Source organism: Lathyrus oleraceus, chromosome 1, assembly GCF_024323335.1.
Source record: "Lathyrus oleraceus cultivar Zhongwan6 chromosome 1, CAAS_Psat_ZW6_1.0, whole genome shotgun sequence".
Lineage (NCBI taxonomy): Eukaryota > Viridiplantae > Streptophyta > Magnoliopsida > Fabales > Fabaceae > Lathyrus > Lathyrus oleraceus.
Window position 1 is genome coordinate 119,634,666 of NC_066579.1, and position 60,948 is coordinate 119,695,613.

The 60,948-nt window shown below is 35.8% G+C and overlaps 4 protein-coding genes across 6 annotated transcripts; 3 read left to right on the forward strand and 1 right to left on the reverse strand.

The window, feature by feature from the left end:
- The first annotated feature begins 4,611 nt into the window (after nt 1-4,611).
- On the forward strand, nt 4,612-7,327 carry LOC127120998 (COBRA-like protein 4). The gene is made up of 6 exons (XM_051051621.1): nt 4,612-4,978; nt 5,064-5,143; nt 5,228-5,684; nt 6,196-6,343; nt 6,424-6,701; nt 6,917-7,327. The coding sequence occupies exons 1-6, from the start codon at nt 4,927-4,929 to the stop codon at nt 7,192-7,194; spliced, it is 1,293 nt and encodes a 430-aa protein (XP_050907578.1). The 5' UTR covers nt 4,612-4,926; the 3' UTR covers nt 7,195-7,327.
- On the reverse strand, nt 7,293-10,785 carry LOC127120988 (COBRA-like protein 1). Of its 2 annotated transcripts, none has more exons than XM_051051613.1 (6): nt 10,737-10,785; nt 9,666-9,745; nt 9,005-9,470; nt 8,594-8,753; nt 8,225-8,502; nt 7,293-7,882 (listed from the first exon to the last, which is right to left on the reverse strand). In XM_051051613.1, the coding sequence occupies exons 3-6, from the start codon at nt 9,456-9,458 to the stop codon at nt 7,593-7,595; spliced, it is 1,182 nt and encodes a 393-aa protein (XP_050907570.1). In that variant the 5' UTR covers nt 9,459-9,470; nt 9,666-9,745; nt 10,737-10,785; the 3' UTR covers nt 7,293-7,592. The 2 variants fall into 2 exon arrangements, with proteins under 2 accessions (XP_050907570.1, XP_050907566.1); XM_051051609.1 differs by lacking the exon at nt 10,737-10,785 and adding an exon at nt 10,493-10,672.
- A 10,540-nt stretch (nt 10,786-21,325) lies between these two features.
- LOC127121004 (ATP-dependent zinc metalloprotease FTSH 7, chloroplastic) lies at nt 21,326-28,805 on the forward strand. Of its 2 annotated transcripts, XR_007803282.1 has the most exons (14): nt 21,326-22,240; nt 23,633-23,683; nt 23,781-23,897; nt 24,057-24,122; nt 24,487-24,672; nt 24,765-24,851; nt 24,943-25,056; nt 25,159-25,283; nt 25,379-25,487; nt 25,678-25,803; nt 26,887-27,210; nt 27,291-27,414; nt 27,921-28,099; nt 28,525-28,805. XR_007803282.1 is itself a non-coding variant. In XM_051051625.1 (13 exons), the coding sequence occupies exons 1-13, from the start codon at nt 21,413-21,415 to the stop codon at nt 28,043-28,045; spliced, it is 2,382 nt and encodes a 793-aa protein (XP_050907582.1). In that variant the 5' UTR covers nt 21,326-21,412; the 3' UTR covers nt 28,046-28,446. The 2 variants fall into 2 exon arrangements, 1 of the variants encoding a protein (XP_050907582.1); XM_051051625.1 differs by lacking the exon at nt 28,525-28,805 and having other exon boundaries at nt 27,921-28,446.
- A 25,876-nt stretch (nt 28,806-54,681) lies between these two features.
- Nucleotides 54,682-57,079, forward strand: LOC127115511 (COBRA-like protein 1). The gene is made up of 6 exons (XM_051047040.1): nt 54,682-54,820; nt 55,056-55,135; nt 55,465-55,921; nt 56,072-56,231; nt 56,323-56,600; nt 56,701-57,079. The coding sequence occupies exons 1-6, from the start codon at nt 54,742-54,744 to the stop codon at nt 56,988-56,990; spliced, it is 1,344 nt and encodes a 447-aa protein (XP_050902997.1). The 5' UTR covers nt 54,682-54,741; the 3' UTR covers nt 56,991-57,079.
- Nucleotides 57,080-60,948: the final 3,869 nt, after the last annotated feature.

Consider the following 60,948-nt stretch of genomic DNA (forward strand, 5'->3'; position numbering starts at 1 on the left):
CCTTATAATCAGAACATCACCAACATCTTCAGCTGCTAGAGTGTTGTCATTTGCAAATTTCACCATGTTCTTCATTGAGGGCTTTATGTTGACAAACCAGTCTATTCTTCCAGACATGTGTGATGAGCATCCTGAGTCCAAGTACCACTAGTCCTTGAATCTCTCTTCTTCTCTTGTTGTAACCATCAGCAACGTCTCTTCTTCTTCATGTTTGGCCAGCTTTGCATAAGTTTCTTGATTCTTCTGCTTTTCTGGACAATCACTAGAATAGTGACCATTTCTTTGACAATTGTAACACTGAATGTGACTCTTGTTTGGCTTTTAACCACCACCTCTTCCTCTACCTGCAACACCACCTCTTTGGTTTCCTTGGTTCCAGGGTTTTCTCTGATTCGACCAGTTTCCTTCTTGCTAATTTCGACCAATCAAATTGTTGTGACCTCCTCTACCTTTGTTGCCATTCCAACTACCTTTGCATTTTCTTTCTTTTGTTGATTGAGCCTGCAAAGCCATATTACTCTTCGACTTTCCTGCAGCTCTTTCAGTCATTCTTTGTTCATGAGATTCAAGCGTCCCTTGAAGCTCTTCCTTTTTCAATTTTGACAAACTTTCGACTCTTCTATGACTACTACCACGTGGTCGAACTTTGGAGCCAACGACCTCAAGATCTTTCCAATAACAGATCTTGATGTCAACACTTCTCCACATACCTTGATTTGATTCACCAGTTTTGTAACCTTGGTGAAGAAATCAATTATGCTTTCATTGTCTTCCATCTGAAGCAATTCATATGTTCTTTTGTGAGTTTGTAACCTCACCTCTTTCACCTTCTCCGCGCCTCCAAATGATTTCTCCAGAATTTCCCATGCTTCTTTCGCTGACTCTATATCACTAACGTTTTCAAAGTTATCTGCATCAACATATTGATGGATTATAAAGAGAGCTTTATAATCTTTCTTCTTCAATTCTTTATGTGCAGCCTTTTCTTGATTCGTCGCGGCTTCTGCAAGCGTTGCTACTCTTTCCTTCACAAGATCCCAAAGATCTTGATAACAGAATACAACATTTATTTGCTTGCACCAATTCTCATAATTAATGTTCTTGAGAATCAGAAGATTTGCTGGAAAATGCTCATTTGGATGATTCGTTTCCATGGTGATTTTCTTCCCACGAATTGATTAACCAGAGCTCTGATACCAGATGTTGGAAATCCCCCAAAACCTATGCAGAATTCCAACCAATCTTAATGAACAAGATTGTTATCACTCATACAATAACAATGAAAAGAGAAGAACAATGGAGAAAGAAAGTAAAGAACGATGAAGGAGAAGAGTAATAAAATTCTACAGAGTTTCTCTCTGCCCACAAACTGTGGAAAACTTCTTATTCACTTTACAACTGCAAAATACTGTGAATACAATGTTATGAATACTCTATTCATCTCTATTACAAAATAAGGGTTACTCCCTCTATTTATAGATTTAGGTTAACTTGAACCTCAAGCCAAATCCCAAAACTATAAAAGCCCAAAATTACAAAAGTCCAAAATAGCTAACACTACTCAACACACTAGGTGGTTCGACACTTCCTTGCTCTATCGAGCAACCTGCTTCGACACAAGGAATTACAATTCAATAAAATTTAGATTTATTATTCGGGCGCACTCAAAATGTCATGTTCTCTCATATTTTTGTCAAATCAAATGTAAAAACAAGTTAGGATTTTAAAAATTGGATTCGCCTAAACCAAACTTATTTTCAAACTCAATTTTCGATAATGCTCATGAGTTAATTCAAATATTAAACTCTGGAATGTTCCATGTTATGATAAACTAAAACACAGACGAAATGAGAAATAATGTTTAGGAAATTGTTTAGATATTAAGATTTGGAATCTTCCTTGTTACCGCAAACCAAAACCAATTACAGAAATGAGAAGAACAACATAAATTAACTTAAATTTGACATATATAAAATACGTAAAATTACATAGATTTTCGTTAACCTAAAACTAGCATTATATTTCATTATTAAGAGATTATTGAGGATGTTTCAACATCTTTAGAATATTGTCATTCGATCTTGCAATTGTCGTGTTCACCTCGATCAGACTCTTTGTTTCGTAATAGTGAAATATACTCCACATAATTGCTAAATCTTCATCCGTCTTAAGCTCAAACTTGTTGAATTGTATATTTCCTTCGTTGTCCATTGAGGAGGGGCGATAATAGAGTTTTACAAATCTTCGATTGTCTATGTATTGCAAGAGATTCTCTAGTTTGAATTTTAGATCGACAAGACGGGTGATCCCTATGAACCTAAATTCAAGAGGGGGGCTCTCTCCGTTGAAGTAGACAAATGCGAGATACGAATATTGAGACTTTTTATGGTGATTTTGTTAACAACATTAGGGGAACTCATATCTATACAAGTTTTAGATCAATATGGACCTTAGAAACTCAATAATGTCTAAAGTTCTAAATCAATATTTTCATAATTATTGTTGATCTTATATATTGAATCAATTATTAGGATGAGTCTAAAATATATATTTAATGGTTTCTCCATCCTCACACACTATACACCTAGATACATAATGATCATCCAAAACCTTAAACCGTTGTTGCATTTTAGATCTTGGATTTCTTATCGCCTTGTTGTTTCGGGCACGGACATTGTATACTTGTAAATATTTGAGACATTTTTAGGTGTTTTCTTTTTCAAAGTTGCAAGTATGTTTTGAGGTTGCACCATGTTGAATGTCATGTCAAAACAATATTTTCTCTTCAAAATTAAGGCGATATGTAATAAGATGAGCGACTAACTTGCAACACAAATTATGATTACGTATACACAACCACATTAAATGTCCATGTATTATTCTCCTTAAGGTATCCCACAACTTAAAAAGGACACTCACATTTCCTCGTTCTAGTTTCATCTCGTTTCAACTTCGAGATAGGTTGTCGGTACTTGCGACTTCTTTCGTATATCATCGTCATAAATGTTGCTCTTCTATCAGAACCAAAATCCGACTTCCCAATTGCAATGTCGAACCCCAATTTGATAGCCTCCGTTCAGATCCATTGAAGTGTATGGTCACAAATAGCAAACTCATGTTTAGTTGTAAATTGTTTTTCAACATTTACATGGACCACACCCGATACTTGGACATCACCTAATTTAATATCCATAGACATAATAGTTTTGGAGACCGCGTCAAGGTGCACCTTTACTACACTCAATCATAACATAAGTAAATTAAAATTTAACATATCTAGAAGCAATATTCGTTTTTTCAGAGAAAAAAAACTGTTTTTACCAGTAATTATGAAGTATATATATATATATATATATATATATATATATATATATATATATATATATATATATATATATATATATATATATATATATATATATATATATATATATATATATATATATATATATATATATATATATATATATATATATATATATATATATATATATATATATATATATATATATATTAACTTCTTTTATCCATTTTAATGTAAAAAAAATAGGAGAATGTTATTTTGAAGTTTAAAATTTGATTGAGAATGGATGGAGATTTTAATAGGGTTTTGCAAGTATAGCGAGATGATCATGAAACAAAGATACATGCAAGGTGGTGTTATATTCAATTTTCTGTACGGTGGTTTTCAAATTTTAGTCAGAGTTGTCTCAAACTTTTAAGAGGTCCCGTGTAAGAAGTTGATGTTAACTTTCAGTTGAGTCGTGAATTTTTAAAGAGACCTTATTTAATCATAAATTAATTGTGAAATATGTATTTGGAGATTTTTTTACTATAGCTTAATCGTGAAAAAGTGTGAGGTCATCTGTTATAGGCCACTTTGCACACTCTCAAAGACGACCTTCGATATCTATATTATATTCGAAGATTGAATTCCAAATATATTTTTGAAAAAATGAAAACACAATTGATAATATAATTTAATGTATAATAAATCTGAATTTTAAAACTCAAACTCAGCGAAATACATTTTAAAACTTCATAACAATCCTGGTGAGCAATCCCCATTTATCTTACCATTTGTTTAATTAATTGCCCACTTTAATTTTACCCAATCAGTTCTATGATGTTTGATTGACTTTGAAAGTTTTTTTCACATTAACCAATGAAATTAATAAATTCTATTGTCTTAGCAAAATTGTTAATATTATTATTATCTTCCTATTTCATTGCAAATGATCTCGATGCAATATTTTTTATTATCAAAAAGCTTCTGCAATAGAATTCAAACTTTGGACCATTTATCCAGTGTGACACAGATTGATACCAAATGCCATAGAAAATAGAACAAGGCAAATGACTAGAAGTTATTAGGTACTTGAGAAATTTTCCTATTCAAGCATTCAATTTTGAAGCTGTTAGTGTGTCATTTTTTCATCAGATAAGAACTCACTACCTGTCCCTACGTTGCTTGCTTCTTTTAAACTCTTTTTCAATTCACAAAAAGCAAGCAAAACCATAACATTCACATTGCCAAACTGTTTGGTAAATGTTGTACATAATTGTTGTCACATGACCATAATTATTCGTAAATTCTAGCTTAACCGACAAAAGTCGATATTGTTAGATTCCTGGTTCATTTTTCAAAGAACTTTTCTTCCTCTTCAAACACAACAGTTGAAGTGTTATATTCACTCTTACACATCCCTTTTGTTCTAGTCTCTAGCGGTTGCTTTAAGATGTGGAAACTTGAACTGAAATCTTAACTATTAGAAAGTGATATATAGCAACAAAATTTTCCATATTTCTAACAACCATTAGGTGAGAGTGAAGACATATCTAGAATTCCCTACAAGTCATTTTTTTCTCTCTACAATACCATACATTCATTCTGCATAGCTTTTTCATTAAGCACATTATTCACCAATGAGGTTTCTTATCTCATTTCTCTGTGTTCTTGTGTTAGTCTCTTATGCCGGTGAGATATAATCGATTTTTTCACTTGCGTATAATATAATGTTCATTGTTCAACTAATTTTTTATGTTTTCTTTTTATGTCATAGTTGCTTATGATCCTATGGATCCAAATGGAAATATAACGATCAAATGGGATGTTATGTCGTGGACACCAGATGGCTATGTGGTAAGCGCGCATTTCAACTTGTTTTCATAAGTTCTCTCGAACAGTCTGACGAGTGTTTGTGTTTGTACGTTTTTTTATGATCAGGCGACGGTAACGATCAACAATTTCCAAATGTTTCGACATATAATGAATCCGGGATGGACGTTAGGATGGACATGGGCTAAGAAAGAGGTTATATGGTCGATGGTAGGAGCTCAAACGACAGAACAAGGAGATTGTTCTAAATTCAAAGGAAATATACCTCATTGTTGCAAGAAAATTCCCACAGTTGTAGACCTTCTACCTGGTGTACCTTACAACCAACAGTTTTCAAACTGTTGTAAAGGTGGAGTTGTTGCGGCTTGGGGACAAGATCCTTCGCAATCTGTATCCGCTTTTCAAGTTAGTGTAGGACAAGGTGGAACCTCGAACAAAACGGTTAAACTTCCGAAGAATTTCACTCTTTTGGCTCCTGGACCTGGTTATACTTGTGGTCCTGCAAAGGTTGTTCCTTCCACGGTTTTTCTTACGACTGATAAGCGCCGCAAGACTCAAGCGTTGAGTAAGTTCCCTAACTAGACAATCTCAATTTTCTCAATGTTTTACACACATTGTTGTCAATCGCAGATCACAGAAAATAACAATTTGCTCAAATTTCACTATGCCACAGCTCTATAGCGCTGCTATAGCCGCGATTTGACAACATTTTGTAGCAGTGTTGTCAAATAGCAGCGATGGAGACGCTATAGAACACGACTTTTAGAATGAACTTGTTGGCCTGTAGTCAAGATATCAGGTCTGAATTCCACTATATGCGAACAATTCATGTATTGGGTCCGTCTATACAGAGATTTGTTATGTCTTCATTTGAGACCCCCGCACGTAGTGGGATTGGTCATCTGGATTAGTCGGTCCTAGGGCTAGATATCAAGTTTTCAAAAAAAAAAAACATATTTTAGATGAATCCGCTGGGAAAACTACGACGCTATCCTAGCTTTACCATTAGTGGCCACTATTCTAGTTTCATCATAGACAATTATAAGAGTTACCTTTTGTTATTTATTATTATGCAGTGACATGGAATGTTACATGCACATATTCACAATTTCTAGCAAGAAAGAATCCAAGTTGTTGTGTATCTTTATCATCCTTCTACAATGAAACAATTACACCTTGTCCCTCTTGTGCATGTGGCTGCCAAAACAAGAAGAACTGTGTAAAGTAAGTCTTACATATTCAAAGAAAAGAATTTCAAATTTCAAATTATTGTATCGCCGCTAACAATCCGTTACGCAACGCAGGAGTGACTCAAAAATTCTGAGCATGGTTGGAGTTCACACTCCAAAGAAAGACAATGAAGCATTGACGCAATGCACTCATCATATGTGTCCAATTAGAGTTCATTGGCATGTGAAGACTAACTATAAGGACTATTGGCGCGTCAAAATCGCAGTAACGAATTTCAATTACAGGATGAACTATACTCTCTGGACTCTTGCTATTCAACATCCAAATCTTAACAATGTCACACAAGTTTTCAGCTTCAACTACAAGCCACTTCTTCCCTATGAATCCATAAGTGAGTATATCAACGTATAGATATCAAGTTTTTATTACAACTCAATAACAATCTATGAAGCACGAACACCAGAAACATGACACCGACACATAATCACCAATAATAACTTTAAAAAATGAATAAAGTAAATGTATTTACTAAACACATTTTTTCAGAGATGTCAGTACTGCAGAGATAATTATTTAAGCATGTTGTTGTGATTATTTTTCATGCAGATGACACAGGAATGTTCTATGGAATGAAATACTTCAATGATCTACTAATGGAAGCTGGACCAAAGGGAAACATTCAATCAGAAGTATTACTTCAGAAAGACAAAAAATTCACATTCAAACAAGGATGGGCATTTCCTCATAAGGTTTACTTCAATGGTGATGAATGCATGCTTCCTCATCCTGATACATACCCTTTTCTCCCTAATTCCTCACCCGCAACCATAGCTACTTTCAAAGCACTCATCTTCTCATTACTTTTATTGCTAGCAGTTTCGTAGACCGATTGTTATTATTGTCTCAGAACTATTTTCTGAACATTTTGAAGCAATGTATATCGATACAGATAACACAATGATAGATATGAAAACGCGAGTCGTTCTTTGAAAATCCAAATCCATATTGAGCATCGAAGATGATATTCTGTTTGTGTTCTTGTGTATATATTTCTCATAATTACAGCACAAAATACTCTAAGGATATAAAACCGAAAAATACATCATTACTTTAGAAGTTAGAACACACATAAATAACTAAAAATAGCAAATTCTTGAACTGTCAATGGATGTCATACTCCGGCTTGGTTTGGATTCCGAATTGTCATCCCAAAAATGAGTCAAAATTGATCAGACCGCAAATTTTAGACGGCGGAGTTGAGCGTTCCAAAGGGATACAAACTTTAAGAATATGCATGAAGTACTATTGCCACCAAGGATGCTATCATCAAAGCAAGGAAGGAAACCTCTTGTTTGGAACCGGCATTAGGTAACCATGGATAAGCGTCAGGCGGTGGCATCACACAGTTGTCGCCGTTGAAATAGATTCTCCGAGGAAACCCCCAACCTTTTTCGAAAGAAAACATTGATATATTCTTTTGGAAAAGTAGTTCTGATTGTACATTGCCAATTGGACCAGCTTGCATAAGGAAATCGTTGTAGAATTTAACTCCGTAAAGCAAGGCTGTATCATCTGTTCAAAGAGACATGATAAGTTGTGAAATGAGTTTTTTTCGGTTCTATGGCGAAAATGAGAACATGTTAATGTTCACATAGTGATTAGGATGATAAAATTGGAATATTGCAGAAACTTACTACTCAAGAAATTTGAAAACCATTCATAATTTTAAGAGTTTGTTTGGATTGACTTATTTTAGCTTATCAGCTTGCATAAGCACTTGCGAGACTGTTTGAGAGAGCTTATGAAAACAACTTATAACTTGCCTATAAGCTCTTCAGAACAACTTATGAAAACTGCTTATAGCATATATAAAAACGATTTGACTATTTTATCTTTACGAGTATATAAACTTACTTATTAAGCCGTAGGGATTTATTGACTTGTAGTTGAAACTGAAAATTTGAGTAAGATTGTCAAAGTTTGGATGTTGAACAACCAAGTTCCAATTTGAGTGATTCATCCTGTAATTGAAATTAGTAATAGTGACCTTTACTCGCCAATACAACTTGTAGTTGAGCTTAATGTGCCAGTGAACTCGAATTGGACACATATGGCTAGTACATCGAACCAAAGGTGTAATACTATTCTTTCCTTGGCTGGAAACAACCGAGGCCAAATGTGGCGAACTTGGACTGTAACCATACAGAAAAAGGAAACGTGTGAGTGTATAGTATTATTTTCGGTTAGAATGAAATCATAGTGTCGGGAGTAATGAAATCTTACTCTACACAGCTTCCCGTTTGGGCCGAGTTCTCTTGGCAGCCGCACGAACATGTCGGGCACGGTACAATAGTATCGTTATAGAAAGATGAAAGAGCCACACAGCAAGTGGGAGTTTTCTGAGCAAGAAACTGTGAATATGTGCATGTTACGTTCCATGTCACTGCAAAAATACCGGAGTAATGTTAAGATCTAAGTAAATCATAATATCTTGTTGATAGGAAGCTCTGAAGCACCGACGCCTCTGAATAGAGGTGTGTCCGGCACTTGTGATTACCTTTAATTTATTCATTTTTTTCAAATTATTACCGGTTTCAACGTGTCAGTGTCGGGTTTTGGGTGTCCATGCTTCATAGATAGAAAGTAAACAAACTTACAACTTAAGGAAATGAACATTAACGATGATTAACTTACTGAGTGCTTGAGTCACTCTCCTTTTGTCTGGTGTTATGAATCTAGTAGGTTTCACAATTTTCGCCGGCCCGCATGTGTATCCTGGTCCGGGTGTATTTAAGGTGAAATTCTGCGGCAGTCTGACGGTGGTTTTGTTAGTTGTGTCAGCTGTACTCCCACCAACGCTGAGTTGAAATGCCGAAACAGCATTTGCTGGATCCTGAGCCCATGAGGTGAGTACACCGCCTTTGCAGCAATTGGCAAGTTGTTGATTATAAGGCGCTCCGGGAAGTAAATCTACGACCGTTGGTTTTCTTTTACAGCAATGCGGGATGTCACCCTTATATTTTGAACAATCTCCTTGTTCAGTTGTCTGTCCTCCCACCATGTTCCATATTACCTCTTTCTCTGCCCATGTCCATCCTAATGACCATCCAGGCGCCGATATATGACGATACTGTTGGAAGTTGTTCATTGTAACGACAGCCTGTAAATTCATATCGTATCTTAGACATCAACATAAGTAACAAACAAACTCAACCCATTTTGATAGTTGTTCAAGGACATCAGATTGCAGGATCGCGGGTTCTAACCCGCGACACGCCACTTATTCAACTTTAAGGGGTGAAAGTCTCGCCATTAGACTACTAGAACAAAGAAAAAGGTAAAAGAATGTACTCACAACATAACCATCAGGTGTCCAGTTTATAATATCCCATTTCACCGTGATGTTTCCGTTTGGGTCAAGTGGATCATAAGCTTCTGCAAAAAACAACCACAAATTAAAGTAATTCTGTGAAAACTATCAAATTTTTTCCTAAGAATCACCACCAAGATTTTAAATCCCGGTCGCGGTTGAGTCACTTTCGTGTTCCTTGATACTAAATTACTTCATAGAATCATCTCTAAATTATGCTAATACAACCCTAATCATGGTAGCATTAGGCCGGTTTTAAATAAAGGTCTGCAACCTCAATTGGTGCTGCAATAACAATTTTCTTGTCTAAACTGCAATTTGGCCACAATTGAAGCCACATTCAGCGCAATTCTCCACAATATCAAAGATTGCGACACATTCGAGCGCGATTCTCCACAATATCAAAGATTGCGACGCGATTTCCATGTAAAATCCTGACCTTAGTATCATGGAGACAAAAAAAAACATATGGGTCATCCCTAACTATGGTCACATCACAGAGACATCAAAAACCATTACATTTCAATCACAATTAACCCTTTTCTAAAAACCCTTTTCCACCACCTTTTTGAACAACTCGAAAGAACAAAACTTTCCATCAATCTCAAACAAACAGTAACGTTTCACATTCACAACATCAAGTAAAACAATATCAGAATAAAACACAGAAATGTAATAAGGATAACAAAAAGATGAAACAATTTCAGTACCGAAACAAAATATAACAGGACAACCCCATGAAACAAAAACACCGAAACCATAAAAAGTTCAAAACTTTAATGAAACAAAAAAAATCAGAAGAAAAAAACAACCTGTTGAAATGTAAAAGAGAGTAAAGAGAAGGAAGAGAAGAATGCATGGACAATGTTTAAGGAAAGAGAAGAACATCATTTTTTTTTTTTGTCGGAGTTGTGTGACAGTCTCTCTCGTTTCAAACAGAATCAAAGTTGTTGTCTGATCAAAAGACTTGAAGAGAAAAACAAAACAAAAATAAATAAATAAAATAAAAAAAAGTAAACAAATAGGAGAGAGAAAATGTTAGAGAGAGAAAGATACGCGGGGATGCTGAGTCAGAAAGAGTGCTTTGTTGTGTACAGTTGCCAATGTGAGTGAAAATGGTATTTGAATTTGATGTGTAAGAAAAGAAAACCCAAAAAACTAAGTCACTTCCTTATCTTGAAATTTCAACAAATTTTCATACTTGAATATACTTTTCTAGATTAGATTATAAATTTATTAAAAACATGTCATTATTTTATTTATTTATTTTTAAAACTATTTTATGTATAAATATTTTTTGTTTAAATAGAAAAATAATGTATTAAATGTATTTAATATTTGTGATTGATATTTATATATGTATTAATATTTTATAGTGATAATATCTTTTTGTCTTATAAAATGAATCCGTATTTATTCTTGGTAATTTTGGTTTTTCAATTTTCTTTGAATGACTTTTGTCTTTTATCATTTTTCTGTTTTGCAATGAAGGTATATAAGGTATTATATAGTGCAATTTATTTTCTTCTCATTTCTTTTTTTTTTTGAGCTTTTTAAATATTAAATATTGTGATTCCGTTAAACCAGCTCATGTTATTATATATTATTATTATTATTATTATCAAAGTCTCTTTATTCTATATTAAATAGTATTATATTTACAAAAATTTATTTATTCAAAAAATGTTATTTTAAGTTTTAAATGCAATTATAGTTTTTATTTTTCAGTTATATCATCTAACTAATATTTTTTATTTTTATAATTTTTTTTCATTTTTTATTAGTGAAAATTATAATATATCAAAAATGAAGGAAAATAATTTGATAAAAAAATTATTTATTATATTTTTTAATTTATGTGAAAGTGTTATAATAATACTTATTTTAAGACGTAGAGAGTAATAATATATTCTAGTTAATGGAACTTGTTTTTTTAATTTTTTTCTCCTTAACAAACACCAAATACTTAATAAAATATGAACGATGAATTGTTTTCTCCTATTAAAGTGAAGAGTAACTCCAACATACAAAGAAGATTTTTTTTTTAAAAATAACTAATATTTTCAAATTAAATTCTAAAATAATTAATATTCAAATAATTTATCAAACTAATGGTGTTTTAACTTTAAAAAAGTTGTTGTCAAAAAGGAGTAGCCACTCAAAGTGACGCATGCATTGAAATTTTGTACATATGCGACATCCGCTGTGACGATTGCATGTCCATGATGCTACTGCAAGTGGCGCATGCATGCATCTTATAGGAGCATGCGCCACAGGCAGTGGCTATTGCTTTGTTTATGGAATTCTATAAATATGACATCCCCTCCCCATCATTTTTCACACATTTTCTTAGTATCTACTTCAATTTTTCTTCAAAATATCTTCATATATGTGTTCTTATATTCACAAAAGAAATGTCGATTTAATTTATTCGGCATTAAAGCCTCCGATGAAGATCTAACTCTAGAACACAGAGACGTTCGAGCATCTTAATAAGAGCTTGGTTTGTTGGTTAGATAGAGACATTGCAGATGGTGAAAAGATCAAAAGAATTCAAATGCTAATTATGGTGTACAACGACAATGGAGAAAGTCGTTTATGGGACTCAGTTAAAACTTACATGGATGTTCGCTTTATGATGCACAGTTTTGAGGAAATTGTGTTGATGGTTGTAATCGCACAGTTATGTTGTTTAGTCCTTGCATTTGTTTGTCTTGTTGTTTAATTGTTGTTTAAATTATTGTTTAGTTGTTGTTTAAATTGTTGTAACCGAATGTTATGATATTTATGAAATGAACGTTGTTTTCAATATAAAGTACAATGGTTACATATAAAATTATGTTGTTGTACTTAGTCCAACATTAGGACAGTTTGTACGATTGTGTCCGGGATGACGACATGAACTACATAATCTCACCAATTTGTTCGTCGTATCCATTTCGATTTGAATACGCGTGTTGTTATGGTGATCCTTTTTCTTTCTTCACATTTTTTCATTGTGTCAGACTATCTCCCCTTGATATGCAGGTCAATAATCCCCTTTTGATACTGAAGCTAGCAGAAATATAATTGAACGCATTGCACGCTCGAACATACAACAGAGTCGCCGTCGAACTTTATTTATTCCCGAAGGAAAGGGAAAACATCGATAAAATCCGGGGAAAGAGATAACCGGGTAAGGAAGTCAATTATGCAAGAGGGGGGGTATTAGCACCCCTAATATTTGTTGTACTCAACGGGAACCGTTTTGATTGTTCTAAGCTCAAATAGGTGTTATATTTAAAGATTATTCGCAAAATAATAAGGGGAAAGGAAGGAAATAGATAAAGTGTTCGGTGAGGATTATGACCCTCATGCCTACGTATCCTTATAGTGCAATAAGGAATTTAGAGCTTCGTAGTTCATGAAACTAGTGATGGGAGGTGAAAAGAATTTATGATAAATGTATGGTCTGAACAAAAGGATTATGATGTTTGAACTCCAATAAGGGGTGAAAATATGAAACCAATAGTAAAACTGGTATGAACCAACAAGTGAGAGGCATACGACATAATATCACTGTATTGGAATAACCGAAAAGAAATTGAATTAAGTGTTTGATTTTACAACATAAACATCTCTTGATTCACAAGCAGACACTGAATGAAGCTCAAAAGGATAACGTATTTGGCTCAAAGATAATAGTATATCACATGAAGTGACTGAAGGTAGAGTTATGAATGCATCATGGAGATGGACGAAGAGAAATAAATAAGTATGCTTGCGGAGAATTTGAACCCTCGTGTCTACGTATTCTCATCGTGCAATGAGAAAATCAGAGCAATTGTAGTTCAACCTATTACGGTTGAAACAAAGGAAGATATAAGATTGCCAGGGTACACAACCCTTCGAGGCAGAAAAATGAGCGCCAAGGTTCACAACCTGCTAGGCAATGAATCACTACCAGAATTTATAATTCTGAAGGCAAAGAACTGGACTGCCAAGGTTTATCACCTCGAAAGGCAAAGAGAAAGAGTGTCAAGGTCCATAACCTGATAGGCAAGGAGATTCCCAAGAGTCCACCATTCTACAAGGTTACTCAAAGGGATTATCAAGTTCTATAACCAAGTGATAAGGTCTATAACTCCATATGCACAGAAAGAGTTGCTAAGGTTCATCACCTCATGGGGTGTAATACCCCAAAATTTACCCTTCATTTTTTATGGAAGCATACGCTTTACACCTCATGCATGCATTCGTTTTTAGGTCATTCGACATTTTCATTTCATCATGGCAATCGGAATCGGATCCAAGAAGCTTGAACATCATCCAGGACACTTTGTGGGCTCTATTTAGATGATCAGTCAACACAAGGGAAAGACTTGAGATACTTCCAACAGGGGTCTATTCGTCAGTCAAAACGTTAATCTTGAAGGAGCAAAGGTTTGTTCATGAGCTGTCATGCTCGCTAGGCGAAGCCCACGTGTTTTGAAAAAAAAAATAATAAATAAATAAAAGAAAAAATCTTAGACTTGGACCTCTCTCATTTGAGCCCACAGGTCCACAAAAATCAGGTTATAAATACTAGAGTTTCAGTGAAACAAATATTCACATTCTATTCCTATTACCCTGTCTGGGAAAAAGATAGTGAGAGAAGAACCCTAGACAAAACCTGAAGAGACTACCTGACAGAGAACTCAGAGCAGCCTCCAAACCCTGAAGGGAACTCAACTGCACAGAATCACCTCTGCCTCACATAAACCCTAAAGATTGTTTTGTAAACCTCATGGGTGCAACTCAATTTCAATCAAGCTCTCCAATCAGGTTTGCCCTATTCCCATTATTTTACGCCTTCAATTTGAATGTTCTAAATGTGTGATGTATTATGTATGAATGTATAAATAATGCCTTGAATGCTTAATCGTTTAATTTCTGAAGTGTATGCCACAGGGTTTGAGGTTTCTGAAACCATACTGTTATCCATGAAAAACCATATTGTTTTGCTCTAATCTGACTTACGTTTGTCATAGCATGTTTTCTCCTAATCCTTATCTTGTCTCACTAACCCTTTTGTTGAGTTTTTGTGAAGGCTCACATGACTTTTGCAGGGATAGCTCGCTGGATATTCCACTTTGCTTGTGGGATACCATTGGGGAGATTTATTCTGATTGCCCTGTTGGCACATTTACTTTATACATGTTTGTTTTGTATGTGTTCGTATCCCCGCAGGTAGCGCGGTTCCTTCGTCAAAGACTGCCTTTTTGCATGAGCATCACAAACCCTAACCCTTCATTGATTTTTCTTCTCCTAAACACACGTTTACTCCTTCTACTACAGGTGAGTAAGTCTCCAAAGGTCGAGCATCCGGTAGATTGCGTAGTAACGTCATTCGTCTAAAACCCAATTCATAACCCCGTAGTTAGCCGAACTACGGCTTGCTCTGATTCTCATTCCAGATGAGATACATAGGCATAAGACGCGATGTCTTAGCGAGCACAATTACCCTTAACCCCTAGGTCAGCCGAGCTACGAAGACTCTGATTCTCATATTCATATGAGATACGTATGCAGTGGATGCGACATCCACGCGAGTCATTTTCATTTAACCCCTTTTTTGGTAAATAGCACAAGATAAACTCACACCCTTTAGACAAGAACTACAAAAGTGGATCCCGTAGAGTACTACGGATGTGTATGGGTGCTAATACTTTCCCTTCGCATAATCGACTCCCGAACCCAAGATTTGGTTGCAAGACCCCGTCTTGTCTTGTCCTTTTTCCAGGTTTACTTCGAGCGTTTCCTTTCCCTCCTTTGGGATAAATAACGCACGGTGGCGACTCTTCTGTCATTTTCTTTCGCCGATTGTTTTTTCGCACACTGACTTACATCCGACTCCCAACAATAGCAAACGCTAACCAGCGAACACCAAAGTGACTACCAATCGTCACAAATGAACCCCAAGTGAGTGACAACCGTCACAAATGAACCCCAAAGATGATAACCATCATCACAAATGAACCCCAAGTGAGTGACAACCGTCACAAATGAACCCCAAAGATGATAACCATCATCACAAATGAACCCCATAGGCACAGAAAGAGTTGCTAAGGTCCATCACCTCATGGGGCAAAAGAAAGATTGCCAAGGTCCTTTACCTCATAGGCAAGAAAGGTTGCCAATGTCCACCACCTTATAGGTAAGAATGAATTGAATTTCCTGGGTCCATAACCCTACCAGGAAAAAGGGATGCCAAGGTCTATCACCTTATAGGCAGGAAAAGATTGCCAAGGTCCAAAACCTAACAGGAAAAGGAATGAATTGATTGGAAGAAGGTGTACAACCATAAGGTGTTGATAGCAACGATACTTCATCATTGAAGTGTTGAATGGTTGATCCTTGATTGAAGAAGAAGACTTGTCAATTGTATGATTCAAATTGCACTAAAGTCTATGAACAAAGACAAATATCTTGAGCAACCGGGTCATTCATCCCGTACTCAAGGATATTCTAGGCAAGGATAGGAATTCTCCGCTTACTGGGTAGAATACCTAAGAAAAGAGAAAATTCGTTACCGGTTAAAGTGAACATATCAAGGATAAACTCAAAGGAAGAATATGGTTTATATCTACCATTTACTGGGAAGAATACCGCAAATAGGAATTACAACTACTGGCTACTGGGTAGAATACCAACAAAAAAGAGAAAATCCATCATCGATTAAGATGAACATATCAAGAATAAACTCTCTAGGGAAAGAAGGAATTATAACTACCTTTTTACTGGGTAGAATACCAAACATGAAGAATATTCGTCGTCCATTAAGATGAACATATCAAGGATAGACTTGTTGGGGAGACGAAAAACGAATCCGCTGGAGAAAAATCAAAGAAGTAAGTTACCTTTTACCGGTTACTGGGTAAATTAACACATGTAAAGTACTCAACATCAAGAAGGATATTACCAGTTACTGGGTAATAAACTCTTGGGGGACTAAAAGATCTATTTAGGTAAGAACTCGAAGGAAATAGTCAAATAAGACTCAACCCAATGAGGATATAGCTCAAGGGGAGTGGTTCCATCCAGATAATGAACTTGGGAGGAGACTGAAATGACAATCATCCACGAGGAAATAACTCAGTGGGGAAGGATAAAGGATAAACTCTTTCTGCTTAAGGGGCTGACACTCTACAATTGAAGGAGGACAAACACACCAAAATCTGCATGGGGAAATAATATTGCCGAAGCAGGGGATCAAAAGAAATATCAATGCGACAAAAAATGCATAATGAAATATCTGATGTTATGCTTTATGCATGTATACATATGTATATGATTATGCTGACAAACGAGCACAAAGGATACAAATAACGAAGATTTGAATCATCACAACTAGATACTCGACTAATCTCGACGAGATGGAAACACCAACTGGAGAACCTACTAGGGGTGAAAATAAATCACCGAGGAAAATAATATTCAATTCCTGGGGATGACGCACAACCACGACTCAAGGGAGAATGATAATATATTAATCCAAATCAATTCTGGATGAGGAAAGGCATGAAGAACATGCATCCAACCTAAAATGATGTGGATAAAGAGAGATCTGATGAGGATCCTTATCAGAGCAACAAGTCACCATCGTGGGGAATTTTAAGTTAACACCATATCAAATGGGAGACAACCCTACACTGGACGTCATCAAAACTGCTCAGAACCAAATATTGCCTGAAGGAAGAAATCTTTTAATAGAAGATGGAGTTTCGATGGGGTCTCAAGTCACAATAAGAGGTAAAACTCCGAGTGGGGAGAGTCAGGCGATCTATTAGGGATTCCAAAAACATCTTTATGGGGCTTCACTAGAGATACAACAATCTGCCAAGACAAATCAGAGGCCACACGAGGATACAACGATCATAAAAAACATCCTCGAAAGGGAAATAAATTATCAGACTCTCCTTGGAGATTGAGAAATAAACCAATTCCAAGGTACCAAGATATCAATTGTATCTGCAGACTCACGCAGGGGAGAAGTTGTCACGACTATGCAACACATAAATAAATGCGTTGGGGATCTGGAGACCAAATAAAGGTTTCACGATAATCCATGGTTCATTCACCAATATACAAACTGAGAAATGCAAAAACATGAACGCCTCAGCTGGGGAATAATGAATTACAAATGGAACAACACATCAGCTCTACCAAGGATGATAAATTGCTTGAGGAGCGACTCATCGACCAATGCTAAGGAGGAACAACAAACTGTTGTGGAGGATAAACTCACCAGACAACTGCTGGGGGAAGACCACAATACTTCACACATCAAGACTTACCGTTCTTTAGATTGTTGTTGACATTCCTTTTTGAAATCGATTATTCTTAAAATAAATGCCTTATTATTTAAGAAAAATGATTGTTCATTGATTTATTTATTTCAAAATTATCATCATAAAAATTCAATTTTAAAACAAAAACAAATAAGAATACAAAACAATTGGATAAAAGCTCAACTTTATTTAATAGAATGGTAGTCCGCAAATGACGGGACTCCATGGATCTTTACAAAGTTTGAAAAATGGTAATTTACATGGAAAAGGGCTACATTGAATACAATGACCACTACTCTCGCTACTAACTTCGAAATCCAATGTGTGCTTGTCTTTAGTTGAGAATGATAAACCCGAACCAAATGACTGCTCAAACTGCTTCTAAGATCAGAACCGGTCGGATGCAGTTACTTGCAATAATCCCTAACTTTGGCCTAGATTGCCCCAAGGTGGGATACTCAATCTACCTGTATGAGTAGATTGAATCCAAACTCAAAATTCTAAAAATCCTAATCTAATAGTCCTAAGATCAATGAATAAACCCAAGGAAAGAGGTGCAAAATCTGAACATAGAGTGCATAATTAAGTAATATGGGCTTTGTTCCCAACAGAATAAGTCTAAATACAAAGAAGTGTTGTTGGATCCAATATGGCTAGCACCTAATGAAACAAGGGCGTGGAAAGTAAAATATTGCGCTTAATGGCTAAGCCCAACAAAATTTGCAAAGGGAAATGCAAAAATTCGGCAAACTCATTTTGTCTTCTCTACACATCATCTTCCAATTATCAAGTCAAAAAGGAACCACCACCAGAGCTCCGACACCACCGCATCGAAGGCGTTGGAGTTAGCCGAAATCAAGAAAAGGCACCATTTTCCTACTCCTCTTAACCTCTTTTATCCTAATATCTTATCTATTCTAACTAGAAGTTAATCAATTATGGAAATTGAGCAATTAAAGTCAAGAACCCTAAGCACAAAATCTGAAATAAAATGGGGATGAAGGAGAATTAAACCACCAAACCTTGGGCTTTTGATTCTCCACTACACAAGCGACATTGTGGTATCAAAAATTCAGCAAACAAACAAAGATGAAAATTTATTGACCTGTAAGACGGAGGATTGTCTTGGAACTGTTGAAATTTGAAGGTGATGAAGATGAAGTGAAAACCAGAGGTATGCTACTTGGAATCTTTAATCTTCTACTTCTACTATGAACTCCTCCTCTTCAAGAATCAACTCTGAAAAATTCTGGATTGAATTGTTGTTGTTGATGTTGATTATATGAATGTAGAGATGATTGTTAAATGCAAGAGGTTTAACTTAATTGATAATAAACTTCAATGTGAAGCTTGCTCCAATGGTGATTTGAGCTTTAATGTAGGGAGAGGAATTGGAGAAGATGAAGTGAGAGGAGAAAAGTTGAATTTGCAATGAGTAATTTGAGAGAATGATCAAGTTCTGAGCTTTTTTGGTGTAATGAGAGTGATGTGTTTATATAGGTTATAGGTTGGATCAAATGGAGGTTCGGAGTTAGTTTTGATATGGCTTGGAATTTGTTAAATGAGGCCTGGAGTTAGTTGAAGTGGTTGGGACTGTTATGAATAACTCACAAATGTTGAGAAGTTTGATGAATTGAAGTGTCAGGAGCTTGGTTTAATGCATGAATGATATGGTTGATTGCTGCATAATTATGTAAAGATTTCAATGTGTATTGATGCAAACATTGGAACTGGTTTCGAGTGCAAAGGATACTGCATTACTACTGAAAAATGCAGCATTTTGGCCACTAGCAGCAGGTGTAATCGATTACCTAAAACATGGTAATCGATTACCATCATGAAAAATGGGTTTTTTTGGCTACTAGAAGCAGCGTAATCGATTACCCAAACATGGTAATCAATTACCATCATGAAAAAAATGGTTTTTTGGCTACTGGAAGCAGTGTAATCGATAACCCAAATATGGTAATCTATTACCATCAAGTAAAAATGGTTTTTTCCTTTGTTTTGATGCATGAGCTCATGTGTGAGGCATAATGGCTTGGCTTTCTTTGAATGAATGAATAAAATGGAACTAATGGGTCATGGAATGACTTGATCAAATGGACAATGAGTTTGTATCAATGAGACTATAAATCAAAGCATGAATGAATCTTGACATTTTAATAAAATCATGAAAGTAATGGATGAAATGGGAATGAAATAAGACTCGGATCAAATGGATCATGAGGTCAATGAAACATGAATGCAAACATGCCTTGAATCAATCACATAACACCATGAATTAGGGTTTATTAGGTTAAAGTTCAAAGTTGTGTATCAACTCGAGAACTTCAAGCCAAGTGAGAAATCAACTCAAGTGGTGCATCAATGCCATGAACCACAACCAAGGTTCACAAACCTTAAAGCCAAGGACCAGGGTTTTGATGAACCGTAGATCAGAAAGTCAAACCAGCAACGCACCTGAATACCGACTATCCCTGATTAGGGTCTCAAACAAAGCTCAAAGCTCCACATGCAACACCTTAAACAATGGACCCACAATTAGGGTTTAGAAGTCAGGTTAATTACATAGAAGGTCAAACATAAGATCGCATAGGAGCAAAGTCAATAATTAGGGTTTCAGCCCATAAGGTGTGCAATACCACAATCTTCAAGCAAAACCCTTTTTTTTACCAATCATAAATCTTAAATCTATGATGCTTGTTAGCAAGTGTTAATAATGAATGAATGATCCACATGAATGAAATATGAATAAGTCTCAAACCATAAGTTAGATGAGAAGCGAAAAGGGATGACAAATTTTAGGATACAACAAAGATGAAGATGAAAGTTTTTTTCATTTCATGTTTTGTTTGGAAAACTTAAAACACGTGGCATCGTATAAAACGTGAGATTGAACGAATGATTCAGAACAACTGAAAAATAAGACGCAATATGCATCATAAAATTAGACAATCCAAATCCCATATCAACCACAACTTATGAGATGATTTGATTATTATTTTTGTTAAAAAATCTCAATATTACATGCTCTAAGACCTCTTGTACTTTACTATAATAATCAAGTGCTGGACATATCATTTATCCCCATTTTTTTTAGGAGAAAATGTAACATCTAGAGATAAATTGCATTTAGTTAGCGAGAGGCTAAAAAGAATACTAGGAGTAGCATTTTTAAATTAAAAATAAATCAACAAGTACAAAAATTTAAATTAAATTAAAAATTCAACTATCAAAATCAATCCAACGGCCTAGATTTGATGTTGGACCACCCCATAGCTTTCTCTCTCTTCCCACCATTGGTACTTGAGAGAAAACAAGAGGATTATCTCTGAAAAAACCTCACCTATATAAATCCCTAAACCACTCGCACATGCACGCAAACAACAAAAATCCCAATTTTCTATCTTTCCATTTTCAATGTCAGCGTTGGATTATTATCTATCTCCTTCAACAATTTATCTTCATTCTCACACCATCAAATCCAATTTCCACCACTGGCGAAACGCACGTCGTTTTGTCCCCAATTCATCACCCGTTAGGGTTCTTAGAGACGACAATTTGTTGAAAGATTTCGGAAGATTCCATTTATGGAGAGGCTTAAAGCACAATAACACTGATGGATTCAGAAGAGCTGCAACCGGTGGTCAGGAGACCGATTCCGGCGAGAGTAGTGGAGAGAGTAAAGAGGTTGAAGTTGAACCGGGTTCAGGTGGATCCGGTTCGAATCGGAGGAAGGAGAAGCAAGGGAAAGGTGGTTGGTGGTTGTGGTTAGGTTCTTCTAAAACTGGGAAATGGAAATGGCAACCTATGTTGAAAGCTCGACAAGTTGGGGTTTTGCTGCTTCAATTAGGGACTGTGGTTTTTGTTATGATGTTGATTAGGCCGCGAATTCCCTTACCTGGGTCCGAACCGAGATCTTCCACGGTGGTTTTGAGTGTTCCTTATAGTGAGTTTTTGAGTAAGATTAATAGTGATCAGGTTTTGAAAGTGGAGGTTGATGGGATTCGTATAATGTTTAAGTTGAAGTCTGATTTGGAAGGTGGTGAAGTTTCTAGTAGTAATAGTAGTAGTAGGTTGAATCTTGAATCAGAGTCTTTGGTTATGAGTGTTGCCCCGACGAAGAGGATTGTTTATACTACAACTAGGCCTAGTGATATTAGAACTCCTTATGAAAAGATGCTGGAGAATGAAGTCGAGTTTGGATCGCCTGATAGACGTTCCGGTGGATTCTTCAACTCTGATTGGGTAAGAAACCTTTCGTTATTCATGGTTTGTTGTTACTCTTATAATATATTAGAATTTAGCTCCACAAAACTGGTCACTAAGATGAGAAATGAGAGATGTCCATCATTTGTCATTTATAATCAATCATTATGATGAGTGGCCTCATGATTTAGGATAAACTTTGACACTATATTAGAAGTTGGGTTGTACATTTCTCGCACAAAATAAGATTGCAAGGCGAGGGATCTCCATTCTTCACTACATATAGTCACGGTTGATGTTAAGCCCATATCACTATCACTATCTAATGTGACCATATCACCTGTACTGTTATTGTTCTGGAAAGTGGAAACTCAAATGATAAGTTATACTTACCTCAACAATTGAATCTACTTAGGGAGTGTTTGGGACGGGAATTTGGAGGGGAGGGCTTGTTTTTCTTTTTCTAAATTAAACAAGCTATAAAATGTTTCTAAAAATGAATGTAGTGTGATTGAATTGTTATATGATCATATATCTTTCAAGTTTTTAAAATCTCAAATATATATTAAAATATAGACCTAGGTCTAGCTCTCCAAAACCCTCCCAAACAGACCCAAGGTTGATGTTGGAAGGAGGCTGGTGATTTGAGGATTAATGTATATTTGATGTGCAAACCTTTGGAGATCCAAATATATTTAATTGTTTAGACTTTAGAGGCAGCAAGCCTTTGGAGACCCAAAAAGAGAAATAAGAGTAATGGTTCTTTGATTCTTTCTCCAATTACAGTCTTTCTATTAAACCACTTAAAATTGTGTGACTGCTCAATGTCTATGAACTAAAGACTTTCACCTCAAGTCTTTCTTAATTTTTGTAGGATGTACTACTTCACTGTGGACCAAATCTTATGATACTATTTAAAAAGGATAGTTTTTGAAAAAACATAATAAACCCCCTTCCAGTGTTTGAAATCCTACTTTTATCCATCTGTTGACTTTGATAATGATGGTAAATTCTTGGTTTCTTTGCTTACTTTATTATGACATCAGTTGTGGAAATTATCAAGCTGGAGAAATTATAGTTTACATGATTTTTTAGTTATATACAGTAGATTCTGCTCTATGAGAATTTGAAAAACAGTTTCATAAAAGAATTGAATGCTTTGATGTGGTTAATAGAAGTTAATGTTTGGGTTGGCTTCAGGAATTAAACTTGCTTACAGTTCAAAAAATCCTTCAAATCATTTGCTAAATATTCCATATGTTGTAATTTGTTATATTACCAGATAAGTTTCTCTTTTAGTAATGTATTTTGCTAAAACATACAGTTGTGTAAGATGTTTGACTTCTTATGCCAGTTCATTATTAATTTCCGTTGTTTGTTGCGTTAACAGTATATCATGTGACAAGCTGACTTTATTTCTCAATTTCACAGATAGCCATGGTTTTTGTTGCTTTACTGGCGGGGCTTCTCCTTCGTTCTCAGGTGAGTTTGATTTCTTCCCCGTTTATCTTCTCTGCCCTACCCAAATCATTTTTCCTAAACTATTGCAATGATGTCTAGTAATTACATGCTATGGCAGAATACTCGCAAATCAGGAACTTCCACTGGTACAAAATCATCTGGAAAAGGTGAAACAATAACTTTTGCTGATGTTGCTGGTGTTGACGAGGCCAAGGAGGAGCTAGAAGAGATTGTGGTAAGCTGGACTCTCTTCAGCTCATTTTCAGCACTTAAAGTTAGTGGTGCAAATGAGGCTTTCTAGTTTCTATCCTACAATAACCTTCTATTTTTTCATTCAGATTTTTTCTGGTGATATAGGGAAATAATTTTGGTTGTGATGATGCTCACTTGCCAGGAATTTCTTCGAAATCCGGATAGATATGTACGACTTGGAGCTCGTCCTCCTCGAGGTGTTCTCTTGGTGAGATATAGTCAGAGATATATGTTTGTTTGGGGAAGGGATTGTATATGGGAAATGTCTCTTGTCTTGGGGAATATTGTGTTAAAATCCAACAAAACTTTATACTGTATTATACTATTATGTTAACTGTACTTTCTCTTACTTAAATGAGTTTCACCTTGCGAAATACCAGAACACAATTATGTTTCATTGAACTCATCGTTCCAGTAATAAATCTTTGATTAGCTTCCACTTACACCTTTCCTGCATGATTGTGCTTGTACTTCATATGTGGACTATTTATGCCTAAGCTATATGCAATCATATATTGTTATTTTGTGAGTTTGACATGTATGGAGTAAATATTTTTTGGTTTATCTTACAGGTAGGTCTTCCAGGAACAGGTAAGACTTTACTAGCAAAGGCTGTTGCTGGAGAAGCTGATGTGCCATTTATAAGTTGTTCCGCTAGTGAGTTTGTTGAGTTGTATGTTGGTATGGGTGCTTCCCGGGTGAGAGATCTCTTTGCAAGGGCAAAGAAAGAAGCACCGTCCATTATATTTATTGACGAGGTAAGAATATGGACTCTTTTGTTGTGTAAGAAGTTTAGTATAACATTTACTATTTAATATTCAACAAAATCAAAATTTATTTTGGTATGCAGATAGATGCTGTGGCTAAAACCCGGGATGGTAAATTTCACATTGTAAGCAATGATGAACGAGAACAGACCTTGAACCAGTTGCTCACTGTTAGTATTCCTTGTGTTATTTATTTCTTGTGATTATTTGGGAGGCGGGATTATGGAACAATCAGGCTAATATGTTGAAACTATATTGCAGGAGATGGATGGGTTTGACAGCAATTCAGCAGTGATTGTTCTTGGAGCAACTAATCGTGCTGATGTCTTAGATCCCGCACTTCGCCGACCAGGAAGATTTGATCGAGTAGTTACGGTCTGAATTCAAGTTGTAATGCATAAATTCATTTGGTTTTTATAGTGATATAAAAAAAATCTTTTTATATATCTTTTAAAAAATGTCATGTTTTCTCCTTAGGTGGAAACACCTGATAGGATTGGAAGAGAATCCATCCTGAAAGTTCATGTTTCTAAGAAAGAACTTCCTTTGGCCAAGGATGTTTACATTGGCGACATTGCTTCTATGACTACTGGGTTCACAGGGTAATTGTGATATTTCTTTCACATGATATACCTTTCCCCCCTTTAAATACATTGAGAAGATTGGAAGTTTGATCTGACACATGGTATCATTGAAGGGCTGATCTTGCAAACCTAGTAAATGAGGCTGCTTTATTGGCGGGGAGAAAGAACAAAGTTGTTGTGGAGAAAATTGATTTTATTGAAGCTGTGGAAAGGTCAATAGCTGTAAGTAAATGTGTTTTGGATAATATTGATTTCATCCACAATCTCTCTTGGTGGATGTACAGTTGTAATTTATGCTAACAGTTTGTTCAGATTTTTCTGTCAAATCACAATGTTAAAATGGAAAATTCGTTCGGTAAATTGGCTCCTACTTTACCAATTGTGGATAAAAAGACCAAACTACTTGTTCCAGGGCATAGAAAAGAAGACTGCCAAGTTGCAAGGATGTGAGAAGGGTGTAGTTGCACGACATGAAGCTGGTCATGCCGTAGTAGGCACTTCAGTTGCAAATCTTCTTCCTGGACAGCCGCGTGTTCAGGTAGATCATGGAAGATGCTCTGTTCTTGATTTCTTGGCTATTTGAATATGCTGTTGCCATTAAAGACACACTGGTTTTCTTTGACCACTTAAACCTACTTGATTTTTGTGGAATTATCGCACTAATGAACTACTTTTGCGTCCCAATTATAAGACGTTTTGACTCTTTCATGCAAATTAAGAACCATAATTATTGTTGTATGGGAAAGAGAAATTATGCATTACTTTACAATATTGCTCTTTATGAAAGAGAAATTTAAAGAATTGGAAGAAGAAATAATAATAAATAATATAGGGTATGCTGGAAAAAAAAGTCATTAATGTTGCATTGAAATTGTAAATTGACTTATAATTTGGGACAAATTATTTTTTTGACAAAGTGACTTATAATTTGGGACAGAGGGAATATATTTTTATGCTTGAAATTACTCTGATGTTTGATGATTTCTAGTCCACATAGGCTCTGGTTATGAGATTCTTAGTTTAATGACTTGTGACATATTATTTTATTTCCTTTTTCTTTGAGGGAGATGAGTGTACTTTTAATTTATTTCGTTTATTTTATGGTGGGAAATTAGAGCAAATAATATATTTGTTGTGCATGCTTCAATAAGTATAAAACAAATTACAAATCAAAGCATCTTGCTACTAATAGATAAACATTTTATGGACGTATCTATTGCCACTCACTCCTATTTTTCCCACTACTGTCCTACTAATTTATTTATTCTGTGTTTAGAAAATTCCTTTCGATGATTAGTAGTAGTTCCTCCTTATCAAACTAGTAAGTAATAATTTTTATATAATAGTTATATTATAGTAATTTTTGTTTATTTGATAAATATTAATTGTTTTTAATTTCCTAATTACCTAATTACCTAATTATTTTCAGTTATGTGATACTTCTTCTTTTCATTTTTCTTTACAACAAGACACACTATACTCATCTTAATGATAAAAACTGAATAAATAAAATATGGATAGGGATGAAATTCAATTTTGAGGATAAACTGTGAATTCACCACTTAACTGATCTCTTTTAGGGATATTCCAATGCCTTACTGTCTTGTGTATGTTTTTTCAGAAACTAAGCATATTGCCTAGGTCGGGAGGGGCGTTGGGCTTTACTTATATTCCTCCAACAAATGAGGACAGATACTTACTTTTCATTGATGAATTGCGTGGTCGTCTGGTGACCCTTCTTGGAGGACGTGCAGCAGAAGAAATCGTTTATTCTGGTCGAGTTTCAACTGGTGCACTTGATGACATACGGCGAGCAACTGACATGGCATACAAAGCTATTGCTGAATATGGTCTTAGTCCGACAATAGGCCCCGTGTCAATTTCCACTCTTTCTAATGGTGGAATGGATGAGTCTGGGGGATCAGTTCCTTGGGGAAGGGATCAGGTTAAATATTTCATTAACTTGTTTATTTTCTTCAATTAAAAATTCTCCGTATGCTTATTTTAATAATATGGAAACAACAGGGACAACTTGTTGATCTTGTTCAAAAAGAGGTGAAAGCATTGCTTCAATCTGCGCTGGAAGTAGCACTTTCTATTGTACGAATTAATCGTACTGTTGTAGAGGGTCTTGGTGCTCAATTAGAAGGTAACTGTACTTTCTTTATTATATATAGCAGCAGTGTTAGCATTTTCACTGTCTTGTTTTCATCATTTTATATATTTGAATTGCATTTCTTTTGATGCTTTCTTCTTTTGTTATCGTTACTATCATCAGAGATGTTGCTCTTGTAAGCAAGGCTAAATCCAACTTTCTGGTCAAGATTCACATTAAATTGCTGGGTGAAATATGTAATCATGTTAATTTGAAAATACAATAATATCTAGGGGCATTCATGTGTGCTGTTTTTTTCTATGGGATCAATTGAATTTGCATAAAAATTTAGATTGCAGATTTTTAATTTTCAACTTTACCCCAGCAAAATTCTGTAGTCTGATATAATAAAATGATGATGTGAAAATGTCAGGTGCTGTATGCTTCTATCTACTCTATAATAGGCATTATCCATTTATTAATGATGTCAAATCAATATGTTTTTATCTAAGCCATGATGTTGTAAGTTGTAACACTGCTTTATTGCTTGTGTTGTTCAGAAAAAGAGAAAGTAGAGGGTGAAGAGTTACAGAAGTGGTTAAGATTGGTGGTTGCGCCAACAGAACTTGCAATTTTTATGGAAGGAAAGCAACAGACCCTTCTCCCATTGCAGACTGATTCCTGAAACTGTTAAAAGAGTTGTCTATTTATGTGTTTCCGGTGTGAAGTGGAACTTGAGGTATGATTTTTGACACGGTTCAACTAAAGTTAGTGAAATTATATCTCAAATAGCATGCCTTGCAACAACATTGTATATTCCTGTAAGGTGAACTTTGGCATCGTTTTTAGTTTGTGCCAACCTGTTAGTTGTATTTACTCACCATTCACTCAACCGACCACAAGGAAAACAGAGAATATGATTATGAGTAATGGTAATTTAATTTGTATATTGACTATTATTTCAGTCATGTCACAAAATGTAATTAATATATAGTTGTATACATTAATGATTAGGTTAAATATGTGGTCCTGCATCATGTTACACCAAAGTATTTGATTGAAATTGCAAGTAACATTGTTAGTTAAGGAGTCTGTTGTCAATTTCTCACCCATAAATCAAGCTTATCTATCAATCTACAGTTACGTTTGTGCAATTTCTTTCAGATTTTTGCTTATGAATTGATAATCATACCAAATGGGAGAGACAATGCTAGTATGTGCGTAATTGACAGTTCTAGAGTTGAAACTCATGGCAGTGTTAAAAAAGCTTGGAAACTTGTATTTGATTTTGTGTGGTTATTAAACCTGAACTGAAAATCAAAAGAGATACAAAGAGCTCAGCTGTATTACCTTCCGAATTAAATTGTAAGGATTGAAAGCTAAATGGTGCTCGACCATTTTATAATTATTACAATCACATTAATTTATAAATACTATGTTACAAATATTTTTACACTGGTCCATCATAATAATTATATTATTAAAAACGTATTGAAACCAATATCTTTAAAATTACATAATATAAAAATTTAACTCATAAAAATTATCTTTTTATAATAGTTGTATTAATAATATTTTTTTTCAAAACTTAATCCAAATAAACAACTATATAATAATAGAGCAGCAAAATAAAAACAAATAACTAGTGTCGTGTAAAAATTATACGAAACCTTGACATAAAATATACTTATGGTTCATTCTTTTTTTCATCTTAGTTTTTCATTTTAAAATTTAGTATTTTGGTTATCATTTAATAATTTGAGATTTTTGTGATCAGTATATTTTTACAAAGGTGACAATAATTTGACATTATGATTAGAATAAAATATAGAATAATAATATTAACCATTAACATTGACTATTAAGATAAAAAATATAATAATAGTATCAATTAATATCTATAAGTTTATTTAATAATAATATAAATTATTATATATTTTAAAAATAAATAAGTTTAAATTAAATTATAATGAATTTAATTTTTTTATGGAATAAATAAAAAGTTTCAATTTTTTTTTCAATTATGATTTTGTTATATAAATTGTGAGAAATTAATTTCTTAAAATATACCAAAGATATATTTTTTTGATAAAAGAGAGCTAATAAGTTTACCTGCTACTACACCCCTTTAAGTAGTGGTGGCAAACGGGTATGCCCGTCCCGCAAAAGTCGCAGAAAAAATTGGGTGGGGCGGGACGGTCTCATTTAAGGATATGGGCCTAAAACATATGTCCGTCCCGCAAAAAAGTGAGGATGGAACGGGGAAAGCCCGTGGACACTACATTCTTTAAGTCTAAAAATACAAAAGTTTATGTAAATGTTCATGTCCGCAAAAGCCCGCAAAGAAAACGAGACGAGACGGAACAGACACGTTAGAGAGTAAGGCCTAAATCCTTGACCTGTCCCGCACTAAAGTACGGGTCAAACGACATGCCAAACGGGACGAGTCCGTTATGCCACCTCTACCTTTGAGGTCTCTATGTGCCGCGAAATCAATCATGTTATTGTTTTGTTCTTTTAAGTGGTTTTTTGCACCACCTCATTGTCATACTTTTTTCTAGAGCATCCCCATGTCTTTGAAAGTCTCTAAGAATTAGAATTAATCATTTAACCATTTGTCATATCACTCAAAATATCATTATGGTATAATAATCGATGTCAAAAATAAAGTAAAATTATGAAAAAAAAGTTTCATAATCAAATAAAAAATCTTTCGATTCAAGAAGAGAGAAGAGAGAAGGAGAAAACAAAATTAATTTAATGGTTATTTAGTTTAATTTCTTAAATAATTATAATAAAAAAATAACAATCAACCAACTTCTCTAATAAATGAGAGAACAATTTATTTGTAGACTACCAACTAATGTATGTTATGTGTGAAGGTAACATTTATACACCACGTCCACTTTTATTAAGAGAGTAAAAAAAGTGATTTTTTTTATTTAATATTATAAAACATATTATATTTATTTGTATATAATAAACTTTATTTAAAATATGTTGTAATTGCTACGCAATTAATATAGTAATGTAAAATAAACTTCTATTACCATAGTAAAAACTAATACACAACTTAAAATATAAAATTTATAAAAATAAAAACGTATATTTGAAAGGAATAATTTGAAAAAAAATCAATAAATAGACAAAAACATCTTGCTGATATTGACATTCCATTAAACTAGTGTCAAATAATTGGGAAGATAATTACCTATATATCATTGCTTTCTTTTGTTAAAAATCTAAACAAATGATTTAATTGTTAAACAAACTACATGACATTAAAATAATAAAGATTGAGATATACAGCAAAATAGCACACTTGCTCTTTATAATCCCCTTCCTTTCTTTTTATGGATAGTCACAATGAGAGTTAGAGGAAAACATATGAAATTGCATTATATTGCTGCTATAAAGGTTCAAAATTAACATGAAGAAAAAAAGAAAAAAAAAATCAATACCAACTAAACACATTTAAACATATCAAAACATATTATATATTTAAATTTGTATATCTTGAGTTTCAACGACAGAAGAAAAAATATGAAAAATCTAAGTAAAAACTCTATAATTAAAAATCACATCAACATTATGAAAGAAAAAAAACCACTAAATCTCCCTTTCCTCGTATAAACTCTACAATCTTTCCAAGCAAAACAATAACATAAACTCTACCATCTTTATAAACAAAATAATAAGTAGAATCAAATCATAGAAATGTGAAAGAAACATATGGTATATAATAGAAAAAATGAAAAATATAATAGAGATTAATATTCACTACTTTAAGTCCGTTTCTCTTGCTGAATCAATGATAAATTTGTAAAATATAAAGTTGAATGATAAGAAGAAAAAAATATGAAAAAAAAAGAATTGCATGGAAGCCTTCTTAAAAATCTTTGTGTTATTCATTATTCCCCAATAAACACTTCTACTTGTTGTGATGTAATTCAGATTAAAGTGGTTTAATTGTATTTAGTTTATATTTGAGTTTGTATTTGATTTGAATCTCATTTAGTTAATTTATAAAATCAAACGATAGTTGCATTTTGTAAGAGATTTGAACTTTTGCATTTTTGAGATTAAAAAGTTAGTTATGTTGAGAATAACAAGTGTGAGTACTGTGGAGAAGTCTCACATTGGTTAGAAATGTGAAGACTTGGACATTTATAAGTGGGAGAACTCACACACCTATCATCTTAAGGTTTTGAGTGAGTATCTGGTGTGTCTCTCACAAAAGTGTGTTGCTCTTAAAGAAAAATCTTAAAGTGTAAAATACTCCCTTGTGTTGAACCCCCAAATTGACCCCAACAAGTTACACAACTCTCTTTATATCTCTTTCTCCCTCTTTTCTCAAACTGTTCATCATCTTCTTCATTCTTGTGCATTATTAGTGAAAGTTCATTGTTGTGAGATTGATTTCATTTCTGAAATTTGCGTTGAATTGAAGTTTAAATCGAAGAGAGTCACATATCTTTATTCTCAAGGTTTGAGAAACACAAGTGTTAGTGAGAACTAAGTGATTTGTACAAGAATGAAGATGAACGGAGAAAACGGTAGCTTGAACAATAAGCTTCCAGTATTCGACAGAAAAGATATTCTTGATCTCGTCAATGACGGTTACACGCCAGTTGCAGAAAATGCAACAGAAGCGCAAATAACCGCGCAAGGAGAAACGAGGAAGAAAGATCAAATTGCAAAAAATGCAACAGAAGCGCAAATAACCGCGCAAGGAGAAACAAGGAAGAAAGATCAAATTATGTTGTTCTATATCCATCAGTATGTGGATACGAAGGTGTTTGAGAAAATTATTGATTCGACGACGACGAAGGCGACACATGATACACTAGTACGATGCTATGGTAGTGATGCATCAGTGAAGAAGGTCAAACTTCAGTCCCTATGTAAGCAATATGAGAATATCAACATGAAGAACAATGAGAAGGTACCTGATTACATCTCCAGAGTGATTGTGGTTACTAATGAGACGAAGTCTTGTGGAGAAACGCTATATGAACAAGTAATAATTGAAAATGTTTTAAGATCACTTACTTTTTAGTTTGATTACATAGTTGTAGTTATAGAACATTCTAAAGATACCAACACAATAAGAAATAAAGAGATTTAGAGTAGTTTAGAGGCATAACAGTTACGTTTGACTAAAAGAAACTTTGAACAAGAGTTAGAATAGCCTCTGAAAGTCCAGACTCTAAAAGCTTCTTCTGGCAAGAAGAACTAAAAGAAAACATGGTTTGAGAACAAGAAGAAGTATGATGGTGGTGTTCAGAATTAAAAAACCTTAAATTCTAATAAGAAACATTAGAATGTTCAGAAGGGAAAAGAGAAGTTTGACAAGAGAAAGGTTCAATGCTACAGTTGAAATAAGTTTGACCATTTTGCTGCTGATTGTTGGCCAAACAAGGTTAGTAAGGGTGAAGAAGACAACAACCATAACAAATTTTGATGATCAACACCTTGCTCCTCCATCATAGTCGTGCACGAATCCGACAACATCCTCCGTCAAAATCATCTCCATCATCGATAATATCTTCTAAAGTTGAGAAAAAGGCACAAGTAGGGGGGATTTGAATTGTGTATAGATTCTTTTTCACTTTTAATGAACAACTTTAGATTCTAAACAAGTTCAGAGCCTGATATCAGAGTGCTAATAGCAGTGGAGTAATAATAAAGTTCAGAAGCAATAAACAAATCAACACACAAAGTTTATTCTGGTTCCTCTCCTAAACTGAGAGTAGTCCAATCCCCTTGTCACACAAGAGATTTTTACTATAATCAATCCTGATTATAACTTTGCTCAATCAATCCAAAAAGAGACTTCACTGCTCAATTAATCCTAAAAGAGACTTCCGCTCAAGCAATCCTTCAAGAGACTTCTGCTCAATCATACATGAAAGATACTTTACTGCTCAAGCAGACATGCAAGAGACTTCACTGCTCAAGAAACCTTGAAAAATACTTCGTCTATTTTAAACAAATAGTTTAGTAGAAATAATTACAACTATACTTTGATAGATGATCAGAAATATAAAAGTATTGCAACAACTACAATATTTCTAAACACTTAAGATTTCTAAGATATATAAAGATAATTGTAAGAACAAAAATTGTTCTACAACAGATTCCTTGATTTTGATGATAACAAAGGATGAAACCAAAAATGGCACCCTAACGAAAAGTTTCTAAGTGTTCAGGGTTCTAAAGAAAGAAGGAAGAAATCTGATGATGTCATCAGATACAAAACCAGATCAGATACAAATCATCAAATGATCAGAAGCATCTGAAGTGAAAACAAGTTCAAGAAAGTCTAACTCTGAGCAAAACAACAAGTATAAGAAGCATCTGAACAAGAAGTAGCTCTAGAAGTTCTGACTCTGAACAACGCTATCTCTAAGCTCCAGAAGTTATCAGCGCTATCTGAAGAAACTATCTGAACTCACAAGAGATTAAACATCAGAAGCAAGATTCCAAGACTCTCCAGAAACACAAATACTCTGAGCATGGAACTGCTAATCATGAAAGAGTAACGTTAAAGTCAAGTAAAGATTTGCAAATGGTTTTCCTAATTAAGAAAGAGACGTTAATCTCCAATTTCAATAAAGAAGATACTACTTGTGGTAAGTAGTCATTTCAAGGAGAAAAAGTTATCCTGCAGAAGCTGTTTATGTTATGGCGTAAAATCATCTTATTACTCATCAGTTTCAACTACTACCTCATTGATCTATATAAAGGATTGCAAATCAACATTCAGCAACTACTACACATACAAGGAAAAATCATACTGAAACATCAACACAAGAAAACCCTCTTGCTCTCTAAGATCTTCACGAAGCTTTTGCTTATTACGTGAAAAACTCTTGTTCTTACTATTGTAATATCTGCTTTCTTAGAAGCATTCTAGATTACATAAATCTTTTATCTATTGTTTGTTGATTTCCTCAAGTGACTCTGTGTAGTCTGTATACTTGAGAGGGCTAAGAGATTTTTATCTTAGACGTTGTTTGTAATCTTTCAAGATTAGTGGATTAAGTCCTTGTTGAAGGAGAAATCACCTTGGCCGGGTGGACTGGAGTAACTTTGTGTTATAAGCGAACCAGTATAAAATCATTGTGTGGTTTTCATTTTGAAAAGCGCTTATTTTTCCAAACAATTCAAACCCCCCCTTTCTTGTTTTTCTCACCTTCAATTGGTATCAGAGCTCCGGCTCTGTTATTGATTTTCTAATCAAACACTTAACAGTGTAGAGAGATCCAGTACGAGAAAAACCATGGCCCACTCAAATGAAAGAGATAGTTACAATGCTAAGCCTCCTGTTTTTGATGGAGAGAAATTTGATTACTGGAAAGATAGAATCGAAAGTTTCTTTCTTGGTTATGACGCTGACCTCTGGGACATTGTCACAGATGGATACACACCTCCAGTCTCAGAAAATGGAGCTGAAGTTCCCAGAAATAAGATGTCAGAAGATCAGAAACGTATCTTCAAAAATCACCACAAGGCCAGAACAATACTTCTAAATGCTATATCATACAACGAATATGAAAAGATCACCAACAGAGAGACAGCCAAAGATATACTTGACTCTCTGAAGATGACTCATGAAGGAAACTCCCAAGTCAAAGAGACGAAGGCTCTGGCGCTTATCCAGAAATATGAAGCCTTCAAGATGGAAGATGACGAAGCTATAGAGGCTATCTTTTCTAGATTCCAAACTCTTATTGCAGGTCTCAAGGTGCTAGACAAAGGATACACAACTGCAGATCATGTTAAGAAGATAGTCAAAAGTCTGCCAAAGAAATGGAGACCTATGGTTACTGCTCTGAAGCTGTCAAAGGATCTGAACAATATCAGCCTTGAAGAACTTGTCAGTTCTCTCAGAAGCCATGAGATAGAACTAGAGGAAGATGAGCCTCAGAAAAGGAACAAGTCCGTAGCGCTAAAGTCCAGATCTGAAAGACGGAAACCTGACAGAACCAAAGCTCTCCAGGCAGAAACTGAAGATGCTGACGACTCTGAACCAGAAGACTCTGATGATGAAGAAGAGTTGTCCCTACTAACCAGAAGAGTTAAGCAACTCTGGAAAAAGAGGAACAACAACTTCAGAAGGCCAAGACCCAGAGGGGATCGATCTGAATCAACTTCAAAAGGTAAATCTAACAAAGATATTACCTGTTATGAATGTAAAGAAACAGGTCATTACAGAAATGAATGCCCCAAGCTAAAGAAAGACAACCCTAGAAAAGAAAGCTTCAAGAAGAATACCTTCAGGACAAAGAAAGGACTGATGGCTACCTGGGATGATAGTGAATCTGGATCATCAGAATCTGACTCTGATGAACAGGCCAATGTGGCACTTATGGCTACCACATCCAGGAGTAGCTCAGATGAAGAATCTGAAGAGGTATTTTCTGAACTTTCCCGATCTGATCTAGAATCTTGTTTGTCAGAAACTCTTAGCTCATATCAGAAATTAAAACAAAAGTTTAAAAACATTAAAGGCTGTCTTAAAGCAAAATTTGAAGATTGTGGCGAGCTTGAGATGACAATTCTAACACAAGAAGATACAATTAAATTGTTAACATTAGAAAGAGATGGAGCAAAAAGAAAAAGCTTAGAATTAGAAGAAGCGTTATCTCAAACTCCACAAACTTCAAATGCAATAATTTATAAATACGAAGAAGCCTTTCAAGAATTTCTGAAAAATGGGATAGATAGGAGTATTATGGCATCCATGATTTATGGAGTTAGTCAGAACAATAAAAAGGGAATTGGGTATGATTCTAAGGAAGATAAAACTTCTACCAGTAACCAACTTAAGTCTCCCTTTTCATATCATTACACACACACACAAGAACAAAAATTTAAAAATGCTAGAAAACCCAAAGTTATAAGAAACTCTGGGAAAACTAATCTGAAAGGACCCAAGAGATTCTGGGTACCAAAAGATAAGATTGTGTATGTTGCAGATATCCTATGCAGCAAAGTTCAGACACCAGTCATGGTACCTGGACTCTGGATGCTCGCGACACATGACGGGAAGAAAGTCTATGTTCCAAAGTCTGGAACTTAAAGATGCTGGATTTGTAGGCTTCGGAGGAGATCAGAAAGGAAAGATCAGAGGCTCCGGAACTATTGGTAATGGTACTCTTCCCTCTATATCTGATGTTCTTTATGTAGAAGGATTAATGCATAACTTGTTATCCATAAGTCAATTAAGTGATAACGGTTATGATGTAATCTTCAATCAAAAAACATGTAAAGCCATTAATCAGAACGATGGCTCTGTCCTTTTCACAGGCAAGAGGAAAAACAACATTTACAAAATAAATCTTTCTGATTTAAAAGATCAAAATGTTAAATGTCTAATGTCAGTTCACGAAGAGCAATGGGTATGGCATAGACGCTTGGGCCACATTAGCATGAGGAAACTTTCTCAGCTAACTAAACTCGAGTTAGTCAGAGGCCTACCTAAACTGAAGTTTTCTTCAGATGCTCTGTGTGAAGCTTGTCAGAAAGGAAAATTTTCAAAAACATCTTTTAAAAAGAAAAATGTTGTTTCTACCTCTAAGCCTCTGGAACTTCTTTACATTGACTTATTTGGTCCTGTGAAAACAGCATCAGTTAATGGAAAGAAGTATGGACTAGTCATTGTTGATGATTACAGTCGTTGGACATGGGTAAAATTCCTAAAGCACAAGAGTGAGTCTCACTCTGTATTCACCAGTTTCTGTTCCAAAGTGCAAAAAGAATTTGACTCTAAAATTATTAGAGTCAGAAGTGATCATGGTGGAGAATTTGAAAACAAAGATTTTGAAGAATTATTTGATTCTAATGGAATATCCCATGATTTCTCCTGCCCTAGAACTCCACAACAAAATGGAGTTGTAGAGAGGAAGAATAGGACACTCAAAGAGATGGCCAGAACCATGATCAATGAAACTAATGTAGCAAAGCACTTTTGGGCAGAAGCTGTAAATACAGCGTGTTACATTCAGAATAGAATCTCTATAAGACCTATTCTAGAAAAGACTCCCTATGAACTGTGTAAAGGAAGAAAACCAAACATTTCATATTTTCATCCTTTTGGATGTTCTTGCTTTATATTAAATACTAAAGAACATCTGAACAAGTTTGATTCCAAAGCACAGAAAGGTATTATGTTAGGATACTCAGAACGCTCTAAAGGCTACAGAGTATACAACACAGAAACCAAAATTTTGGAAGAATCAATTCATGTCAGATTTGATGATAAGCTTGACCCTGAAAAGTCAAAGCTAGTTGAAAAGTTTGCAGATTTGGAAATCACTCTTGTAGAATCTGATAAAACTCCAGAAGCAACTGTCACTCAGAACTCTGAAGAAATTAAATCTCCAGAAATCCCAAAGAAAGTCAAAAGTCGTATCAATGTATCTGAAGATTTGATTCTGGGAAACAAGGACGAACCTGTCAGAACCAGATCTACCTTCAGGACTTCTGAAGATACTACTCTGGGACTAGTGTCTCTGATTGAGCCTACGTCTTGTGATGAAGCACTTCAGGATAACGACTGGGTGGCAGCTATGCAAGAAGAATTGGATCAATTCTCAAAGAATGATGTCTGGGATCTCGTTCCTAAACCCAGAGGCACTCATGTCATTGGAACCAGATGGGTTTTCAGAAACAAGCTGAACGAGAAAGGAGAAGTTGTCAGAAACAAAGCTCGACTGGTAGCTCAAGGTTACAGTCAACAAGAAGGTATTGACTATAATGAAACCTTTGCTCCAGTCGCGAGGTTAGAATCTATTCGTCTTCTTGTATCTTTTGCTATTAATCACTCTATCAAATTATATCAAATGGATGTCAAGAGTGCATTTCTTAATGGTTATATTTCAGAAGAAGTGTATGTCAATCAACCTCCAGGCTTTGAAAATTCAAATTTTCCAGAACATGTTTTTAAACTTAAGAAATCCTTATATGGACTCAAACAAGATCCCAGAGCTTGGTATGAACGATTAAGCAATTTTCTTCTGGAACAAAATTTTATCAGAGGGAAAGTTGATTCTACACTCTTCTGTAAAAACCTTAATAATGATCTCATGATATGTCAGATTTATGTTGATGATATTATTTTTGGTTCTGCTAATATCTCTGTTTGCCAAGAATTTTCTAAGTTAATGCAGGCAGAATTTGAGATGAGTTTAATGCAAGAACTAAAGTTCTTTCTGGGAATTCAAATTAATCAAACTTCAGAAGTCACGTACGTCCATCAAAGTAAATATATTAAAGACGTTCTGAAGAAGTTTGACATGACTGAATGCAACTCTGCAAAAACTCCCATGCACCCAACTTGCATTCTGGAAAAGGAAGAGGTAAGCAACAAGGTTTGTCAGAAGCTCTATCGAGGTATGATAGGCTCTCTTCTCTATCTGACTGCTACTCGTCCTGATATTCTCTTTAGTGTCTGTCTTTGTGCCAGATTCCAATCAGATCCTAGAGAATCTCATTTAACAGCAGTTAAGAGAATTCTTAAGTATCTGAAAGGAACTCCTAACCTGGGCCTGATGTATGAGAAAACATCAGAGTATAGACTCTCGGGTTATTGTGATGCAGATTATGCAGGAGATAGAATAGAACGAAAAAGCACTTCTGGAAATTGCCAGCTTCTGGGAAACAATCTGATATCCTGGGCTAGCAAAAGACAATCAACAATTGCTCTATCAACTGCAGAAGCAGAATATATCTCAGCGTCACTGTGCACAACTCAGATGCTCTGGATGAAGCATCAGTTAGAAGATCTGCAAATCTTTGAGAGTAACATTCCTATCTTTTGTGATAATACTGCTGCTATTTGTTTAAGTAAGAATCCCATTCTACATTCCAGAGCCAAACACATTGAAATAAAACATCATTTTATCAGAGACTATGTTCAGAAAGGGATAGTAACATTGAAGTTCATTGATACTGAACATCAATGGGCAAATATCTTTACTAAGCCTCTAGCTGAAGATAGATTTCTTTTTATCTTAGAACATCTGAACATTAAAAATTGCCCTGAGTGAAGCATGGCTCTGAAAATGTAAAATGAGACTCTGATAAAAACAAATACACTTCTGCCTCTGACTCTGATACTTCTACCAGTTAAGAAGATATCTGAGTTAGAAATCTCCAGGAACAAACCCCTTGGTATTCCTGAAGATCAGATACATCAACACGTGGAGCTCTGAGCGTCTAACCTTAGAACTTCTAGACAGCTGTCAAAAGAAATTCAAAAGGCAGACGTTTGAGTTCTCCTCGAGCAGTGTGCGTACTGTGGGATTAGACATTCATTAATTAGCTGTAATCATTTTTCCCCCAAGCGTGCTTACTTGAGCGTTGTGCTAACGCAATTTTATGTGTCGTTTTGCATGTGTTTCACCTAGAGTATATAAACACGTTTCTCACATTTCACACACTTATCACTCTCACTCACTCTAAAACCCTAAACCCTCTCTGAAGCATTCTCTGCAAGTTCTTCATCTTCATCAATCTTCATCTTCTCCTTCACCATGGACGCTCAACAACAACAAGTCTTTAACTTCTCTCAAGAAATGGAATCAAGTTCTACTGCTCAAACCTCAAGCATTCCAACACCAACGGTTACAGGCGTCACCATAACCCCTGTTTACAAAGAACCCCATGTTCTTGACCGTGAACGCCATATTAACCTTTCAACCCCTTTTGAAGGATTGGACGTGTTGTGTGAATCACTAGTTGATTTCGACAACTTGAAGAGAAATGACGTTGATCTTACTGAAGAGCTTCGTAAACAAGGATGGGAAAACTATTTCCAAAGGCTTTATGGTCCTGTTTACCCTCTTCTCATCAAGGAGTTCTGGAGGTTTGCAGATGCAGATGACCACTTCATCGTCTCATATGTTCTGGGGGTGAAGATTGTTATCACTGAAAGGTCAATTGCCTCCCTGTTGAACATGGAAAGAAGTGGAGGAAAAAGGATTTACAACATCCCTCCTAGGTCAAAGCGCATTACTGAAGTAATCAACCCAACAATCTTCAAACCCAACATTGAAGGAAATCCTTCAAAGAACAAGGAGCTGCATCAGAACCTCAGAGTGTGGCTGAAGATTATTCTGGGAACTATTCACCGCCGTCCAGCCTCTAACTCCTCTGACTACATCAATGCAGACCAGAAATGCATTCTGTACTGCATTCAGAAGGGTGTGAAGATCTGCCTCCCTGCTCTCCTTTTCAGATATCTGAGAGATTCTGTCAGAGAAACCAGAAATAATATGAAGCCCAGATCCTACATCCCTCTGGGAAGATTGTTATCTGATGTCTTCATTGAGAATGGGCTGGTGGATCATCTGGAGAAGGCCAAGCTGATGCTAGATCTGGCAATAGATGTTGGGAAGCCTCTGAATGCCAGAAATCTCAAGAGTATGGGGATAATTAAGAAGATTCAAGTCAGACCCACTCTGGACACATCCTGGGATTGTTTGAAAGATCAGAGGAAGATGCCTCATGGCCTTGCCAGGTTCTTCAAAAATGAACCCAGAGATGCTGTTGCTATCTATCTTCAGCGTCTGCTGGATGATGGTGTTGACATCTCTGATTTCAGCCTCGACGACTGTCTGGATTCAGAAGAAGACTTCGTCAGATACAAGAGAGGTCTCTCTGAGAAGAAGATAGCACCTCCGGCAAAGAAGGCAAGAATTGAAGAAGCTTCTGGAAGCAGATCTTCAGCTCCTCTGAATATATCTACTGGTACGTCTGTTCCTTCTGTTACCACTAATCCTCTGATGGCTTCTTCTAACCTTCTCTCTTCACAACCTATTTTTACTACCTCTGAAATCCCACCTTCAACCACCAGAACCTCCCAACCTTCACCAGTTCTAAATGTAGCCCGTACTTTCATACCTCCCTCTAAACCTGCACAAACTCACCAAAGCACTTCCTCTTCATCATCCTCAGAACCAGAATCACCCCCATATGTTTCCATCTCTTCTGACCCAGAATATCCTGACCCTGATTCCCCAACCATAGCCACAATTTATGCTCATAAACTTGCTTCACAACAACAAACACAAACACAATCTGAAGCAACTTCACCTCCACCACAATAAACAACCACCATACCTTCTGAAACTCAACCCTCTGAACCCCACACCTCTGATATCACCCCACCAAACATCTCCGCTGCACCTGAAGCTGAAACTGAACCCTTAGATTTAAACCCTCTTTACGCTTCACCCCAAACATCTGAACCTCAACTAGAAGCAGAATCTGAACCCCAACCTGAATCAGAATCTGAACCTCACACATTAAATCTCAGCCCTCCAAACTCTCCACCTCATACCTCTGAACCTGAACCTGAACCTGAACTTTCTACACCTACCCTTGAGGAAGCCATCATACAGGTAGCAGAAGCTTCAGTACAAAAGGTCAAGTCTCTGACCACTAACTCTGAAATCAGTGATGATCCTAAATCTGTAAGGACACACTGGAACAGAGTCATTGGCTGGATGACCTCTGAGTCTTTTAGACTGAAGAGCATATCTGAACAAGTCAGAAATGGCTACATCAGAGATGCTGAGGTAAGACTCCAGGAGAGACTTGCCAGAGAAGCTGAAGCCAGAAGGCTGGAGGAAGAGAGATTGGCCAAGGAAGCTGAAGAAGAAGCACGAAGACTGGAAGAAGAAGAAAAAGCTCGTCAAGCTGAAATCCTAAGGGAAAAGGAAGCTGAAGCTAAGGCTCTGGCGGATGCAGAAGCACAAGCTGCTACTGAAGCTGAAGCTCAGCAGGCTCTGACTCTGGGGGAGTCCTCTTCTGTGATCCCTATGGTTCTTCAGACTCTGAAAGAACTTAAGCAAGATCAGAATGAACTCCGGGCCAGAATGGACAAGCAAGATACTGTCAACGACAACATCCAGAATATGCTTGCAATGTTGCTTCAGAGAATGCCTCCGCCTCCGAACCCTTAGGCACTTAGGATTTTATTTATTTTGCTTGCCTGTTGTTTCTGTTTCTTGCCTTCTCTGGATCTGATGTTTTCTTATTTTTTTGTTGCCTTTGTGCTTCTATTTTAATACAATGTTTTTCTCTTCCATTATTTATTTTTTACTATGTCTTTTTGATTCTGACAAAAAGGGGGAGAAGTCATTAATAGCTCTGATGAAAATATTGTCTAATACCTTAAGCATTCTGCAACATATTTCTCTTAAAATAAAATTATCTAACTTGGACTTAAGAAATTGCAGAAAGTTTCGGAAACCTCTTTACTTAGAAGCTCTGGTAAGAACTTCTGAACTCCCTAGCACTAACTCAGGGGGAGCTTGTAACACCCCGATAATAATAAAGTAATTATTTGAATTGAGTTAATAATTTAATTATTAATTTAATTAAATAATTGGAAATTTTATTATTATTATTTTTTTGAATTATTATTATTTTGGGAATAATAATTATTGTTTGGAAAATATATATATGTTGGAATTAAGGAAAAAGTCCCATTGGGGGAGTAAAAACATTTCACGTGAAAACAGAGAAAATCGTGAAAAGGGAAAAGGGCAGAGAAGAGGTGAAAGGAGCTGAAGAGCAAAGGTTGAAGAACGGAAAGGCTTGAAGCTCAAAGATTCGCCGGATTGTTAAGGTAAGGGGGGTTTATCGTCGATTAATGGGTATTTTGGGATAATATGTCATGGGTAGTGATAAGCCGTTAATTTGACCCTAATTGGGATTTGTAAATGTTGAAATGTTGTTGGATGAACTGTGCTGAAAGTTGAAATTAAATCGGTATTTGTGTGAGTAATGTTTTCCCGATCGTATAGCTTTTTACGGAATCGGAATCGGAGGTCCGGAAGTCCTCCAACGGCGAAATTCTGCATTCTGCCGTGTGTTAGCGCAGGAATGGTTGTTGGTCTGCGTTAACCGGTTAACCCAGGGTGTTAACCGGTTAACACTGTATTGAAATGTGAAAATATTGAGTTTTTGCCTGCGTTAACCGGTTAACCCAGGGCGTTAACCGGTTAACGCTGTTGCGTTTTGCCAGAAAGTGAGTTTTGCCTGCGTTAACCGGTTAACCCAGGGCGTTAACCGGTTAACACTGTTGCAGAGTGAAAAATTATTGTTTTTAAATGTGGTGTACCTAATTGAGGGTTGGCCTATGTTGCCTATGGTGTAATAGGGATAAATTCCCGCTGTTTTGAGCAGTATATGAAATATTGAAATGTACTAATATTGTGGTTGTTGTTTGGCATAATCTGACATGCTTATGTGATGAAAGATTGATGATGTATAATGATGTACATGATGCTGTGAATGTATATATTATGCATGTATGTGTGAATGGACTGTTGTATGGCTCAGAGTGTGAGCATATGTTTATTCTTGAATTACTGTTGATGTTGCATTGCTAGATGATTAGCATGCATGGCATAGCCTTCGGGGCTGTAGCTAATTCCCATAGTGAGGAATTAGTGAGTGAACCATTGTGGGTTTGTTGTTGATGTTTGCATACTAGATGATTAGTGTGCATAGTCTAGCCTTCGGGGCTGTAGCTGATTCCCATGGTGAGGAATTAGTGAGTGAGTCACTAGGTCTCAAATGAGTGGGACTAGTGAGCTTAGTAGCCGTATCTGGAGGGATCGGTGAGCTTGAACTATATGTTCAAGAATAGTCGGTACCGCATGTGTAGAGTCTCATTGCATAAAAATATGTATGGCGTATAATATGAATGGATGTGTTCCAATATTATACGTGTGTTGTGTTGTTGTAAGTATGATTTGAGATTATACTGGTATTGTACATTGATGTTGAGTATGATGTTTAAGCCAATGAGCTATTACTGAATGTGTATTGCAATTAGGGTGATTGATGTGTTAATTACTTGGCATTACATGTTGTTTTATAATGCTTATTATATTGATTGAGGAACTCACCCTTACAACTATTTTTTTCAGGTAACAAGAAATGAGTTGAGTAGAAGCAAATGCTTGGAGTCTAGTGTAGTCTCCCTAGTGGGTCATGCTCTGATAGATGTAACATCGGGCGGGAACACTTTGATTTTTATTGTTGTTGTTGTTGAACTAAATTACATGTGATGTTACATGTTTTGCTTGATTGAGTTGATCTATATCCGCTGCGTAATTGTGCAAATACTTTATATTTAAATTAACTAAAAGAGCATGATTGTTATATTGTTTAAATGGTGTGGAATGTTTGTGTGACACCCTTGGTGCACTATTACTCTGATTATATGTTTATTATTTTAATTAATTTTTTGGGGTATTTTAGTAGGGTGTTACATTAGTGGTATCAGAGCATAGTCGGTCGTGTCGAGTCGTAATTATTCTGTTTTCCCTGTACGGGATAGGTGTTGTGTAACCCTATCAGTACTTATTGTTTTAGTTTGTTGGGTTTTCAGAATAGAGATGGCTGGAAGAGGTAGAGATGATGCTGCGATTGCTGAGGCTCTGGGTATGCTGGCTGGAGTACTTGGAGGGAATCCAAATGTTGTAGGAATGGGAGCTGCTCGTCAACTGAGTGAGTTCCAGAAGAACAATCCTCCAATGTTCAAGGGAGCATACGATCCAGATGGTGCTCAGAAGTGGTTGAAGGAGATCGAGAGGATCTTCAGAGTAACTGAGTGTGCTGATAACCAGAAGGTCAGGTTCGGTACACATATGCTGTCAGAGGAAGCTGATGATTGGTGGGTTGCTACCCGCATTGAGTTGGAATCTGCTGGGAATGCTGAGATTACTTGGGCTGTGTTCAGAGAAAGATTCCTGAGAAAGTATTTTCCAGAAGATGTCAGAGGAAAGAAAGAGATAGAGTTCTTGGAATTGAAGCAGGGTAACAGGTCGGTTACTGAGTATGCTGCGAAGTTCACCGAGCTGTCAAAGTACTATACTCCCTATAATGAAGCTGCTGGAGAATTTTCGAAATGTGTGAAGTTTGAGAACGGGTTGCGTCCTGAGATCAAACAAGCTATTGGATATCAGAGGATCAGGGTGTTTTCTGACTTGGTTGACTGTTGCAGAATTTTTGAACAGGATTCCAAGGCTAGAGCAGAGAGCTATCAGCAGAGGTTTGATAGGAAGGGTAAGAATCAGATGGATCGTGGAAAACCGTATGCAGCTGGCAAAGGTTTTCAGAAGCAGAGTGGGATGAAGAGGCCTAGTGGGGGAGACTCTAGTGCTCCTGCTAAGTGTTATAGATGTGGTCGGGCTGGACATCGTGTTCATGAGTGTACCAGTGCTGAGATGAAGTGTTTCAAGTGTGGGAAAGATGGTCACTTGGCTGCAGAGTGCCGATTGAAGACTGTAACTTGTTTCAACTGTGGAGAGTTGGGTCATATCAGTCCCCAGTGTCCTAAGCCGAAGAAGGAGAATCAGTCAGGAGGCAAGGTTTTTGCTCTATCAGGTTCTGAGACTTCTGCAGATGACCGTTTGATCAGAGGTACGTGTTATATTAATGGCTTTCCCCTTATAGCTATTATTGACACAGGTGCTACTCATTCTTTTATATCTGTGGATTGTGCTGTGAAGCTTAAGTTAGAGATATCTGAGATGCGTGGAAGTATGGTGATTGATACTCCTGCAAAGGGTTCAGTGACTACTACTTCGGTTTGTTTGAGTTGTCCTTTGAATATTTTTGGTAGAGATTTTGGGATAGACCTTGTGTGTCTTCCATTAGTGCAGATTGACGTTATCTTGGGTATGAACTGGTTGGTGTTTAACCGAGTTTATATCAACTGTTTTGATAAGACGGTGATATTTCCTGAGATTGAGGAAGGGCAGAGTCTGTTTCTATCAGCCAGGCAGGTGAATGAGGAAGTGGCAGATGGGGCAGAGTTGTTTATGCTGTTGGCAACTTTAGAGGCTAAAGATAAACTGGTGATTCGTGATCTAGCAGTGGTGTGTGACTTTCCTGATGTGTTTCCGGAAGAAGTGAATGAGTTACCGCCAGAGCGTGAAGTTGAGTTCTCGATTGAATTGGTACCTGGTACTAGACCGATATCGATGGCTCCGTACCGTATGTCTGCTGTTGAGTTAGCTGAATTGAAAAGTCAGTTGGAAGATTTGTTGGATAAGAAGTTTATTCGTCCAAGTGTGTCACCGTGGGGTGCACCAGTGTTGTTGGTTAAGAAGAAGGAAGGTACTATGAGGTTGTGTGTGGACTACAGGCAACTGAATAAAGTGACGATCAAGAATCGGTATCCTTTGCCGAGGATTGATGATTTGATGGATCAGTTGGTTGGTGCGAGTGTGTTCAGCAAGATAGATTTGAGATCTGGGTATCATCAGATACGTGTGAAAACTGAGGATATTCAGAAGACTGCTTTCAGAACGAGGTATGGACATTATGAGTATTCTGTAATGCCTTTTGGTGTGACTAATGCGCCTGGAGTATTTATGGAGTACATGAATAGGATTTTCCATCCGTACTTGGATCAGTTTGTTGTGGTGTTTATTGATGACATTTTGGTGTATTCGAAATCTGAAGAAGAACATGCTGAGCAATTGAGAGTGGTTTTAGGAGTGCTGCGAGAAAAGCAGTTATTTGCTAAACTGTCTAAGTGTGAATTTTGGTTAGAAGAAGTTAGTTTTCTTGGTCATGTGATTTCAAGAGGTGGTGTTGCTGTTGACCCTTCTAAGATAGAAGCGGTATCTAAGTGGGAAGCTCCGAAGTCTGTTGCTGAGATTCGAAGTTTCCTTGGTTTGGCTGGTTATTATAGGAAGTTCATTGAGGGATTTTCTAAGTTGGCGTTACCGTTGACGATGTTGACTAGAAAGGGGCAAGCGTTTGTTTGGGACTCAAAATGTGAAGAAGGTTTCCAAGAGTTAAAGAGAAGGTTGACTACTGCTCCTATTTTGACGTTACCGAGATCGTCGGAACCGTTTGAAGTTTACTGTGATGCTTCATTGTTGGGTTTGGGTGGTGTGTTGATGCAGAATAAGCAGGTTATAGCTTATGCTTCGAGACAGCTGAGGGTTCATGAAAGGAACTATCCGACGCACGATTTAGAGTTGGCAGCTGTAGTGTTTGTTTTGAAGTTGTGGAGGCATTACTTGTATGGATCAAGATTTGAGGTTTTCAGTGACCATAAGAGTTTAAAGTATTTGTTTGATCAGAAAGAGCTGAATATGAGACAGAGGAGATGGTTAGAGTTTCTGAAGGATTATGATTTTGGTTTGAATTACCATCCGGGTAAAGCAAATGTAGTGGCTGATGCATTGAGTCGGAAATCATTACATATGTCTATGTTAATGGTTAAGGAATTGGATTTAATTGAGCAGTTTAGAGACTTGAGTTTGGTGTGTGAGAGTACTCACAACAGTGTTAAATTGGGAATGTTGAAGTTAACGAGTGGTATTATGGAGGAGATCAGAGAGGGTCAGAAATCCGATATGCTTTTGGTTGATAAGTTGACTTTAGTGAATCAAGGTCGAGGTGGTGAATTCAGAGTTGATGAGAATGGTGTTTTGAAATTTGGTAGTCGGGTGTGTATTCCGAATGTTATTGAGCTTAAGAAGAGTATTCTTGAGGAGGGACATCGTAGTGGCTTAAGTATTCATCCTGGAGCTACGAAGATGTATCATGATTTGAAGAAGTTATTTTGGTGGCCGGGAATGAAAAGAGAAATTGCGAGTTTTGTTTATTCTTGTTTGACTTGTCAGAAGTCAAAAATTGAGCATCAGAAGCCGTCTGGACTAATGCAACCGTTGGCTATTCCAGAGTGGAAGTGGGACAGTATCAGTATGGATTTTGTTTCTGGTTTACCGAGGACAAGTAAGAATTTTGAAGCCATTTGGGTGATCGTGGACAGATTGACGAAGTCGGCTCATTTCATTTCGATCAGAATGGATTATCCGTTAGAGAGATTAGCCGAGTTGTATATTGAGAAGATTGTAAGCTTGCATGGCATTCCGTCGAGTATTGTTTCGGACAGAGATCCTAGATTTACATCGAAGTTCTGGGAGGGTTTGCAGAAGGCTTTGGGAACTAAACTGAGATTGAGTTCTGCATATCACCCGCAGACTGATGGTCAGACTGAGAGGACGATTCAGTCACTGGAGGATCTTTTGAGAGCTTGTGTTTTAGAAAAAGGAGGTGCTTGGGATTGTTATTTGCCTTTGATTGAGTTCACCTACAACAATAGTTTTCATTCGAGCATTGGTATGGCACCGTTTGAAGCTTTGTATGGTAGGAGATGTCGGACACCTTTATGTTGGTATGAGTCCGGTGAGAGTGCTGTGGTTGGACCGGAGATTGTTCAACAAACTACGGAAAAGATTAAGATGATTCAGGAGAAGATGAGAATTGCTCAGAGTCGTCAGAAGAGTTATCACGATAAGAGGAGGAAGTCACTTGAGTTCCAAGAGGGAGATCATGTGTTTCTTCGCGTCACTCCGATAACTGGTGTTGGTCGAGCTTTGAAGTCAAAGAAGTTGACACCTCGATTTATTGGTCCTTATCAGATTTTGGAGAGGATAGGAGAAGTAGCCTATCGTATCGCCTTACCGCCGTCGCTTGCGAATTTGCATGAAGTTTTTCATGTGTCTCAGTTGAGGAGGTACATTCATGATCCGTCGCATGTAGTCCAAATAGATGATGTACAGGTGAGAGATAACCTGACTGTTGAAACATCACCTATGAGGATCGAGGATCGAGAGTTGAAGCAGTTGCGGGGTAAAGAGATTGCCTTGGTGAAGGTAGCTTGGGGAGGACCAGCAGGTGGCAACGTGACTTGGGAACTGGAGAGTAAGATGAAGGAGTCTTATCCAGAGTTGTTCGCTTGAGGTATGTTTTCGAGGACGAAAACTCTTTTAGTGGGGGAGAGTTGTAACACCCCGATAATAATAAAGTAATTATTTGAATTGAGTTAATAATTTAATTATTAATTTAATTAAATAATTGGAAATTTTATTATTATTATTTTTTTGAATTATTATTATTTTGGGAATAATAATTATTGTTTGGAAAATATATATATGTTGGAATTAAGGAAAAAGTCCCATTGGGGGAGTAAAAACATTTCACGTGAAAACAGAGAAAATCGTGAAAAGGGAAAAGGGCAGAGAAGAGGTGAAAGGAGCTGAAGAGCAAAGGTTGAAGAACGGAAAGGCTTGAAGCTCAAAGATTCGCCGGATTGTTAAGGTAAGGGGGGTTTATCGTCGATTAATGGGTATTTTGGGATAATATGTCATGGGTAGTGATAAGCCGTTAATTTGACCCTAATTGGGATTTGTAAATGTTGAAATGTTGTTGGATGAACTGTGCTGAAAGTTGAAATTAAATCGGTATTTGTGTGAGTAATGTTTTCCCGATCGTATAGCTTTTTACGGAATCGGAATCGGAGGTCCGGAAGTCCTCCAACGGCGGAATTCTGCATTCTGCCGTGTGTTAGCGCAGGAATGGTTGTTGGTCTGCGTTAACCGGTTAACCCAGGGTGTTAACCGGTTAACACTGTATTGAAATGTGAAAATATTGAGTTTTTGCCTGCGTTAACCGGTTAACCCAGGGCGTTAACCGGTTAACGCTGTTGCGTTTTGCCAGAAAGTGAGTTTTGCCTGCGTTAACCGGTTAACCCAAGGCGTTAACCGGTTAACACTGTTGCAGAGTGAAAAATTATTGTTTTTAAATGTGGTGTACCTAATTGAGGGTTGGCCTATGTTGCCTATGGTGTAATAGGGATAAATTCCCGCTGTTTTGAGCAGTATATGAAATATTGAAATGTACTAATATTGTGGTTGTTGTTTGGCATAATCTGACATGCTTATGTGATGAAAGATTGATGATGTATAATGATGTACATGATGCTGTGAATGTATATATTATGCATGTATGTGTGAATGGACTGTTGTATGGCTCAGAGTGTGAGCATATGTTTATTCTTGAATTACTGTTGATGTTGCATTGCTAGATGATTAGCATGCATGGCATAGCCTTCGGGGCTGTAGCTAATTCCCATAGTGAGGAATTAGTGAGTGAACCATTGTGGGTTTGTTGTTGATGTTTGCATACTAGATGATTAGTGTGCATAGTCTAGCCTTCGGGGCTGTAGCTGATTCCCATGGTGAGGAATTAGTGAGTGAGTCACTAGGTCTCAAATGAGTGGGACTAGTGAGCTTAGTAGCCGTATCTGGAGGGATCGGTGAGCTTGAACTATATGTTCAAGAATAGTCGGTACCGCATGTGTAGAGTCTCATTGCATAAAAATATGTATGGCGTATAATATGAATGGATGTGTTCCAATATTATACGTGTGTTGTGTTGTTGTAAGTATGATTTGAGATTATACTGGTATTGTACATTGATGTTGAGTATGATGTTTAAGCCAATGAGCTATTACTGAATGTGTATTGCAATTAGGGTGATTGATGTGTTAATTACTTGGCATTACATGTTGTTTTATAATGCTTATTATATTGATTGAGGAACTCACCCTTACAACTATTTTTTTCAGGTAACGAGAAATGAGTTGAGTAGAAGCAAATGCTTGGAGTCTAGTGTAGTCTCCCTAGTGGGTCATGCTCTGATAGATGTAACATCGGGCGGGAACACTTTGATTTTTATTGTTGTTGTTGTTGAACTAAATTACATGTGATGTTACATGTTTTGCTTGATTGAGTTGATCTATATCCGCTGCGTAATTGTGCAAATACTTTATATTTAAATTAACTAAAAGAGCATGATTGTTATATTGTTTAAATGGTGTGGAATGTTTGTGTGACACCCTTGGTGCACTATTACTCTGATTATATGTTTATTATTTTAATTAATTTTTTGGGGTATTTTAGTAGGGTGTTACAGAGCTTCTGTCTATCTGATCTAATATTATTCATGTTTCATCTGCTAATTAAGGTTATTTTGTCATCATCAAAAAGGGGGAGATTGTAAGAACAAAAATTGTTCTACAACAGATTCCTTGATTTTGATGATAACAAAGGATGAAACCAAAAATGGCACCCTAACGAAAAGTTTCTAAGTGTGCAGGGTTCTAAAGAAAGAAGGAAGAAATCTGATGATGTCATCAGATACAAAACCAGATCAGATACAAATCATCAAATGATCAGAAGCATCTGAAGTGAAAACAAGTTCAAGAAAGTCTAACTCTGAGCAAAACAACAAGTATCAGAAGCATCTGAACAAGAAGTAGCTCTAGAAGTTCTGACTCTGAACAACGCTATCTCTAAGCTCCAGAAGTTATCAGCGCTATCTGAAGAAACTATCTGAACTCACAAGAGATTAAACATCAGAAGCAAGATTCCAAGACTCTCCAGAAACACAAATACTCTGAGCATGGAACTGCTAATCATGAAAGAGTAACGTTAAAGTCAAGTAAAGATTTGCAAATGGTTTTCCTAATTAAGAAAGAGACGTTAATCTCCAATTTCAATAAAGAAGATACTACTTGTGGTAAGTAGTCATTTCAAGGAGAAAAAGTTATCCTGCAGAAGCTGTTTATGTTATGGCGTAAAATCATCTTATTACTCATCAGTTTCAACTACTACCTCATTGATCTATATAAAGGATTGCAAATCAACATTCAGCAACTACTACACATACAAGGAAAAATCATACTGAAACATCAACACAAGAAAACCCTCTTGCTCTCTAAGATCTTCACGAAGCTTTTGCTTATTACGTGAAAAACTCTTGTTCTTACTATTGTAATATCTGCTTTCTTAGAAGCATTCTAGATTACATAAATCTTTTATCTATTGTTTGTTGATTTCCTTAAGTGACTCTGTGTAGTCTGTATACTTGAGAGGGCTAAGAGATTTTTATCTTAGACGTTGTTTGTAATCTTTCAAGATTAGTGGATTAAGTCCTTGTTGAAGGAGAAATCACCTTGGCCGGGTGGACTGGAGTAACTTTGTGTTATAAGCGAACCAGTATAAAATCATTGTGTGGTTTTCATTTTGAAAAGCGCTTATTTTTCCAAACAATTCAAACCCCCCCTTTCTTGTTTTTCTCACCTTCAATAATAATTATTAAGAGCTTGTGAAAATAAATAGATAAAACTTTAGCTCAAAGTTTATACTTAGCGTGTTCTATTAGATTGTGTAGTAGTTGTTGTTAACCTTCCTTCAAATCTTTAGCTCCCTTTTATAGAGGCAGATAAAAGAGTAGTTGGAAAGTTGTTTTACACAAGAGAACCTTTTGAAATGCAACAACTCCAAGAGAGATTCGTTGGAAGATAAATCATGTTAAGATCTTCAACAAAAGTGTAATAGCATAGTCAACTGCATACTAGGTATAAAACATACGAGGATGGCGAACTAGACAATTCACATAAGCTTTTCTTGAGCCTTGCACTATGGGACTCTAGTTGTCTTTTATCCTAAGTCTCGTGTTGACAAGATAGGTCTGCTATGGGGACAAAGTACGAGCCAAAGGCTGGGCATTTCAAGCCGAGGACTCTAGAGTCTGAGCTGTCACTAGAGGCAAACATATCATGACCAAAGTCAGATCCTTCCGAAGCTGGTACTTCAGAGTCATCAAATTTTTATCCATCAGAATCTGAGACATTCGACTTGTCAACAAATGCTCATAGTAGGTTCAATTATGAATAGACTTTAAGCTTTATGATCCTGCACACTTGAACATATGTTAGTATACCCAATTGTTCTGTAAGTACATTGTTATCATCAAAACCCAAGGGATATGAACAAAACTTATTCCAACAATCTCCCCCTTTTTGATGATGACAAACAAATGTATTTAAGAATAATGGTTGGTCAATTTAACTAACTTGACAACACCAGAGTCTAAGATTTGTAAGCTTTCTCTGAGTCTAATAATTCTAAGTTTGTGTTTTGTAAGCTCCCCCTAAGTCTTATCCAAGTTATATAAACTTATCTTGATAGCATAACACATATATGTTCAAATTTAAGCATTAAATAAGTTCTGATGAAGGTCCAGGTAAATAAAAGCATTTCAAAAGATACTTTTAATCCTCTCAAATACTCCCATAATTTTCTCCCCTTTTGTTATCAACAAAAAGTTAACAAAATAAGCACGTATGACACAGAGAAAAAGTACTAAAAAAGAGAAAATTAGAAGAAGAAAAACGGTGACAAATAAGCATTGATTCCACAAGTTCCTAGATGGTCAAAGTTAGGTTTTGACGACCTAGTATAGGGAGCAAGACTCAAGAAAAAATTTGACTCAAAAACACCTATATAAAAGAAGATGGTGAATTAACATCATGATCATATTACTCTCGAGGTTTTTTGTTCAGCAAAAGAATGGGCAAGACAAGAACATTCAGGGTGACAAGAGAGATTCTGCAAAGGAAATAAGAAATTATGGTTCAGAGATATAGGGATATAGAGGATGAATGCTCATCAACTAATGTCTCCAAAAAAGGCAAAACCTCGTAAGCATATTTTAAGAAGAATTGTGACGAAGACTGGAAGACTACTTTAGAGACACAAGGAAGTACAAATGATTAAGTATGAGATTTCCAATCGTAAAGAAATGTAATAGTCTTTATGTCCAAAGTATGTAACGTCCTTCTTTAATTAGTATTGAATTTTGGCCACTATTTTAGCTAAGAATTGCTTATCACAAGGTTTATGGAATTGCTTATCACTCAATCAATAATTAAAATAGAAAAGTATAAGAAGAAAATAGAGAAAACATTTCATTATGAGATAAAGAAGAGTACATAAACATCCAAAGAACTTAGAAGAAAACAACCACATATTATATAACACTATAATCTATCTATCTATATATTATATTTTGTATATTATTATTAATTAATAGGTCAAATTATCCATAATAATATATATTACTTTTTATACTTGTTTTTTATGACATGTAATAACATGATATTTGTTTGACTAAAGAAAATAGGAAAGCACGATATAAAAATTACAAATTTTAGAAAATGAAAAATAATAATAATAAAGTGATTAAACTACATTTTATCTTTCCTATCTAATTTTAATACAAAATCATGTGAATATTTTCCTTTATGAATCAAGTATCTTTACCGACATGTGTAGAGACGGATTGTTATTCATTAAATTAACATACATTTTCTTAACTGAATTTAAATTCAAAACCTCTTAGAAGGGTTTAAATATTATTTATTTTTACAGCATTTTGATAAATATAATTGATAATAAAAAATCTAATCTCATCTCAACATTATTTGACTGTTTAATTGCATAACCCAAGAATCCGGATCCATTTTCATTTGTCACCCAAATAAATCTCTCTAACTTCATTTATTACTATCTTTTATTTATCAAACTTATTTCTTTATTTGTTTGTTCGTTATTCTTTCTCTTCATGTGTTTTCATATCAGACAACAACTCTGATTCTGTTTGTGTAAGAGACACTGACACACAATTCAGACAAAAACAATAATGATGTTCTTTCCTTTCCTTAAACATTGTCCATGCATTCCTCTCTTCCTCATGTTTACGCTGTTTTACACTTCAACAGGTTCTTATTTTTCTTCTTACATTTATGTAACGCTCATTTATTACATTATATTTTTCTTATTAAAGTTTTCAACTTTTTATTCCTTCTGTGTTTTTGGTTCATGGGGTTGTATTGCACACGTTCTCAAAGACGGTCTACGATCCGTTTTGGAGTAATGTGAAAAAATTATTTAATTCATAAGTATCTGTACATATGTTTTTTTGTATAGTAGCCTAATAGCAAGAAATGTTTCCAGAAGCTTATGATCCACTTGACCCAAATGGAAATATCACAATCAAATGGGATATTTTAAGCTGGGCACCTGATGGTTATATTGTGAGTACATTCTCTTACTATATTAGAAACTTTTTAGCTACGAAGCACGGACATCGACACCAAACACGATATCGACACTGATACGTGAATATCAGTAGTATTTGAAAACATGAATAAATTGAAGTTAGTTATAAGTGTCGGTGTCGTGTTGGTGTTGGTGTTTGACACTGATATAGACACACATTTTTTCAACGATGTGAATGCTACTGAGCATTTTACTATTTAATGGATGACATTTTTGTGATGGAATTGCATGTTCACACCAGTTGCTCTCAATGTGCTATACATAAGTTCTTAATTTGATGTCTAAAACAGTTGAAAATGGACAGGCCCTTGTTACAATGAGCAACTTCCAACGGTATCGTCATATAACGGCACCAGGATGGTCGTTAGGATGGAAATGGGCAAAGAAAGAGGTAATATGGGCCATGGTGGGAGGGCAGACAACTGAACAAGGAGATTGCTTAAAGTTCAAGGAAACCATCCCACATTGTTGTGAAAGAACTCCAACAATCGTCGACTTACTTCCCGGTACGCCTTACAATCAACAAATCTCAAATTGCTGCAAAGGTGGTGTACTCAGCTCATGGACACAAGACCCAACAAATTCGGTAGCATCGTTTCAAGTCACCGTCGGTAGAGCTGGTACCACGAGCAAAACTGTCAGACTGCCACAGAATTTCACATTGAAAGCACCGGGACCAGGTTATACATGCGGCCCGACAAAAATTGTGAAACCTACTAAATTCATATCGCGAGACAAAAGGAGAGTCACGCAAGCACTTAGTAAGTTACTCATCTTTTATGTTCATTTAAGCACTTGTCGTATAAACTATCTTGGAGAGTTTATGAAAATCGACTGAAAACAACTTATGGACATGGCGAAAAATTATGATTTATTTCGACCTTAACATTACTGTCTGATTTTTTCCGCAGTGACATGGAATGTGACATGCACATATTCACAATTTCAAGCTCAAAAAATTCCAACTTGCTGTGTTTCCCTCTCATCTTTCTACAACGATACTATCGTACCCTGCCCAACATGTTCGTGCGGCTGCCAAGGCAACACGGCCCAATCAGGAAGCTGTGTAGAGTAAGATTTCATTACTTTTGACACTACGATTTCCTTTTAAATATAAATTAATATCATACACTCACACTTATCTTTTTTTGTGTGGTTACAGTCCAATCGCGCCACATTTGGCCTCGGTTGTTAACAACTCTGGAAAGAATAGCATTACGCCTTTGGTTCGATGTACTAGTCATATGTGTCCGATTCGAGTTCATTGGCATGTAAAGCTCAACTACAGGGAGTATTGGCGCATAAAGGTTACTATAACTAATTTCAACTACAGGATGAATTACTCGGATTGGAACTTGGTTGTTCAACATCCGAACTTTGACAATCTGACTCGAATTTTCAGCTTCAATTACGAACCAATAATTCCCTACGGCTCGATAAGTAAGTTTATGTAAGATTTTACAAGGATTTTCTATCTTATTATCGACATCAAATCCATAGAGTTAATCATTGGCACAAAACCTTTTGTTTCTTTTAACAGATGATACAGCATTGCTATGGGGAGTTAAATACTACAATGATTTCCTCATGCAGGCTGGTCCTAGTGGAAATGTACAGTCAGAGCTACTTTTTGGTAAGAATAAATCGACTTTTACATTCGATAAAGGTTGGGCGTTTCCTCGGAGGATCTATTTCAATGGCGACATCTGCGTGATGCCACCACCCGACGCTTATCCATGGTCACCTAATGACGGTTCCAAACAAGAAGTTTCTTTTCTTGTTTTGATGATGGCATCCTTAGTATCATTGGTGTTTTACGCATATGTTTAAAGTTCATATCCGTGGCACGCTCAACTCAGCTAACTAAAATTTTGATTCATACGAGTTTTGACTCGATTTTGGGATACCAAATTTGGAATTCTAACCACTGACAATTCAAGAATAGCTGCTCATTTGGCCAATGATTCGTTTCTTAGTTTCAACATAAGGATTGAATTCGAATTCGCAACTTTATTGTTATTTTTAACTATTCTAATGTTTTGATGTATATGAATTTTGTGCTGTAATTATAGAAAATATTTAGAGGAACACAAACAGAATCATGGTAATGGTTTGTTCTTTTGCAGCTAACCCTTCAAGTCAGGAAATGTTCTGGTTATTGTTGTTTCTATTGTCCTTAATATTGTTAGTTAAGTTAGTTTTTGTTCAGTTACTTGTGCTACAAGTTAACTGTACCATAACTAACTAGCTTAGGTAGTGTAACCAACTATAAAAATTCTAGGAGAACAAAACTCATTTAACTAACTCTAATTTTGTTATCTATTAACAGCTTCTATGATGAAGTTTGTCTTTCCTCTTTCTATAGGAGGGAAAATGATTAAGTTGCATCTACAAAACAACTTGAAAAGTGTTAGAGCAACAAGTAACAAAAGAATACATCAAAATGCAAATCGCAAACAACAAGCACAATATTCATTTATGCAACTCGATTAAGTGTATCTACATCTACGATTACAAATTAATTGTTGTTCTATACTATTATTTGAATGAGTTATAATTTCAATTTACAAGTGATATATATATATATATATATATATATAATATGTTACAATTTATATTACAGGAATGCTCTGAAACTGTATCATGGAGGGACTATCGCCCCCACACCCCAATAATCAACTGAGACTAATATAGATTTGAGCCTAACACGGGGGCAGGTTGAGATTTCAAATTCCTCATTCCCCTGTTTTTATTATGTGACTCAGTCACACACATAAGTTCAAATCCCCCCGTCTGGTTTTTTGGGTATCACTTATACAAGACTTACTCGACTACTATTAGAGATGGAGTATGTGATATCAACTTGCAAGAGTTTGATTATCTCCTTTTTCACAACATTCAAAATCAAGGGATTAAACCGTCTTTGGAGTTGCCTAATTGATTTCGTCTCATCTTCAAATAGAATCCAGTACATGCACACTGACAGGCTAATGTTAGGAATGTCAGCTCGTATCCATCTAATTGCCTTTTTGTGTTTCCTCACTACTTGCAACAACTTTTGTTAATGTTCAGAGTCAAGTTTAGATGAAATTATTACAAATATCTTTTCTTTCAATTCTAAATATGCATATTTAAATTTTGGGGAGTGACTTAAGCTTTAAAGCAGGTGGTTCTTCAATGGATGGTAAAATTTTGACAGCAGTAGGAACTACATTTACAACACCAATGTGGTTAGTAGAAATATTAGAAGAACCATCAAAAGAAATATCCATATGCAAAACAACTTTAGTTTCAGCACAAACCGAACATAATTGAGTATAAGGGAAATCAACAAAAAGTGAATCAGGATATGTTTCATCAACCAAATCAACAAACAATTAAATTTGCAAAACATAATGATCTTCATAGAGTGCTTCATAGCATTAAATATATTAAATTTTATAAAGCTATCATCAAATTCCATAGAAAGAGTTTCATTATTAACATCAATTTTTTGGCACTTTTTAAGTACGGTTTGCCTAAAATGATTGACGTCCTGCTGGACTTTGTCTCTCCATCTATGTCTACAACAACAACAAAAACAACAACAATAAACAAGTCTTATCCCACTAAGAGGGGCCAACTACATGGATCAATTTTTGCCATAATATTTTATTCAGGATCATGCTTCTATCCAGATTGTTAATCACAAGATCTTTCTTAATAATTTCTCTTATAGTCTTTTCAGGTCTTTCTCTTCTTATAATTGTTTGACTTCTCTCCATATAATCTACTCTTCTTACCACAAAATCTACAAGTCTTCTCTCTACATGCCCAAACCACCTAAGTTTGTTTTCCACCTTCTTCTCTACTATAGGCGTTACCCTAACATTATCTCTAATATTTTAATTTATAATTTTATCTTATTTGGTCTTACCACACTTCCAATGCAACATCCTCATCTCTTCCACGCTTATTTTGTTTTTATATTGATTCTTGTCGCCCAACATTCTACCATGTATGGCATTGCAGGTCTTACCGCATTCCGATAAAATTTTCTCTTCAACTTTAGCGGCACCTTTGTGTCACATAAAATACCTGATTCTCTTCTCCATTTCAGCTACCCAGCTTGAATTTTATGGTTTACATCATCTTCTATTTCTTCATCGTTTTCTATTATGGATCTAAGATATTTAAGTCGTGTGATTTGAGGGATGATATGGTCTCCAACTTTCACCTCTAAGTTAGAAACACTTATTCTTTTGTTGATATTACATTCCATATACTCCATCTTACTTCTACTTAAGTTAAAATCTACATATTAATTCATTAACTTACAAAAATATGTCTTCCATTAATCAGTTGGACGAGCATTATTTTTATTTATCAACAGAATGGTAACACTTGTATTACGTAAAGATTCAAGAGTAAGAGTGTTAGAAATAGATCTAGGCATAACATAAATGGAAGCACTTGATCTAGCATGGAACTTTCAAATTTATTATCGCCTATGGCACATGGAATGGAAAAAGTTATAGGATCTTTGCATTTTTGGGGGGCATGGGTTGAATGAGGGCAGAAACATTGTATCTCACGTTGACTCTTTCATCCCCTTTAAGCTTTCTTGCACAAGTATTTGAGAAATTTGGCATATTTGAGAATCTTTAAATGTTTCAAGGAGTGGAATGTTCACATCCACCTTTCTGAAGTATCTAATATTTTCTTGTCTTTATCTTCCTAATCCATTGTTTTAGTCTTCATTGCTCTCTAAGGGAAATGAAGTGGTACAAGTTGTTCTTGCTTAACATCAACATGTTCATGTGGATCAATTTTTTTACTTTTTCTCAGATGTTGGTTAAATAGCCCGATCTCAAACCAATGACACTAACATTAGGAACATTCAAATTCATTACTGTCTAGGTAGGTAGTTAGTTTAATCTTTGAACCCACATATGATTAATTGAAGTAGGAAGTTGCCAAATATTGGTCTATAAATTTTGAATGGTTGAATAAGTTCTTTGTTGAAATTGTAGATTTTTGGCATCCATTTGTTGGACAAGGTCCTATAGTGAAGGTTTTAACCTAGCAACTGCTGGTTTATTTTGCTATTGCCTAGACTATTGTTATGTAGACAAATTTTCATATCTCAGGTTTGGATGGTTTCTTAGTTGGTGGATAAATTAGTGTTATTGTACATGTCATAGTTATTGGGTTAAGGATTATATATGTTTTTTTTTGCGTCTAAGAAGTTTCTATTCATATGTAGTAGGTTTTCATAAAAAAAATTGGATCAGTAATTGTTCGCTAATCTAATATTGAGGATAACTCGACACTAGTCTCTTAAATCTCTTCCAATACTCATTTGAAGATTATTTGTCAATCTGTCTAATGCCACATATTTCTTTTTCTGGTCGAAGCAAATCTTGAGGTAGAAAAATATCTCTCTAGGAACATTTTATTCAAATCATTTCAGCTTGTAACAAAGTTTGGTTAAAGATAGTACAATCAATATTTTGCAACACATATAAGGGACACTTGTCAACTAGTCTTTGAAAATGGGTTCATGAGATGAGGACATATTCTAATCGGATAAATTTTCATCATAAAAGCAATCTCCAAAACAAGATGACTCATGTTGCCAAATGTCATCCATCATGTAAGTGTGATCCATTAATTTTCTATTAGCTTCTTCCACTTGTCCTTTTGAGAATTCAGCTTCCATTAAAGAATCTGGATTCTGCTGTGTGGCTTGAGTTGAGCTTTCTCAAACTTCTGGTCTTCTAAATTTTTCATGACTTATACAAGTTGT

Bases quoted from the DNA above. Each gene is read 5' to 3' on its own strand.
- LOC127120998 (XM_051051621.1), top strand. From the start codon at position 4,927: ATGAGGTTTCTTATCTCATTTCTCTGTGTTCTTGTGTTAGTCTCTTAT. The intron at 4,979-5,063 runs GTGAGATATAAT...TTTATGTCATAG, and splicing joins TGTGTTAGTCTCTTATGCCG to TTGCTTATGATCCTATGGAT. The intron at 5,144-5,227 runs GTAAGCGCGCAT...TTTTATGATCAG, and splicing joins GGACACCAGATGGCTATGTG to GCGACGGTAACGATCAACAA.
- LOC127120988 (XM_051051609.1), bottom strand. From the start codon at position 10,571: ATGATGTTCTTCTCTTTCCTTAAACATTGTCCATGCATTCTTCTCTTC. The intron at 9,746-10,492 runs GTTGTTTTTTTC...TGTTTTTTGCAG, and splicing joins TCTCTTTTACATTTCAACAG to AAGCTTATGATCCACTTGAC. The intron at 8,754-9,004 runs GTAAGTTAATCA...GTATTTTTGCAG, and splicing joins GAGAGTGACTCAAGCACTCA to TGACATGGAACGTAACATGC.
- LOC127121004 (XM_051051625.1), top strand. From the start codon at position 21,413: ATGTCAGCGTTGGATTATTATCTATCTCCTTCAACAATTTATCTTCAT. The intron at 24,673-24,764 runs GTAAGAATATGG...TTTGGTATGCAG, and splicing joins CCATTATATTTATTGACGAG to ATAGATGCTGTGGCTAAAAC. The intron at 25,057-25,158 runs GTCTGAATTCAA...TTTTCTCCTTAG, and splicing joins GATTTGATCGAGTAGTTACG to GTGGAAACACCTGATAGGAT.
- LOC127115511 (XM_051047040.1), top strand. From the start codon at position 54,742: ATGATGTTCTTTCCTTTCCTTAAACATTGTCCATGCATTCCTCTCTTC. The intron at 55,922-56,071 runs GTAAGTTACTCA...TTTTTTCCGCAG, and splicing joins GAGAGTCACGCAAGCACTTA to TGACATGGAATGTGACATGC. The intron at 56,232-56,322 runs GTAAGATTTCAT...GTGTGGTTACAG, and splicing joins CAATCAGGAAGCTGTGTAGA to TCCAATCGCGCCACATTTGG.